The 72,089-nt window shown below is 38.2% G+C and overlaps 6 protein-coding genes across 6 annotated transcripts; all 6 read left to right on the forward strand.

The window, feature by feature from the left end:
- Nucleotides 1–6,904: 6,904 nt before the first annotated feature.
- On the forward strand, nucleotides 6,905–23,227 carry LOC130665884 (sarcoplasmic reticulum histidine-rich calcium-binding protein-like). The gene is made up of 8 exons (XM_057466514.1): nucleotides 6,905–7,125; nucleotides 7,709–8,076; nucleotides 8,920–9,215; nucleotides 13,063–13,288; nucleotides 15,784–16,184; nucleotides 20,210–20,435; nucleotides 22,983–23,087; nucleotides 23,130–23,227. Exons 1-8 carry the CDS (start codon nucleotides 6,905–6,907, stop codon nucleotides 23,225–23,227), a joined length of 1,941 nt encoding a protein of 646 aa, XP_057322497.1.
- Nucleotide 23,228: 1 nt separating this feature from the next.
- LOC130665885 (histidine-rich glycoprotein-like) lies at nucleotides 23,229–27,942 on the forward strand. Its single transcript, XM_057466515.1, has 4 exons — nucleotides 23,229–23,295; nucleotides 23,783–24,084; nucleotides 27,518–27,684; nucleotides 27,759–27,942. The coding sequence occupies exons 1-4, from the start codon at nucleotides 23,229–23,231 to the stop codon at nucleotides 27,940–27,942; spliced, it is 720 nt and encodes a 239-aa protein (XP_057322498.1).
- A 4-nt stretch (nucleotides 27,943–27,946) lies between these two features.
- Nucleotides 27,947–29,591, forward strand: LOC130665887 (antifungal protein-like). Its single transcript, XM_057466516.1, has 4 exons — nucleotides 27,947–28,072; nucleotides 28,959–29,028; nucleotides 29,347–29,451; nucleotides 29,494–29,591. Exons 1-4 carry the CDS (start codon nucleotides 27,947–27,949, stop codon nucleotides 29,589–29,591), a joined length of 399 nt encoding a protein of 132 aa, XP_057322499.1.
- A 21,662-nt stretch (nucleotides 29,592–51,253) lies between these two features.
- LOC130665888 (uncharacterized) lies at nucleotides 51,254–52,147 on the forward strand. Its single transcript, XM_057466517.1, has one exon. It carries the CDS (start codon nucleotides 51,254–51,256, stop codon nucleotides 52,145–52,147), a length of 894 nt encoding a protein of 297 aa, XP_057322500.1.
- A 303-nt stretch (nucleotides 52,148–52,450) lies between these two features.
- Nucleotides 52,451–52,939, forward strand: LOC130665889 (uncharacterized). The gene has a single exon (XM_057466518.1). It carries the CDS (start codon nucleotides 52,451–52,453, stop codon nucleotides 52,937–52,939), a length of 489 nt encoding a protein of 162 aa, XP_057322501.1.
- Nucleotides 52,940–53,152: 213 nt separating this feature from the next.
- On the forward strand, nucleotides 53,153–55,663 carry LOC130665890 (uncharacterized). The gene has a single exon (XM_057466519.1). The coding sequence runs from the start codon at nucleotides 53,153–53,155 to the stop codon at nucleotides 55,661–55,663; it is 2,511 nt and encodes an 836-aa protein (XP_057322502.1).
- The last annotated feature ends 16,426 nt before the right edge of the window (nucleotides 55,664–72,089 follow it).

Below are 72,089 nucleotides of genomic sequence, written 5' to 3' on the forward strand. Positions count from 1 at the left end.
TGAAACTAAACGTTAGTATCGTACTTTAATTACCTCCCGACTTGGTCGTTTGGTATAACAAAATGGTTATATGAATTGATTAATTCTAAATATAAATTCGAATAGATACACGTCCGCCTTGCGGTTATTCATAAGTTACTTTAGAAGTAATTGACTGAAGAAGTTCAAAATAATGCGAGGTAACAACCTCCCGACTTAAGTCAGTTAACATCTTTAATAATTTTACGTATTTTTAGTAAAAAAAAACACAATTACACATACACATACGTGTTTTGAACACCCTTTCGGTTATCTAATACTACTATACTGCGTAATTCTTAAGTAAAACATTATCAAATATAGATTTTCCTGATAATAACAGGTATCAAAGTCTTTTAAGATTAATTTATTGTCTTCAAGACAATTTTCTTAAATTTCTAAAATGTTTGTAAATGAAATTGGCTTCTGCCTACTGATAGATCTTTTGAGACTAGTCCAATCTGGTTTTAGTTGATTGAATTTGGATTTGAAATTTGAACTGCTGTTGGTCCTTGGATAACTTGTACTGGTTCTGTAGTTGTTTTCCGGAACTTTTCGGCTGCTGATGTTGGCTGGTAATATTTTAATTTATGTGTAATTGCATACACTACTACGACGACAGTAACTGCAAACAAGGCACACTGTGCGGCTGGATAAGTAATGCTTGTACTCAGGCATCCGACAATAACGAATCCTAGGATGATGAACCCAAAATTTGGTAGGTCATCTGAATTGCATCCCAGCTTGTCCTCGTGCTTGACTTCGTTGCTCGTAGTATAAGTAGACCTCCCTACTGTTGTAGACAAACAGTGGGCGTCGATTATCTTGAAAATTATGCTTGTCTCAATGTGTATAAATTTGACTTTTATACACATGAAACGTTTAGCTGCCCCAGCATCATCTGCAGGATTGAAAATTTCGTTGCCGAATACTTCCACGGTACTGTTCCGTTGTACTGCTACAGCACCCAATAGACGATTTTTCGTATCCTCCAAAGGCCACTCCGATGTTGTACATCTCACTAACCAGATTGGATCAGTTCTCAAAAGTTTTATCCCTTTTCTAAATCGAGATATTATAATCTCAAAATCCCATAATTTAAAATTAAATGTTAAATTATCTTTCATTTTCTTAATAGCTAGAGATATCAAAAATAAATCAATAGAATCTAGACGTTTGCGGTCCACAATAAAGCCATAGTTCTGATATATTTCATCAAAATAATCAATATTATTCTTAAAAAAATTATTTTTATCCGGAGGTACTTTAATTTTATTCTTAAAGCTATACTTTTCAAAGTTTAATATAGTAAAACAAAATCGTAAGCCTTTCTTCGACGAAGTTAATAGATCATATATGTATTTAAAAAACAATATGATAAAATACATATATTTTATAATGTTGGAGCATGCAAGCGTTACAAATCCATTTAAGTACTTATTGAAATTCTGAAGTTTCTGTACTTCCTTTTGTTGTGAACTGTTTACCTCTGAAACAATCCACAACTGCGAATCATATTTCGAGACCAACGATTTAATATCATTTTCTTTCATATGACCACCTGGTGAATAGAGCAGCTTATTATCAACTGGCAACAAATTTGCAGTTTTGACGCGTTTATTTTCTAATTTTCGCTCGATCTCAACTTCCTCATTGAATTGGATCGGCGACGTATGATTTTCCGTTGTCACGAGAACTACATGCTCGTCGACACAATCATTGAACAATTCGGTACTCAATTCATTTTGAGTAAACCGATTACAATGAGCTCCTGAGATACTAGGTCTAGGTAGCTCCTTAAATGACGCGTGCTGCTCTATTTCCAGTGTACTATTTTTAATGTTCTGTACTCCAATGGTACTAATTGAACAAATTTTTATCATTGGTTCCAATTTTTTATTGAAATTGAATTTAAATGGTTCGCTTCCATGCTCAACATTGTTTACATTTAAGACTGTCCTTCTGCGCGCAGTCTTAATTATTCTTTTAAAATTGACGGGATTACTCGTTTGATGTAAGAACTCCCGTCGGCCCCCGTCAAAATTTCCTACGGGAGTCTCTAATTTTCCGGTAACGAAATAAATTTTCGTACCGGTTTATCAAATGCAAAATTATTTATCCCAGACGATCTGGGACTTATGAAACGTTCGTTAATAAGATCCGGATATTTATTACAACTGTCTGCCAGGCTTTGAACTTGTTTCGGACTCCCATGAGACCCGTCGTCGTTCTTCCCCGGGAGTTCAAAGTTTCCCGACGGCCCATAACGCGTTTGTACAAGCGTTGCAAATTTAAAACAGTTCGCCAAACTGTGATTTACTTTACCGCAGCACGGGCACTCCTCCCGATTTTTCTCGGGTTTTCTATCGTTACCGCGAGGTTGGTTTTTATTACCATCATTCTGGTTTCTCCGGTCAACGTTATTGTATTTATTATTGTTATTAAATTTATTATTATCTACCTTCTTTTGCAAGCAATTCCTTTCGAAATGACCGCGTTTATTACAAAAATTACAGCGTAGCTCTTTATTTCTATCCGCCTGGCGCTCTTGCCTAGGTAGCTTAGACCTATCAGGTTGATTACTCTGTATATAAGCTACAGAAAAATCGTCCAGTATTTGAAAGCGCTTTGCGTTGTCTTCGTGATTTTTAAACGCGGCTATCGACGACGCGTATGTTTGCTCCAACGTATCGTGTGGTTTCAACAAACATTGGACCTGCAGTAGAGGTGGAATACCATTGAGGAATGCCGAAATCGCGTCTTTCTCAATTTTTAGATTTTCCGCTTCAAGAAGCGTACCCCTTTCGGTTGTTTCCGCGTGAAGGATATCGCGATAAATCGTACGAGCTCGGTTTACATAAGAAACCATGTTTTCTTTGGGTCGCATGATGATATTTTCTAGCTCGGCCTTGCATTGATTCGCAGAGCGGTGACGGTCAAAGACAGTGCGAAGAAGATTTTCGAACTCCTTCATATTACTGTATTCCATATTTTCTACGGCGATTCGAGCGTCGCCTTTAAATTTTTGCCGAACAAGTGTCAAAAACATAAATTCGGCGCTCGGCGCCAACATGGAACAGGCTCGATTACATGAACTTATAAAATCCGAAACCGCGGCGCTAGTACCGTCAAAGGTAGGCACGTAGGTCAACGCGTCCTTGATTGTGATGTTCGCGTTACAGGTGAGCTCATTCGACCTGCTGCTTCTTAATTGCGACATTTCGTCCTTGAGTTCTTGAATAACGCTGGGCATTTTAGTCACGGTCGACGCTTTCATTTGCTTGAGCTCCGAAGCCCAAGTTTGCAATAATTTCGAGTCGTTTCGCAACTCTTTTTCGTGACCAGCTACCGCGTTTTCTCGCTCAAGCAGATCACGTTCTCGTTGATCCAGTTTTTCCTGGATCTCTGTTAACTCACGCTCCCGATTGGCTAATGTAACCTCGCGTTTGTTCAATCGCTCCGTTTGCATAATTTTAGCCTGCTCCAGAAGCTGACTCGATTCTGCTTCGCGCTCTTTTAATTCTTTTAACCGACGTTCAAACTCGGCCTTAAGCTCGTTGGGTTCACCTCGGTTTATTAATTCGCGTGACTTTAACTCCAGTTCGCGTTCTCCCAAGGAAATTTCTAATCTCCGTAATTCTGCCTCAAGGTCACGCAATTTTGATTCTTTTTCAATATTTGTCTGGTCCCGCTCCGAAAGGTCGCTTAATCGGTCGTTCCCGCTTAAGAAGCCGTTCCCGGGCCTCGAGATCTGCTTCCCGATCATCGTGCTTTTTACACTGTTCATCAAGTTTTTCCGACAGTTCAAGGAGTTCCTCCTCTGTCATAGGTTCTCTTTGTTTATCCATTTTGAATATAATTATTTGTTTAAGCCTTCTCAACTATTTCAGTATTTATTAATGTAATTCATAAAATAATCAAAAGTTATCAAAGCAATTGTATACATATAATTGAACAGTTATTAATAATTTTGATTAAATTGGTTGAGACCTAATGCTCCAATGAATGAGCGTTTCGGTAAGAATTAAAAATTCATTTTATTTAATTCGTAATATAAATATAAATGTTTTAAAAACTAATTTACTGCTTGAAATAGAAAATCATTGAGTTCACAAAAATTTTAAATTAGAACTAATTGCTTTGATAAATTCCGATTATTATTTTTTTGTACAATTGAGAATGCCAAAGCAAATCATTTTCAAACTAGATCGCATTAGTGAATAATCGACAGTCATAATATAAAAACCATAATGAATAATAAAACTACGGTAGATCAAATAAGACGCAATTCTCATTTGAAATCTTATACAGTTATTATTCTATTATTTACACTAACACCGTCCATTAATTCAGCAATGTCGAACCTCGGATAGATCTTAGAATACATTTGTTGAGTTAAATTTTGACAACTCGGTAACGTTTTATAACAGTTTTTGTACTGTAAAACATTAAAAATTATGAATATATTCACGGGCATTTCCCGACGGCAATAAATTATACTCATTACTGATATCATAATCCGACGGAAAATAAAACCACTTTCTTAACACACCGATACGTCATTTATTTATCGATTTAAATGAAAAAAAATAAACTTCCACGGGAAATCATTTAATATTTCAACAATCGTTCCCATTTATACGAAATGATCGCGAGTATTTATAATAATAATTATTTTGATGAGAAAACATTAAACACGTTTTAATACGAAAGAAAAACACTCGCGGTCACTTTCTATTAAAATTTCCGTAGCAACACTTTGTTTAAATTAAGGTAAAATAACAAAATAAAAGAAACTCAACAGCATCCTGGTCACAGCACCAATGTTACATTCTGGCTTATCTATTAATCCGACAGAATATTTTTAATTTAACCAGGTTGACGTCGTTAGGGTGTCAATAGACCCCAGGTGCGTCAGCCGTTGACCTTCTTTTATTTTATGCAAAAAGTTAGTGACTTACCATGAAGACGATTGTGGGCCCTATAGCTCGCCCCTAGTAATTCCTTTGATGTCTCCTTTGAACGCAAACAAGACGAGCCCCGAAGACTCGGTTCCCTCGTAGAGGAAAGCAATTTTAATTCGTCGATCAAACCACCAGAGCTCGAAGGCTCAACAACACAAGAGCTTGAAAGCTCAACAACACACGAGCTCGACGGCTCAACAACACACGAGCTCAAAAGCTCAACAACACAAGAGCTGGAAAGCTCAACAAGAACTTCCTCCGACCCAACTCTCGGATGACCTTCGGTGAGGTCCGCGATGACACCTCGAATCTCGCGACCGAGCTGTACCGCACATCCTGACCTCCTGCGTCATCGGCCTCGAAGCACGAATTTCGGATTCGGAAAGGAAACGTTCAGGCTGCCGGGATCGGCGCCCGGAACAGGTGAGAGTATTGGGCTGCCAGTAGCGGGGCCCAATACAAGGTATGTGATTTTTGGGCTGCCCGTAGCGGCGCCCAAAGTTTAAATAAGGAGTGCGTATTTAAATAAAATACGGATATATATTTTGCTTCAAGTCCGAGTGACAGGATCAAGCCAGCAGGTTTGTGGAGAGTTCTTGGCTCTACTAGATCTTGTGATCGACTGCCTCTAAACGACTGACTTTAATCGACTGACTTGATTCTGTCACTCCTTGGTATTATACATTTTCAAAATGTTAACGTTGCATCTCAGGTTTTCTATGAGAGAATCGTCGTGGCCCGAGTCTCATGCATCGTCATCTGTTTAGACTATCCGCGAGCCACGGCGACTCTCTTATCGCAAAAGATTTCCGTTACATTGTTGGCGGTGAATAAAAATAATATCGCCAACAAAGTAACGATTTATTAATTTATTAATTAATTATGATTATAAGAAGTGTCGAACCGTTTATTCGCCCACTGCGGCGAATAAATGATTCGAGACTTCGAAAAAAAATTTCTAAAAATTTTTATTTAAATTTAATTGAAGCCAGAACGTAACATAATAAAGGTCATTATGACCATTGCTATGATAGTCACCATGATCATGGTCATGATGGTCACTATGATCATGGTCATGATAGTCAGCATGATCACGGTCACGATAATTATGATCCTGATGGTCACCGTGATCATGGTTACGGTGGTCACTAAGACCATGGTCATGATAGTCGTGAGGGTCACCATGATCGTGGTCATGATGGTCACTAACATCATGGTCATAATGTTCATGATGATTACCATGATCATAGTCATGATAGTCACCATAATCGAAGTCATGATGGTCTCGATAGTCACTAGGATCATGCTCATAATGGTCATTATTATCTTGGTCATGATGGTCATGCTGGTCACTATGATCTTGGTTATGATGATCACCATGATCATAGTTATGTCAGTCACCATAATCATTGTCATAATGAACACCATGATCGTGGTCAAGATGGTCAGCATGATCATGGTCATGATGGTCAGCATGATCATGGTCATGATTGTCAACATTCCATGGATATGATAGTCACCATAATCATGGTTATAAAGGTCATGATGTTCACCTAGACCATGGTTGTGATGGTCACTATGATCATGGTCATGATGTTCACCATGATCTCAGTCATGATGGTCACCATGATCATGGTCATGATGATAACTATGATCATGGTCATGATGATCACTATGATTATGGTCATGATGGTCTTGATCGTCACTATGATTGTGGTCATGATGGTCATGGTCGTCACCACGATATTGATTATGATGATCACTATTGTCATGATTATGATAGTCACCATGATCATGGTCATAATAATTAGTATGATCATGGTTATGATGGTCGGATGGTCACCTAGACCATGGTTATAATGGTCACTATGATCATGGTCATGATAGCCACCATGATCTAAGTAATGATGATCACCATGATCATGGTTATGATAGTCACTTTGATCAAGGTTATTATGTTCAACACGATCATGATTATGATGGTCAGCAAGATTATGGTCACCAAGACCATGTTTATGATAGTCGTAATGGTCACCATGTTCATGGTTGCGATGGTCACTACAATTATGGTCATGATGATCATAATGATCATGGTCATCATGGCCACCATGAACATCGTCATAATGGTCATGATGGACATGATGTTCAGAATAATCATGGACATCATGGTCACCATGATCAACGTCATAATGATCATGATGGTCACCACAATCATGGTTATGATGGACATCATGGTCACTATGATCATGTTCATGATAGTTATTTTTATCATGGTCATGATAGCCACTATGATCATGATCATGATGGTCAGCATGATCATGATTATGATGGTCATCGTGATTTAAGTCATGATGGTTAGCTAGTTCATGGTCATTATAAACAACTCGATCATGGTCATAATGAACAACACGATCATGATCATGATCGTCAGCATGATCATAGTCACCATAATCATAATCCTTTTGGTCACCGCTATCATGGTTATGATAGCGACAAGACCATGGTCATGATGGTCTTTATAGTCACTATGATCATGGTCATCATGGTCACCACAATCATAGTCATGATGGTCATGATAATCATAATGATCATGGTCATCGTGGTCACCATGATCACGGTCATAATGATCATGATGGATATGATGGTCACCATGATCATGGTCATGATGGTCACTACGATCATGATTATGATGGTCATTATGGTCACTATGATCATGCTCATGATAGTCATTATTATCATGGTCATGATGGTCACTATGATCATGGTCATGATAGTTACCACAATCATGGTTATGATGGTCATCATAGTCACTATGCTCATGCTCATGATAGTCATTATTATCATGGTCATGATGGTCACCATAGTCATGCTCATAATGATCACCATGATCATATTCATGATCGTCGTGATGGTGACCATGATCATGGTCATGATGGTCAGCATGATCGTGGTTATTATGGTCTCCATGATCCTAGTCATGATGGTCACTATGACCATGGTCATGATGGTCACCATGACTACGGTCATGATGATGACCATGGTCATGGTCATGATAGTCACCATGCTCAGGGTCTTGATGGTCTCTATGACCATGGTCATGATGGTCACCATGATCGAGTCATGATGGTCACCATGATCATAGTCATTATGGTCACTATGACAATAGTCATGATGGTCACCGTGATCATAGTCATTATGGTCACTATGACAATAGTCATGATGGTCAACATGATTATGGTCGTGATGGTCACCATGATCATGGTCATGATGATCACTTTGATCATAGTCGTGATGGACACCAAAATCATGGTTATGATGGACACCGTGATCATAGTCATGATAATCACTATGATCATAGTCATGATGATCACTATGATCATAGTCATGATGATCACTATGATCATATTCGTGATGGACACCAGGATCATGGTCGTGATGGTCACCATGATCTTGGTTATGATGATCACCATGATCATAGTTATGTCAGTCACCATAATCATTGTCATAATGAACACCATGATCGTGGTCAAGATGGTCAGCATGATCATGGTCATGATGGTCAGCATGATCATGGTCATGATTGTCAACATTCCATGGATATGATAGTCACCATAATCATGGTTATAAAGGTCATGATGTTCACCTAGACCATGGTTGTGATGGTCACTATGATCATGGTCATGATGTTCACCATGATCTCAGTCATGATGGTCACCATGATCATGGTCATGATGATAACTATGATCATGGTCATGATGATCACTATGATTATGGTCATGATGGTCTTGATCGTCACTATGATTGTGGTCATGATGGTCATGGTCGTCACCACGATATTGATTATGATGATCACTATTGTCATGATTATGATAGTCACCATGATCATGGTCATAATAATTAGTATGATCATGGTTATGATGGTCGGATGGTCACCTAGACCATGGTTATAATGGTCACTATGATCATGGTCATGATAGCCACCATGATCTAAGTAATGATGATCACCATGATCATGGTTATGATAGTCACTTTGATCAAGGTTATTATGTTCAACACGATCATGATTATGATGGTCAGCAAGATTATGGTCACCAAGACCATGTTTATGATAGTCGTAATGGTCACCATGTTCATGGTTGCGATGGTCACTACAATTATGGTCATGATGATCATAATGATCATGGTCATCATGGCCACCATGAACATCGTCATAATGGTCATGATGGACATGATGTTCAGAATAATCATGGACATCATGGTCACCATGATCAACGTCATAATAATCATGATGGTCACCACAATCATGGTTATGATGGACATCATGGTCACTATGATCATGTTCATGATAGTTATTTTTATCATGGTCATGATAGCCACTATGATCATGATCATGATGGTCAGCATGATCATGATTATGATGGTCATCGTGATTTAAGTCATGATGGTTAGCTAGTTCATGGTCATTATAAACAACTCGATCATGGTCATAATGAACAACACGATCATGATCATGATCGTCAGCATGATCATAGTCACCATAATCATAATCCTTTTGGTCACCGCTATCATGGTTATGATAGCGACAAGACCATGGTCATGATGGTCTTTATAGTCACTATGATCATGGTCATCATGGTCACCACAATCATAGTCATGATGGTCATGATAATCATAATGATCATGGTCATCGTGGTCACCATGATCACGGTCATAATGATCATGATGGATATGATGGTCACCATGATCATGGTCATGATGGTCACTACGATAATGATTATGATGGTCATTATGGTCACTATGATCATGCTCATGATAGTCATTATTATCATGGTCATGATGGTCACTATGATCATGGTCATGATAGTTACCACAATCATGGTTATGATGGTCATCATAGTCACTATGCTCATGCTCATGATAGTCATTATTATCATGGTCATGATGGTCACCATAGTCATGCTCATAATGATCACCATGATCATATTCATGATCGTCGTGATGGTGACCATGATCATGGTCATGATGGTCAGCATGATCGTGGTTATTATGGTCTCCATGATCCTAGTCATGATGGTCACTATGACCATGGTCATGATGGTCACCATGATCGAGTCATGATGGTCACCATGATCATAGTCATTATGGTCACTATGACAATAGTCATGATGGTCACCGTGATCATAGTCATTATGGTCACTATGACAATAGTCATGATGGTCAACATGATTATGGTCGTGATGGTCACCATGATCATGGTCATGATGATCACTTTGATCATAGTCGTGATGGACACCAAAATCATGGTTATGATGGACACCGTGATCATAGTCATGATAATCACTATGATCATAGTCATGATGATCACTATGATCATAGTCATGATGATCACTATGATCATATTCGTGATGGACACCAGGATCATGGTCGTGATGGTCACCATGATCATGGTCATAGTGGTCATGATGGTCACCATGATCCTAGTCATGATGATCACTATGATCATAGTCGTGATGGACACCAGGATCATAGTCATGATGGACACCGTGATCATAGTCATAGCGTTCATGATGGTCACTATGATCCTAGTCATTATGGTCACTATGACCATGGTCACAATGGTCACCATGACTAAGGTCATTATGGTCACAATGATCATGGTCATGATGGTCACCATGATCGTGGTCATGATTTTCACCATGATCATAGTCATGATGGTCACCATGATCACGGTCATAATGATCATGATGGTCATGATGGTCACCATGATCATGGTCATGACGGTCACCTCGATCATGATTATGATGGTCATTATGGTCACTATAATCATGCTCATGATAGTCATTATTATCATGGTCATGATGGTCACTATGATCATGGTCATGATAGTTACCACAATCATGGTTATGATGGTCATCATGGTCACTATGCTCATGCTCATGATAGTCATTATTATCATGGTCATGATGGTCACCATGGTCATGCTCATAATGATCACCATGATCATATTCATGATCGTCATGATGGTGACCATGATCATGGTCATGATGGTCAGCATGATCGTGGTTATTATGGTCTCCATGATCCTAGTCATGATGGTCACTATGACCATGGTCATGATGGTCACCATGACTACTTTCATGATGATGACCATGACTACGGTCATAATGATGACCATGATGATGGTCATGATAGTCACCATGCTCAGAGTCATGATGGTCACTATGACAATAGTCATGATGGTCACTATGATCATGGTCGTGATGGTCACCATGATCATGGTCATAGTAGTCATGATGGTCACCATGATCATGATCATGATGATCACTTTGATCATAGTCGTGATGGACACCAGGATCATGGTCATGATGGACACCGTGATCATAGTCATGATGATTACTATGATCATAGTCGTGATGGACACCAGGATCATGGTCATGATGGACACCGTGATCATAGTGTTCATGATGGTCACTATGATCCTAGTCATTATGGTCACTATGACCATGGTCATAATGGTCACCACGACTACAGTCATGATGGTCACAATGATCGTGGTCATTATGGTCACCATGATCATAGTCGTGACGGTCACTATGATAAAGTCATAACGGTCACTATGATAAAGTTATGATGGTCACCATGACCATGGTCATTATAGTCACCATGACGATGGTCGTGATTGTCACCATGATCATGGTCATAGTGGTCATGATGGTCACCATGATCCTAGTCATGATGGTCACTATGAACATGGTCATAGTGGTCACCATGACTACGGTCATGATGACGACCATAATCATGGTCATGATAGTCACCCTGCTCATCGTCATGATGGTCACTATGACCATGGTCATGATGGTCACCATGATCGAGTCATGATGGTCACCATAATCATAGTCGTTATGGTCACTATGACAAAAGTCATGATGGTCACCATGATCATGGTCGTGATGGTAACCATGATCATGGTCATAGTAGTCATGATGGTCACCATGATCATGGTCATGATGATCACTATGATCATAGTCGTGATGGACACTAGGTTCACGGTCATGATGGACACCGTGATCATAGTCATAGTGGTCATAATAGTCACTATGATCTTAGTCATGATGGTCACTATGACCATGGTCATAATGGTCTTCATGACTACGGTCATGATGGTCACAATGATCATGATCGTGATGGTCATCACGATCATAGTCGTAGTGGTCATGATGGTCACTATGATCTTAGTCATGATGGTCACAATAATCATGGTCATAATGGTCACCACGACTACGGTCATGATGGTCACAATGATCATGGTCGTGATGGTCACCATGATCATGGTCATGATGATCACCATGACCACGGTCATGATGGTGACCATGATCATAGTCATGATAGTCACCATGATCTTGGTCATGATGGTTACTATGACCATGGTCATGATGGTCACCATGATCATCGACGTGATAGTAACTATGATCATGGTTATGATAAGCTCTATGATTATGGTCATAATGGTTACTATGATCATGGTCGTGATGGTCAATATGATCTTGGTCATGGAGGTCTCGATCATCAGCATGATCGTGGTCATATTGGTCACCATGATCATAGTCATGATGGTCACTATGATTATGTTCATGATGGTCACCATGACTACGGTCATCATGGTCACAATGATCATGGTCGTGATAGTCACCATGATCATGGTCATGATGGTCACTATGACCACGGTCATGATGGTGACCATGATCATGGTCATGATAGTCTCCATGATCATGGTCATGATGGTCACTATGACCGTTGTCATTACTGTCACTATGATCATAGTCATGATGGTCTTGTTCGTCACCATGATCGTGGTCATGATAGTCACCATAATCTAAGTCATTATAGTCACTATACTCATGGTGATGATGGTCATGATTATGACTATGATCATTGTCATTATGGTCACTATGACTAAAGTCATGATGGTCACAATGATTATGGTCGTGATAGTCACCATGATCATGGTCATAGTGGTCATGATGGTCACCATGATCATGGTCATGATAATCACTATGATCATAGTCGTGATGGTTTTCAGGATCATAGTCATGATGGACACCGTGATCATAGTCATGATGATTACTATGACCACAGTCATAATGGTCACCATGATTCCGATTATGATGGTCTCTATGATTATGGTCATGATAGTCACCATAATCATGGCCATAATAGTTATGATGATCATGGTTGTGATGGTCATTATGATTATGGTCGTGATGGTCATGGTAGTACACATTATTATGATCGTTATGGTCGTGATGGTATCCATTATCATTGATAATGGTAACCATGATCATGGTCATGATGGTAACCATGATCATTGAGATGATGGTCACGATGGTCACCATGAAAATGGTCATGATGGTCACCATTACCATAGTCTTGATGGTCAGCATGATCATGGTCACGATGATCATTATGATCATGGTCATGATGGTCATGATGGTCACCTAGATTATGGTTATGATGGTCATCATACTCATGGTCATAATGGTTACCATGACCATAGTCGTGGGGGTTACTATTATTTCGGTGATAATGGTCATGATAGTGACCATGATCATGATCATAGTCATGATGGTCACGATGACTATGGTCATAATTTTCACCATGATCATGGTCATAATGGTCACCATGATCATAGTCATGACGGTCACTATGATAAAGTCATGATGGTCACTATGACCATGGTCATTATAGTCACCATGACGATGGTCGTGATTGTCACTATGATCATGGTCATAGTGGTCACGATGGTCACCAAGATCCTAGTCATGATGGTCACTATGACCATGGTCATAATGGACATTATGACTACGCTCATGATGGTCACAATGATCATGGTCATAATGGTCATGATAGTGACCATGATCATAGTCATGATGGTCACTATGACCATGGTCATAATGGTCACTATGACTACGCTCATGATGGTCACAATGATCATGGTCATAATAGTCATGATAGTGACTATGATCATAGTCATGATTGTAACCATGATCATGGTCATGATGGTCTCAATGACCATAGTCATAATGGTCACCATGATCATAGTCATGATGGTCACTATGACCATGGTCATTAAAGTCACCATGACCATGGTCATTATAGTCACCATGACGATGGTCGTGATGGTCACTATGACCGTGGTCATAATGGTCACCATGACTACGGCCATGATGGTCACAATGATCATGGTCATGATGGTCACCATGATCATGGTCATGATGGACACCATGATCATAGTCATGATGGTCACGATGACTATGGTCATGATTTTCACCATGATCATGGTCATGATGGTCACTATAATCATGGTCATAATGGTCATGATAGTGACCATGATCATAGTCATGATGGTAACCATGATCATGGTCATGATGGTCACCATGATCATAGTCATGACGGTCACTATGATAAAGTCATGATGGTCACTATGACCATGGTCATTATAGTCACCATGACCATGGTCATTATAGTCACCATGACGATGGTCGTGATGGTCACTATGACCATGGTCATAATGGTCACCATGACTACGGTCATGATGGTCACAATGATCATGGTCATGATGGTCACCATGATCATGGTCATGATGGACACCATGATCATAGTCGTGATGGTCACGATGACTATGGTCATGATTTTCACCATGATCATGGTCATGATGGTCACTATAATCATGGTCATAATGGTCATGATAGTGACCATGATCATAGTCATGATGGTAACCATGATCATGGTCATGATGGTCACCATGATCATAGTCATGACGGTCACTATGATGAAGTCATGATGGTCACTATGACCATGGTCATTATAGTCACCATGACGGTGGTCGTGATTGTCACCATGATCATGGTCATAGTGGTCACGATGGTCACCAAGATCCTAGTCATGATGGTCACTATGACCATGGTCATAATGCCCATTATGACTACGCTCATGATGGTCACAATGATCATGGTCATAATGGTCATGATAGTGACCATGATCATAGTCATGATGGTCACTATGACCATGGTCATAATGGTCACGATGACTACGCTCATGATGGTCACAATGATCATGGTCATAATAGTCATGATAGTGACCATGATCATAGTCATGATTGTAACCATGATCATGGTCATGATGGTCTCAATGACCATGGTCATTATAGTCACCATGACCATGGTCATTATAGTCACCATGACGATGGTCGTGATGGTCACTATGACCGTGGTCATAATGGTCACCATGACTACGGTCATGATGGTCACAATGATCATGGTCGTGATGGTCACCATGATCATAGTCATGATGGTCACTATGACCACGGTCATGATGGTGACCATGATCATAGTCATGATAGTTACCATGATCATGGTCATGATGGTCAGCATGATCATGGTCATGATTGTCAACATTCCATGGATATGATAGTCACCATAATCATGGTTATAAAGGTCATGATGTTCACCTAGACCATGGTTGTGATGGTCACTATGATCATGGTCATAATGTTCACCATGATCTCAGTCATGATGGTCACCATGATCATGGTCATGATGATAACTATGATCATGGTCATGATGATCACTATGATTATGGTCATGATGGTCTTGATCGTCACTATGATTGTGGTCATGATGGTCATGGTCGTCACCACGATATTGATTATGATGATCACTATTGTCATGATTATGATAGTCACCATGATCATGGTCATAATAATAAGTATGATCATGGTTATGATGGTCGGATGGTCACCTAGACCATGGTTATAATGGTCACTATGATCATGGTCATGATAGCCACTATGATCTAAGTAATGATGATCACCATGATCATGGTTATGATAGTCACTTTGATCAAGGTTATTATGTTCAACACGATCATGATTATGATTGTCAGCAAGATTATGGTCACCAAGACCATGTTTATGATAGTCGTAATGGTCACCATGTTCATGGTTGCGATGGTCACTACAATTATGGTCATGATGATCATAATGATCATGGTCATCATGGCCACCATGAACATCGTCATAATGGTCATGATGGACATGATGTTCAGAATAATCATGGACATCATGGTCACCATGATCAACGTCATAATGATCATGATGGTCACCACAATCATGGTAATGATGGACATCATGGTCACTATGATCATGTTCATGATAGTTATTTTTATCATGGTCATGATAGCCACTATGATCATGATCATGATGGTCAGCATGATCATGATTATGATGGTCATCGTGATTTAAGTCATGATGGTTAGCTAGTTCATGGTCATTATAAACAACTCGATCATGGTAATAATGAACCACACGATCATGATCATGATCGTCAGCATGATCATAGTCACCATAATCATAATCCTTTTGATCACCGCTATCATGGTTATGATAGCGACAAGACCATGGTCATGATGGTCTTTATAGTCACTATGATCATGGTCATCATGGTCACCACAATCATAGTCATGATGGTCATGATAATCATAATGATCATGGTCATCGTGGTCACCATGATCACGGTCATAATGATCATGATGGATATGATGGTCACCATGATCATGGTCATGATGGTCACTACGATCATGATTATGATGGTCATTATGGTCACTATGATCATGCTCATGATAGTCATTATTATCATGGTTATGATGGTCACTATGATCATGGTCATGATAGTTACCACAATCATGGTTATGATGGTCATCATGGTCACTATGCTCATGCTCATGATAGTCATTATTATCATGGTCATGATGGTCACCATAGTCATGCTCATAATGATCACCATGATCATATTCATGATCGTCGTGATGGTGACCATGATCATGGTCATGATGGTCAGCATGATCGTGGTTATTATGGTCTCCATGATCCTAGTCATGATGGTCACTATGACCATGGTCATGATGGTCACCATGATTGAGTCATGATGGTCACCATGATCATAGTCATTATGGTCACTATGACAATAGTCATGATGGTCTCCATGATCATAGTCATTATGGTCACTATGACAATAGTCATGATGGTCAACATGATTATGGTCGTGATGGTCACCATGATCATGGTCATGATGATCACTTTGATCATAGTCGTGATGGACTCCAAAATCATGGTTATGATGGACACCGTGATCATAGTCATGATAATCACTATGATCATAGTCATGATGATCACTATGATCATAGTCATGATGATCACTATGATCATATTCGTGATGGACACCAGGATCATGGTCGTGATGGTCACCATGATCATTGTCATAGTGGTCATGATGGTCACCATGATCCTAGTCATGATGATCACTATGATCATAGTCGTGATGGACACCAGGATCATAGTCATGATGGACACCGTGATCATAGTCATAGCGTTCATGATGGTCACTATGATCCTAGTCATTATGGTCACTATGACCATGGTCACAATGGTCACCATGACTAAGGTCATTATGGTCACAATGATCATGGTCATGATGGTCACCATGATCGTGGTCATGATTTTCACCATGATCATAGTCATGATGGTCACTATGATCACGGTCATAATGATCATGATGGTCATGATGGTCACCATGATCATGGTCATGATGGTCACCTCGATCATGATTATGATGGTCATTATGGTCACTATAATCATGCTCATGATAGTCATTATTATCATGGTCATGATGGTCACTATGATCATGGTCATGATAGTTACCACAATCATGGTTATGATGGTCATCATGGTCACTATGCTCATGCTCATGATAGTCATTATTATCATGGTCATGATGGTCACCATGGTCATGCTCATAATGATCACCATGATCATATTCATGATCGTCATGATGGTGACCATGATCATGGTCATGATGGTCAGCATGATCGTGGTTATTATGGTCTCCATGATCCTAGTCATGATGGTCACTATGACCATGGTCATGATGGTCACCATGACTACTTTCATGATGATGACCATGACTACGGTCATGATGATGACCATGATGATGGTCATGATAGTCACCATGCTCAGAGTCATGATGGTCACTATGACAATAGTCATGATGGTCACTATGATCATGGTCGTGATGGTCACCATGATCATGGTCATAGTAGTCATGATGGTCACCATGATCATGATCATGATGATCACTTTGATCATAGTCGTGATGGACACCAGGATCATGGTCATGATGGACACCGTGATCATAGTCATGATGATTACTATGATCATAGTTCGTGATGGACACCAGGATCATGGTCATGATGGACACCGTGATCATAGTCATAGTGGTCATAATGGTCACTATGATCCTAGTCATGATGGTCACTATGACCATGGTCATAATGGTCACCATGACTACGGTCATGATGGTCACAATAATCATGGTCGTGATGGTCACCATGATCATGGTCATAGTGGTCATGATGGTCACCATGATTCTAGTCATGATGATCACTATGATCATAGTCGTGATGGACACCAGGATCATGGTCATGATGGACACCGTGATCATAGTGTTCATGATGGTCACTATGATCCTAGTCATTATGGTCACTATGACCATGGTCATAATGGTCACCACGACTACGGTCATGATGGTCACAATGATCGTGGTCATTATGGTCACCATTATCATAGTCATGACGGTCACTATGATAAAGTCATGACGGTCACTATGATAAAGTTATGATGGTCACCATGACCATGGTCATTATAGTCACCATGACGATGGTCGTGATTGTCACCATGATCATGGTCATAGTGGTCATGATGGTCACTATGATCCTAGTCATGATGGTCACTATGAACATGGTCATAGTGGTCACCATGACTACGGTCATGATGACGACCATAATCATGGTCATGATAGTCACCCTGCTCATGGTCATGATGGTCACTATGACCATGGTCATGATGGTCACCATGATCGAGTCATGATGGTCACCATAATCATAGTCGTTATGGTCACTATGACAAAAGTCATGATGGTCACCATGATCATGGTCGTGATAGTAACCATGATCATGGTCATAGTAGTCATGATGGTCACCATGATCATGGTCATGATGATCAGTATGATCATAGTCGTGATGGACACTAGGTTCATGGTCATGATGGACACCGTGATCATAGTCAAAGTGGTCATAATGGTCACTATGATCTTAGTCATGATGGTCACTATGACCATGGTCATAATGGTCTTCATGACTACGGTCATGATGGTCACAATGATCATGATCGTGATGGTCATCACGATCATAGTCGTAGTGGTCATGATGGTCACTATGATCCTAGTCATTATGGTCACTATGACCATGGTCATAATGGTTACCATGACTACGGTCATGATGGTCACAATAATCATGGTCATAATGGTCACCACGACTACGGTCATGATGGTCACAATGATCATGGTCGTGATGGTTACCATGATCATGGTCATGATGATCACCATGACCACGGTCACGATGGTGACCATGATCATAGTCATGATAGTCACCATGATCTTGGTCATGATGGTTACTATGACCATGGTCATGATGGTCACCATGATCATCGACGTGATAGTAACTATGATCATGGTTATGATAAGCTCTATGATTATGGTCATAATGGTTACTATGATCATGGTCGTGATGGTCAATATGATCTTGGTCATGGAGGTCTCGATCATCAGCATGATCGTGATCATATTGGTCACCATGATCATAGTCATGATGGTCACTATGATTATGGTCATGATGGTCACCATGACTACGGTCATCATGGTCACAATGATCATGGTCGTGATAGTCACCATGATCATGGTCATGATGGTCACTATGACCACGGTCATGATGGTGACCATGAGCATGATCATGATAGTCTCCATGATCATGGTCATGATGGTCACTATGACCGTTGTCATTACTGTCACTATGATCATAGTCATGATGGTCTTGTTCGTCACCATGATCGTGGTCATGATAGTCACCATGATCTAAGTCATTATAGTCACCATACTCATGGTGATGATGGTCATGATTATGACTATGATCATAGTCATTATGGTCACTATGACTATAGTCATGATGGTCACAATGATTATGGTCGTGATAGTCACCATGATCATGGTCATAGTGGTCATGATGGTCACCATGATCATGGTCATGATAATCACTATGATCATAGTCGTGATGGTTTTCAGGATCATGGTCATGATGGACACCGTGATCATAGTCATGATGATTACTATGACCACAGTCATAATGGTCACCATGATTCCGATTATGATGGTCTTTATGATTATGGTCATGATAGTCACCATAATCATGGCCATAATAGTTATGATGATCATGGTTGTGATGGTCATTATGATTATGGTCGTGATGGTCATGGTACTACACATTATTATGATCGTTATGGTCGTGATGGTATCCATTATCATTGATAATGGTAACCATGATCATGGTCATGATGGTAACCATGATCATTGTGATGATGGTCACGATGGTCACCATGAAAATGGTCATGATGGTCACCATTACCATAGTCTTGATGGTCAGCATGATCATGGTCACGATGATCATTATGATCATGGTCATGATGGTCATGATGGTCACCTAGATCATGGTTATGATGGTCATCATACTCATGGTCATAATGGTTACCATGACCATAGTCGTGGGAGTTACTATTATTTCGGTGATAATGGTCATGATAGTGACCATGATCATGATCATATTCATGATGGTCACGATGACTATGGTCATGATTTTCACCATGATCATGGTCATGATGGTCACTATAATCATGGTCATAATGGTCATGATAGTGACCATGATCATAGTCATGATGGTAACCATGATCATGGTCATGATGGTCACCATGATCATAGTCATGACGGTCACTATGACCATGGTCATTATAGTCACCATGACCATGGTCATTATAGTCACCATGACGATGGTCGTGATGGTCACTATGACCGTGGTCATAATGGTCACCATGACTACGGTCATGATGGTCACAATGATCATGGTCATGATGGTCACCATGATCATGGTCATGATGGACACCATGATCATAGTCGTGATGGTCATGATGACTTTGGTCATGATTTTCACCATGATCATGGTCATGATGGTCACTATAATCTTGGTCATAATAGTCATGATAGTGACCATGATCATAGTCATGATTGTAACCATGAACATGGTCATGATGGTCTCAATGACCATAGTCATAATGGTCACCATGATCATAGTCATGATGGTCACTATGACCATGGTCATTATAGTCACTATGACCATGGTCATTATAGTCACCATGACGATGGTCGTGATGGTCACTATGACCGTGGTCAAAATGGTCACCATGACTACGGTCATGATGGTCACAATGATCATGGTCATGATGGTCACCATGATCATGGTCATGATGGACACCATGATCATAGTCGTGATGGTCACGATGACTATGGTCATGATTTTCACCATGATCATGGTCATGATGGTCACTATAATCTTGGTCATAATGGTCATGATAGTGACCATGATCATAGTCATGATGGTAACCATGATCATGGTCATGATGGTCACCATGATCATAGTCATGACGGTCACTATGATAAAGTCATGATGGTCACTATGACCATGGTCATTACAGTCACCATGACGATGGTCGTGATTGTCACCATGATCATGGTCATAGTGGTCACGATGGTCACCAAGATCCTAGTCATGATGGTCACTATGACCATGGTCATAATGCCTATTATGACTACGCTCATGATGGTCACAATGATCATGGTCATAATGGTCATGATAGTGACCATGATCATAGTCATGATGGTCACTATGACCATGGTCATAATGGTCACGATGACTACGCTCATGATGGTCACAATGATCATGGTCATAATAGTCATGATAGTGACCATGATCATAGTCATGATTGTAACCATGATCATGGTCATGATGGTCTCAATGACCATGGTCATAATGGTCACCATGATCATAGTCATGATGGTCACTATGACCATGGTCATTATGGTCACCATTACCATGGTCATTATAGTCACCATGACGATGGTCGTGATGGTCACTATGACCGTGGTCATAATGGTCACCATGACTACGGTCATGATGGTCACAATGATCATGGTCGTGATGGTCACCATGATCATAGTCATGATGGTCACTATGACCACGGTCATGATGGTGACCATGATCATAGTCATGATAGTTACCATGAGCATGGTCATGATGGTCACTATGACTATGGTCATAGAGGTCATGATAGTAACCATGATCATGATCATGATGGTCTCTATGATTATGGTCACGATATTCACCATAATCATGCTCATGATGGTCTTAATCGTCACCATGATCGCAGTTATGATGGTCTTGATCGTAACCATGATCATGGTTAAGATGATCACTATTGTCATGATCATGATGGTCACCACTATCATGGTCATAATAATCAGCATGATCATGGTCATGATGGTCACCATGATCTAAGTAATGATAGCCACCAGGATCATGGTTATGATGGTCACTAAGATCATGGTCACGATGATCAACAGGATCATGATCATAATGGTCAGCACAATCATGGTCACCATGATCTTGATCCTGTTGGTCATCGTGATCATGGTTAGGATGGTCACCAAGACGATGGTCATGATAGTCATGATGGTCACCATGATCCTTGTCATCACAATTATGGTTATGATGGTCATGACGGTCATAATGATCATGGTCATCATGGTTATAATGGTCATGATGGTCACCATGATCTTGGTCATGATAGTCATCATGGTCACTATGATCATGCTCATGACAGTCATCATTATTATGGTCATGATGGTCATGCTGGTCACTATTATCTTGGTTCTGATGATCACCATGATCATAGTCATGATGATCACCATGATCATAGTCATGATGGTCATCATGATCATGGTCTTGAAGGTCAACATAATCATGGTCATCATGGTCACCACAATCTTGGTCATATTGGTCATGATGATAATAATGATCATGGTCATCATGGTCACCACAATCATGGTCATGACGGTCATGATGATCATAATGATCATGGTCATGATGGTCACTAAGATCAGGGTCATGATGATCAACAGGATCATGATCAGAATCGTCAGCACGATCATGGTCACCATGATCATGATCCTGTTGATCATCGTGATCATGGTTAGGATGGTCACCAAGAGCATGGTCATGATAGTCATGATGGTCACCATGATCCTGGTCACCACAATCATGGGTATGATGGTCATGACGGTCATTATGATCATGGTCATGATAGTCATCATGGTCACTATGATCATGCTCATGACAGTTATTATTATCATAGTCATGATGGTCATCATGGTCATGGTCTTGATGGTAACCATGATCATGGTCATGATGGTCTTAATGGTCACTATAAACATGGTCATGATGGTCACCATAATCATATTCACGTTGGTCACCACGATCATAGTCATGATGGTCACCATGATCATGGTCATAGTGGTCATGATGGTAACCATGATCATGATCATGATGGTCTCTATGATTATGGTCACGATATTTACCATAATCATGCTCATGATGGTCTTAATCGTCACCATGATCGCAGTTATGATGGTCTTGATCGTAACCATGATCATGGTTAAGATGATCACTATCGTCATAATCATGATGGTCACCACTATCATGGTCATAATAATCAGTATGATCATGGTTATGATGGTTGGATGGTCACCTAGATCATGGTTATGATGGACACAATGATCATGGTCATGGTAGCCACCTTGATCTAAGTAACGATGGTCACCATGATCATGGTTATGATGGTCACCATGATCAAGGTCATGATGATCAACACGATCATGATTATGATGGTCAGCATGATCATTATCACCAAGACCATGTTCATGATAGTCGTCATGGTCACCATAATCATGGTTATGATAGTCATGATGGTGACTATGACCATTGTCATGACGGTCACCATGATCTTAGTCATGATAGTCACCATGATCGAGTCACGATGGTCACGACGATCATAGTCATTATGGTCACTATGACCATATTCATGATGGTCACCATGATCATGGTCGTGATGGTCACCATGATCATGGTCATAGTGGTCATGATGGTAACCATGATCATGGTCATGATGATCACTATGAGTATAGTCATGATGGTCACCATGATCATGGTCATGATGGACACCGTGATCATAGTTATGATGGTCACCATGACCATCGTCGTAATGGTCACCATGATCATGATCATGATGGTCTCTATGATTATGGTCATGAGAGTCACTCTAATCATGGTCATGATCGTCTTAATCATCACCATGATCGCAGTTATGATGGTCTTGATCGTCACCATGATCATCGTTATGATGATCACTATTGTCATGATCATGATGGTCACCACGATCATGGTCATAATAATCAGTATGATCATGGTTATGATGGTCGAATGGTCACCTAGATCATGGTTATGATGGTCAAAATGATCATGGTCATGATAGCCACCATGATCTAAGTAATGATGATCATCATGATCATGGTTATGATGGTCACCATGATCAAGGTCATGATGATCAACACGATCATGATTATGATGGTCAGCATGATCATGGTCACCAAGACCATGTTCATGATAGTCGTCATGGTCACCATGATCATGGTTATGATGGTCACTAAGATCATGGTCATGATGATCAACACGATCATGGACATGATAGAAAGCATGATTATGGTCACAATGATCATGTTCATTATGGTCACCATGATCATAGTCATAGTGGTCATGATGGTCACCATAATCATGGTCATGATGATCACTATGATCATAGTCGTAATGGTCACCAGGATCATAGTCATGATGGACACCGTGATCATAGTCATAATGGTCACCATGATCATGGCCATAATGGTTACGATGATTATGGGCGTGATGGTCATGATAGTACACATGATCATGATCGTTATGGTCGTGATGGTATCCATTATCATTCATGATGGTGACCATGACCATAGTCGTAATGGACACCAGGATCATGGTCATGATGGACACCGTGATCATAGTCATAATGGTCACCATGATCATGGCCATAATCGTTACGATGATTATGGTCGTGATGGTCATGATAGTACACACGATCATGATCGTTATGGTCGTGATGGTATCCATTATCATTCATGATGGTGACCATGATCATGGTCATGATGGTAACCATGACCATGGTCATGATGGTCACGATGGTCACCATGAAAATGGTCATGATGGTCACCATGATCATAGTCATAGTGGTCATGATGGTCACCATAATCATGGTCATGATGATCACTATGATCATAGTCGTAATGGACACCAGGATCATGGTCATGATGGACACCGTGATCATAGTCATAATGGTCACCATGATCATGGCCATAATGGTTACGATGATTATGGGCGTGATGGTCATGATAGTACACATGATCATGATTGTTATGGTCGTGATGGTATCCATTATCATTCATGATGGTGACCATGATCATGGTTATGATGGTGACCATGATCATGGTCATGATGGTCACGATGGTCACCATGAAAATGGTCATGATGGTCAGCATGATCAAGGTCATGATGGTCTCAATGATCATAGTCGTAATGGACACCAGGATCATAGTCATGATGGACACCGTGATCATAGTCATAATGGTCACCATGATCATGGCCATAATGGTTACGATGATTATGGGCGTGATGGTCATGATAGTACACATGATCATGATCGTTATGGTCGTGATGGTATCCATTATCATTCATGATGGTGACCATGACCATAGTCGTAATGGACGCCAGGATCATGGTCATGATGGACACCGTGATCATAGTCATAATGGTCACCATGATCATGGCCATAATCGTTACGATGATTATGGTCGTGATGGTCATGATAGTACACACGATCATGATCGTTATGGTCGTGATGGTATCCATTATCATTCATGATGGTGACCATGATCATGGTCATGATGGTAACCATGACCATGGTCATGATGGTCACGATGGTCACCATGAAAATGGTCATGATGGTCACCATGATCATAGTCATAGTGGTCATGATGGTCACCATAATCATGGTCATAATGATCACTATGATCATAGTCGTAATGGACACCAGGATCATGGTCATGATGGACACCGTGATCATAGTCATAATGGTCACCATGATCATGGCCATAATGGTTACGATGATTATGGGCGTGATGGTCATGATAGTACACATGATCATGATTGTTATGGTCGTGATGGTATCCATTATCATTCATGATGGTGACCATGATCATGGTTATGATGGTGACCATGATCATGGTCATGATGGTCACGATGGTCACCATGAAAATGGTCATGATGGTCAGCATGATCAAGGTCATGATGGTCTCAATGACCATGGTCATGATGGTCACCATGATCATAGTAATGATGGTCACCATGACCATGGTCATTATAGTCACCATGACGATGGTCGTGATGGTCACCATGATCATGGTCATAGTGGTCATGATGGTCACCATGATACTAGTCATGATGGTCACTATGAACATGGTCGTGATGGTCACCATGATCGTGGACATGATGTTTACCATGACCACGGTCATGATGGTGACTATTATCATAGTCATGACAGTCACCATGATCATGGTCATGATGAGCTCTATGATTATGATCATAATGGTCACTATGATCATGGTCGTGAAGGTTAATATGATCTTGGTCATGGAGGTCTCGATCGTCACCATGATCGTGGTCATAATGGTCACCATGATCGTAGTCATAATGGTCACCATGACCATGGTCATGATGGTCACCATGATCTGCGTCATCATAGTCACTATGATCTGCGTCATAATAGTCACTATGCTCATGATGATCACCATAATAATATTCTTGATGGTCGTGATGGTCACCATGATCATGGTTATGATGGTCAACATGACTATGGTCATGATAGTCGCCATTATCGTGGTCATTATGCTCACCATGATCCTAGTCATAATGGTCACTATAACCATGGTCATGATGGTCACCATGACTACGGTCATGATGGTCACAATAATTATGGTCGTGATGGTCACCATGATCATGGCCATGATGGTCACCATGACCACGGTCATGATAGTAACCATGATCATGGTCATGATAGTCACGATGATCAGAGTCATGATGGTCACCGTGAACATGGTAATGATGAGTACTACGATCATGATTATGATGGTCAGCATGATCATTGTCACCACAATTATGATCCTGTTGGTCACCGTGATCATGGTTTCGATGGTCACCAAGACAATGGTCATGATAGTCGTGACGGTCACCATGATCGTGGCTATGATGGTCACTAAGGTCATGGCCATGATAGTCATGATGATTACCATGATCATAGTCATGATAGTCACCATAATCATAGTCATGATGGTCTTGATCGTCACTAGGATCATGCTCATAACGGTCATTATTATCATGGTCATGATGGTCATGCTGGTCACTATGATCTTGGTATTGATGATCAGCATGATCATGGTCATGATGGTCAGCATGACCATGGACATGATTGTCAGCATTTCATGGATTTGATAGTCACCATAATCATGGTCATAAAGTTCATGATGGTCACCTAGACCATGGTCGTGATGGTCACTATGATCATGGTCATGATGGTCACTATGATCTAAGTCATGATAGTCACAATGATCAGAGTCATGATTGTCGCCATGATCATGGTCATGATGATCACCACAATCATGATTATAATGGTCAGCATGATCATGGTCACCATAATTATGATCCTGTTGGTCACCGTGACCATGGTCATGATGGTCGTGGTAGTCACTATGATCATGGTGATGATGGTCACTAAGATCATGGCCATGATGGTCATGATGGTCACCATGAGCCTGGTCACTACAATCATGGTCGTTATGGTCACCATTATCATGATTACCATGATCAAGGTCATGTTGCTCAAGATGATCATGATGGTCATGATGGTCATGATGGTCATTATGATCATGGTCATGATGGTCATGACGGTGACCATGATCATGCTTGTGATGGTCACTATGATCATAATCTTGATGGTCACCATAACATGGGTCATGATGGTCTTAATCGTCACCGTGATCGTGGTTATGATGGTCTTAATCGTCACCACGATCATGGTTATGATGATCACTAATGTCATAATCATGATGGTCACCATAATCATTGTCATAATAATTAGTATGATCATGGTTATGATGGTCGGATGGTCACTAAGATCATGGTCATGATGATCACCATGATCATGGTCATGATGGTCTTGATCGTCAGTATGATCGTGGTTATGATGGTCACCATGATCATAATCATGATGGTCATGATGGTGACCATGATCATGCTTGTGATGGTCACTATGATCATAATCATGATGGTCACCATAATATGGGTCATGATGGTCTTAATCGTCACCATGATCGTGGTTATAATGGTCTTGATCGTTACCACGATCATGGTTATGATAATCACTATTGTCATGATCATGATGGTCGCCATGATCATGGTCATAATAATTAGTATGATCATGGTTATGATGGTCGGATGGTCACCCAGATCATGGTTATATTCATGTCGTCATCACAATCATTGTCATGATGGTCATCATGATCATGGTCATGATGGTCAGCATGATCATGGTCATGATGGTCAGCATTTCATGGTCATGATAGTCACCACAATCATGGTCATAAAGGTCATGATGGTCACCTAGACCATAGTTGTGATGGTCACCATGATCAGCATGATCATGGTCATGATGGTCACCATGATCTAAGTAATGATAGTCACCAGGATCATGGTTATGATGGTCACTAAGATCATGGTCACGATGATCAACAGGATCATGATCATAATGGTCAGCACAATCATGGTCACCATGATCTTGATCCTGTTGGTCATCGTGATCATGGTTAGGATGGTCACCAAGACGATGGTCATGATAGTCATGATGGTCACCATGATCCTTGTCACCACAATTATGGTTATGATGGTCATGACGGTCATAATGATCATGGTCATCATGGTTATAATGGTCATGATGGTCACCATGATCTTAGTCATGATAGTCATCATGGTCACTATGATCATGCTCATGACAGTCATCATTATTATGGTCATGATGGTCATGCTGGTCACTATTATCTTGGTTCTGATGATCACCATGATCATAGTCATGATGATCACCATGATCATAGTCATGATGGTCATCATGATCATGGTCTTGAAGGTCAACATAATCATGGTCATCATGGTCACCACAATCTTGGTCATATTGGTCATGATGATAATAATGATCATGGTCATCATGGTCACCACAATCATGGTCATGACGGTCATGATGATCATAATGATCATGGTCATGATGGTCACTAAGATCAGGGTCATGATGATCAACAGGATCATGATCAGAATCGTCAGCACGATCATGGTCACCATGATCATGATCCTGTTGATCATCGTGATCATGGTTAGGATGGTCACCAAGAGCATGGTCATGATAGTCATGATGGTCACCATGATCCTGGTCACCACAATCATGGGTATGATGGTCATGACGGTCATTATGATCATGGTCATGATAGTCATCATGGTCACTATGATCATGCTCATGACAGTCATTATTATCATAGTCATGATGGTCATCATGGTCATGGTCTTGATGGTAACCATGATCATGGTCATGATGGTCTTAATGGTCACTATAAACATGGTCATGATGGTCACCATAATCATATTCACGTTGGTCACCACGATCATAGTCATGATGGTCACCATGATCATGGTCATAGTGGTCATGATGGTAACCATGATCATGATCATGATGGTCTCTATGATTATGGTCACGATATTTACCATAATCATGCTCATGATGGTCTTAATCGTCACCATGATCGCAGTTATGATGGTCTTGATCGTAACCATGATCATGGTTAAGATGATCACTATCGTCATAATCATGATGGTCACCACTATCATGGTCATAATAATCAGTATGATCATGGTTATGATGGTTGGATGGTCACCTAGATCATGGTTATGATGGACACAATGATCATGGTCATGGTAGCCACCTTGATCTAAGTAACGATGGTCACCATGATCATGGTTATGATGGTCACCATGATCAAGGTCATGATGATCAACACGATCATGATTATGATGGTCAGCATGATCATTATCACCAAGACCATGTTCATGATAGTCGTCATGGTCACCATAATCATGGTTATGATAGTCATGATGGTGACTATGACCATTGTCATGACGGTCACCATGATCTTAGTCATGATAGTCACCATGATCGAGTCACGATGGTCACGACGATCATAGTCATTATGGTCACTATGACCATATTCATGATGGTCACCATGATCATGGTCGTGATGGTCACCATGATCATGGTCATAGTGGTCATGATGGTAACCATGATCATGGTCATGATGATCACTATGAGTATAGTCATGATGGTCACCATGATCATGGTCATAGTGGTCATGATGGTAACCATGATCATGGTCATGATGATCACTATGAGTATAGTCACGATGGTCACCATGATCATGGTCATGATGGACACCGTGATCATAGTTATGATGGTCACCATGACCATCGTCGTAATGGTCACCATGATCATGATCATGATGGTCTCTATGATTATGGTCATGATAGTCACCATAATCATGGTCATGATCCTCTTAATCGTCACCATGATCGCAGTTATGATGGTCTTGATCGTCACCATGATCATGGTTATGATGATCACTATTGTCATGATCATGATGGTCACCACGATCATGGTCATAATAATCAGTATGATCATGGTTATGATGGTCGAATGGTCACCTAGATCATGGTTATGATGGTCAAAATGATCATGGTCATGATAGCCACCATGATCTAAGTAATGATGATCATCATGATCATGGTTATGATGGTCACCACGATCAAGGTCATGATGATCAACACGATCATGATTATGATGGTCAGCATGATCATGGTCACCAAGACCATGTTCATGATAGTCGTCATGGTCACCATGATCATGGTCATAATGGTCATTATGGTCACTATGATCGTGGTTATGATGCTCAACATGACCATTGCCATGATGGACATGATGGTCACCATGATCATTGTCATGATGGTCATGATGGTGACTATAATCATGGTCCTGATGGTTACAATGACCGTGGTCATAGTGGTCATGATGGTTACCATGATCATAGTCATGATGGTCACTATGACCCTGGTCATGATGGTCACCATGATCATGGTCATAATGGTCACTATGATTGTGGTTATGATGCTCAACATGACTATTGCCATGATGGACATGATGGTCACCATGATCATTGTCATGATGGTCACAATGACCGTGGTCGTAGTGGTCATGATCGTCACCACGATTAAGTCATGATGGTCATTATGATCATAGTCATGATGGTCACTATGACCATGGTCATGATGGTCACTATGATCATGGTCGTGATGGTCACAATGATCATGGTCATAGTGGTCATGATGGTGACTATGATTATGGTCATGATGATCACTATGATCATGGCCATAATGGTCACTATGATCGTGGTTATGATGCTCAACATGACCATTGCCATGATTGACATGATGGTCATGATGGTGACTATAATTATGGTCATGATGGTCACAATGACCGTGGTCCTAGTATAACAAATACTGATTTAAATTTCGCGACGGAGACGCGAATTATCCCAGTACCGTATGCGGTCGCCCACGTGAAAAACAAAAAAATTATAAAATTAAAGTCCGGATAAATAAAATACTGATAAATCTTACTTTAATTAAATTTTAACTTTTAAATAAATAATGAGGTTATTAAATTGCAATTAAAGAAAATAAGGTTTGCCTGGACCAACTTCTCAGGCTAGGTTAGTGCACGTAGGCGCCAGACCGTTTCTCAAAAACGGACAAAATGTTTTATCAAGGTGAAATTTGCAAGGATTAATCCGAGCGAGTATAGCCGGTACCAAGGCGGATTAATCGAATGAAATAATAAAAAAGAAATAATCAGAAAAGAAAATACTAAGCACAGTTAAATATATAAAATGATGAAATAAATTAAATATAGCAGGAAAAGAAACCCAGGAAAATAAATACAGAGTATTTCCCCGAGAATTGTTGGATCCAATTATTTATAAATAAATTATCAAGAAATTTTGATACAATATTTCACTCAATACAGATTATACATGTTAATAAACCCCTGGGGGTTGATTTTATATAATGCAAAAAAAATTCTAAATTTAAATCCAATATTCAAATCAACAATGAAGTATAAATATATTATCATAATTGACTCAAACAAAATAAACAATTCATCAAGAGTAATTAATGTCAATGAAAAATAAAAAAATAATCACAACTTTAAACCTTGGGTTACCCCTTTACACCTGACAGGGGGAGAAAGATACGGTGTACTCTCACTCTCATTCACAATATAAATTTCCAGAAAATTATTACATAAATCATTTAAAATAAATAATTATCACCCTTTCAATAATTATTAAATAATCAAAAATATAATAAATAATAAAATAATAATAATAATTCCACTTAATAATTATTATTATTTGCTCAGGAATTTTTCCTGTGAACTATCACGTCGTCAGCTAAGGAATTTATTTTCTTAGCCGGTGTATAGCTATAGCTATAAGTATATGGATATAGGTAGCTATCGATATATCGATTTATCGAACTACCGCAAACGCGCAATTTAGTGTTAAATCATAAATTAAACAAAATATAATTATTTTATCATTCCCAATTCCCTTTATATATAAAGATGTATCATTCAGGGGTAGTAAAATATAAAATCCGTCGAATTATTCGACTCACGAACACCAACAACTTCCGGGGAGGTTACAGGTAACAATGCATGGAGAGAAATCAAAGTACTTACTAATTACTGCTTCAACTTCTAGAAAGCCTGATAACTACGTACCCGGTAAATTTAATAAACTTTTTACCAGTTTGACCACAAATAATAATAAACAAACTTGATTAAGTGAAATTCGAAACGTATCAACAACGTATAAATAACAGCGTCTGCTCAAGTGCACCTTCCGTACCTTTCTGAGTACTTTATGGGCCCGCCACTTGTTGGCCACCCACGTGGCGCAACAGTCGCCCTTAATTATTATTATCATTGTTATCTAGCCCCGGGCCTTTGAATTAATTAAATAAATTATAAAAACATTTTTACCCCACCTGAATGATACATAATAAATTGAATATATATATATGGTATTCATTTACACTAAAATAATGGTTGTAAAATATATATATAATTGAATAATAATTAATTAAAGCCGCATGTTATCCATCGATATTGCAGGAGAAAATATTGATTTTCCCCTCCTCTGCGGTCAATATTTCTCATCTCCTGAATACCTGGACATGAAGTTTTATCGAAATAAAATAAAAACAATTGTTGGGGCATAATGTGACCACACATTATGTCCCCTGAATAACGCCAAATCATAAATATTCCCTTATGATTAATAAATAATAAATATAATTATTTTCAAATTAAAAATTAAAATTTTTGCACACACGTGCTCTCAGTCATACCGCGCGCATGTGCGAGCAAACGCTGTCTCACCGGCGTGGCAACGAAATGCCCGCGTAACCATTTAAATTTAAACTTAAATAATATTTTTAATACTTATTACTAATTAATTATTAATTTATTTGAATGGTTACGTGACAAATTGTGTATTTATTATTTGCGTGGTTATTAAGCATACCTGAGTAACATAGAATATATGTAAGCATATATGATTTTATAAACTTCGGCAATAACCTTTTTATATTTTGCTACATTATTTGTTTGCAAAATTTTTTTTTTTTTTGCAACAACCGCAAATAATATTCATACATTCAATCACAAAATAATTGTAAACATTAAAAACTAACCTCTTTCAATAGCAATACTCCAATTATCCATTTCATAAAACTAATGTAACTTTATCGTTGTCATTGTTATTGATGTCAATCATTATAAATTATCAATCGATACTAATTTTATCGTACAATAAATAACAATATATATGTATTAACTTATACATACATATATTTATTTATTTAAATATTTGTATTTATTTGTATTCTACACGACTATTTGTTTAGGCTCGATACATGTAAAAATTCGCAGCGACTCATGTTCGTACTCATGCACTTGACTATCTTACCCCCTGAGCTGCCCCCACTACCGACCTGTGACGTCACATGATAATTAAATGTGCATCGTAATTATGATTTCAATGTATTAGCATTAAATTTGAATATTTCGCTAAATAAATCATTGCCCTCGATAGAAAAAAAGAGGAGCAATTTCATGACGGCGATAAAGTGACCGTCTCTTTTTTCTCATGCAATAATTTCTTGCAACAAAATTTCTCAGCAATAATTTTTCAAGGCATAATTTCTCACCACAAATATGGTGAAAAAAGAAATTTTTGTGTTGGATCAATTTTTGTTTGAGTAATTATTGCTGAGAAATTTTCGCATGAGAAATTATTCTGGATTTATAAAGGCAGGGAGCCCGGCGATAAATATTAAAAATTAAGTTTATTAATTGAGTTATACACAAGATGATTTTGGTATTTTTAATTGACGATAATTAATTAAATATTGTTTTTACGACTGGAGCAATTTTTGATTCTGAAAGAGCATTTAGAGAGCAATTTTTCGGTATATCCGGAATTTCCAAAAATCAAACTTGCACGCTAACTTAATTGTGGTCCCTCAGGTGGCCAAGGAAGTCAGAGAAAATCTTGAACAGAGTTACCTTCCGTACAAATACGATGAACACGAAGACTCAGACGAATCCGAAGAAACGGAAAAAGAAGAAGAAGAAGAATTTCTTCGAAAAAATGAAAATACTGAAGAAGATGATGACTCCAGCGAAGCCAGCTGCTCGGAAGCAGAAGTCCAAGTTGAAATAACTCCAGCAACTCTACAAGCGCCGAGCGCCGCTGAAATACATGAAAAATATTTCACTGCAGGTAAAAGTCTATCTACGTCCATGAGGAAGCACCCGGTTCTGAAAACTGCGCAGAAGAATTACGAAGGACTGGAATACGATGACCATTCAAAAACTTTCTATTGGAATGACGAGGTAGAAGCAGATAATAGAAATTCCACCTATAGCAAGACCTTCTACTTGTCAAACCTTAAACACCGAAGCTTTTCCAGCTGCATCTTCCAGTACAGCACACTCGGAAACTCCCAAGCGAATGGGGGAAGTTTCCACTAACGATAATCAAAAAACGTTGCTGAACAAAAGCCAGCAAACCAGATCACCAAATAAAAATTCTACAACTGATCGTACGACCAAGGTAGAGAGTTTTTCTCAATCAGACAAATCAGAAACCAGCCAATATGACGAAGCCACGGTGATTCAAGTAGAGGTACACCGAAAACAAGACGACAGAAATGAGCAGGTAAACGAATCTGATACTCGCCCGGTGACGCATCTGGCGAACAACTGGGGGATGAGCCGGCTATAAAGGACGATTTGCAACCTAAATTTTCAAATCAAGCTCCATGGTGCGTCTTTGATCCTCCATCCTCAGACATAGCCGAAAATTTTAGTGGTCAAAACTACTCACCACCTGAAGTTTCTTCTTCATCTGGCTCCGAATCTAATAGACCTCAGAAACTGCCTAAAAATCAAATTAAATTCAAAGACAGTCGAGATGGAATCACGTATGTGAGAGATCACATGGTGCATTGCCTGTTTCTGGATTGCGAAATAATGAAACCAGTTTCGAGGCAGTTGAGAGATCTCATTTTCATTAATCGAAAAGATCTGAAGATGGCTAGACCAAAATTGGGTGACGTACTTGTCACAAAATTGGGTCGATGCTTCATCTTTACCGTCTTCGTCAAGAAAAATCATTTTGAAAAAATCGACTTAACTAATTTAATCGAAGGACTACGAAACCTGAGAGCGTCCATGCTCAAACATGAGATTTATACGTTCCGCATAGCAAAACAGTGGGATGACTTCGACGATTTGAACATAAAGCCTTATCTCATACAAGAATTGGGCGACTGTCCTATCGAAGTAATTCTTTGCGAAAAAAATATAGAAGTTCCCGCTAGAAAATTACGCGAGAAAATCATCGAAGAAAACCACTGCAGCCCTATAGCAGGTCACAAGGGCGTCGTGAAAACTTATTGGCGAATCCGCGAGAGATTCTACTGGCCCGGAATGAAGGAAAAGATCTACAGATTTATCAAAAAATGCGCAATTTGCCAGAAGAACAAACTCACGCGAATTAAAACTAAACAACCAATGATGATAACCGACACTCCCTTCGAGCCCTTCGAGAAAATTTCCATCGATACCGTAGGACCACTCCCTATGACCAGAAGTGGAAATGTCCATATCCTGACGATCCAGGATAACTTTTCGAAAGCCGTAACTGCGATCCCAATACCCGATATCCGATCGACAACAGTGGCTGAAGCCCTTGTTGATCGATATATGTGTTATTACGGGTGTCCGAGAGTTATCCTCTCAGACAAAAGTACGTCATTCACCTCGAAAATAATACAACAGCTTGCAAAAGCTTTAAAAATACAAAGAGTAACGACTTCGGGTTATCACCCCCAGTCAAATGGATCCTTAGAAAGGAGCCATCAACCACTAATAGACTATTTAAGAGTAATTTCAGATAAGTATCCAAACTGGGATCGATACGCGGGTCTTGCTGCGTTGAGTTATAATACAAACGTGCACACTTCTACCAAATTCACTCCATTTGAGTTGATGTTTGGTCGAAGAGCTCGATTGCCAACCCATTTCCCTGATTATTCCAGAATCAAACTTATTCTGATCATCTCACTGACCTTACGGGAAGATTGTCAGAAGTTAGAGAAATCGCTGCTGATTGTCTCAATAAGACAAAACAAGATTCTAAAATTCGTTACGATTGACACATACATGCCAGAACCTTTAAAGTAGGTGATTTCATTTATGTTTCAAACGAGCCGGGGAAAAGTAAACTCGATGTTTACCCTGAGCCGTATGAAATTGTTGAAATTAACGAATTTGGGAGTCTTATTTACCTGAAGGACAAGGGGAACCGAAAATTGGTCAACCCTAACAAGGTTAAACCTGCTGTCGACTACAAAGCTAAACCTTTATAAAGTTCTCTGTTTCAGATCCAAGAAACTCTTACCACCATGAGACCATTGTTGATATTATTGATCATCATCGCCGGGAGCAGCCAATCCAAGGACGTATTGACCATCCAGCCATTGGCAGACAATCCAGGGTTACTTTAAGACCCATTAAAGTAGATTCACCTGGTAGGAGAAAACTGGTGCATCATTTCTTCCATTAACGTCCAAGGGTTGGTAGATATGTATCCTTTTGGGTGGGACCATCTACACTCAACCATGGTAGGTTGCGCTAAGGTTATCGATGCAGGGTCCTGCATGAATTACTTGAGAATCGACTTTATAACCGAAGTGCAAACCGCTATAAACCAAGCTAAAATTCGCTTGGAACAACTTCTCGAGGAAACAGAGTTCAAAACTCCACCACTTGACCGTAGCCAACGAGCTCCATGGTTCGGATTTGTGGGCACAATCTCTCGAGAACTGTTTAGAACCATGAATTATGAAGATAAAGAACATATCACCAAAGAAATCAACACAAATTATACCAAGACAACGCAGAAATGGTGCACCTAGTGCAGAACGCTACACACATTGTCAAGAGTGAAATTAATACTATTCTCCGGAGCGAGGCACAAATGCAATTCAATCTGGACAAACTCGCAGGCGTCACCCACGCATTCATCAACGCGACTTTGAGCTCTCTGGAAAAACTTGTATATGTGACGAAGGTTCTAATGTTGGAAGATGAGCGCCTGGAGATTGCCCACAACCACCTTCGAGTCCTGAGGGAAGCTGAGGCCATCATCGAGGAGGCCAAGGCCGGTAGACTCTCTCCACAAGCCATATCACCGAGGATAATTCACAAAGCAACCGTCGATATCATGAGGAAACATCCTGATTTAAATCCACCCCAGCCGATCGACAGAATGGACATCTCAACGTTGTCAGCAGTGACAACAGTAAGAGTGGCAAGAGCAAAAGGTTACTTGCTTATTATAGTAACTTTTCCACTATTCCACAAAATTCCGCTGCTTTCATACGAACTGAGACCGTTGCCGAAACCAGAGAATCTAAATGGGAAAATTCAAACCCTGATGATTTTACTATCCAAAAAGTTCCTGATTACAGACCCAGGCCTGCAAAGATTTTATTTAGCAGACTCTGAATACACCAACACTTGTAAAAATATCGGAGATGACCTGTCGTGTCGCCCCGATATTCCATTTCAATTTACTGAAGTTCCAGAAGAGGTTGATTGCGAAATAGAACTGCTCTTGAAATCAACAGAAAACATCTCAAGATCCTGCAATATCCGGATCATCCCCGAGTATAAAACCACGTGGATAAAACTCAACCAACCAAATTCCTGGGCGTACTCGACTTGCAGAGAAGAAAAATTAAGTCTCAAATGCTTAGACTTAGTTGAAAAAGATTATTACATAAACGGTACAGGAATGATCCACATCCAGGGTAGGTGTGAAATTAAAACTGGGAAGTTTTTGATCAAAAGCATAGATGAAGAGATCACTCATTTCAATATCACTCTCTCAAGGTTGAATTTGACCTTGGAAGCGTTATCGTCAAATTTAACGGCTGAGCCTAAGGTCTCGGGATTCCTCTTCAAGAAGAACATCGGCCCATTAAACACAGTCGACAAGTTCCAACCCTGAGGATTGGACTTACCCGGGGACTAAGTCATCTCTCTCTCCTTCGCTTGAGGATATCTCGCACTCACTCACTCTCACGCGGCAAGAAACTAACATGTCAAAACAAAATAATTATTCGATGATTGATATATATTGTGAAACGATGTTGAGGTCCACCCCCTTTAATAGTGGGTGAATCAACCGTCCGTTACCCATTTCTGACTTTCGTAAGAAATAGGCTCGTGTCCCTTTTAGCCAGCGGGCTAATTATTTGGTAACTGATCCTGGTGTTACCCGGTTCGTAAGGACCAGACGCCCAGTTAGCCTTGAATTTATATATGCCGAGTGCATATAAAGGATCGGGAGTCGGGGGCATGATAAATTATATGAAAAGATAGATTACAGTTTAGGGTGATTCATTTTAGACCAACATTTTTTTTTTTCAAGTCCCACTAGAAAATCTTGTAGCATATGGAAAATAAAAAATTCTCGGCAAATTTGAGCTCTTAATTTAAATTTTTAGAGGTCTCTCAACGAATTTTTAGTTTTTCCATTTAAGTAACACGGGAAAACTTTTTTTTTTAATTTTTTGCTTCCGCATCTCATCGAAATTTTTTTTTTTGAAATATCATGCTGCCGTTCTTATAGTAGACTAAATGCTCTGCAAAAAAGTTCATTGAGTCGAGTCTGTAAGTGCAATATCTCCATCAAAATTCACGTTACAAATTGTGATTTTTGTGGGAATTCGATTTTAATGCACTTAGAATCGAAACTATTGGTGATAGACAAAAAGTTTAAACGGCAATTTCGTAGGTTTTTTAATACTCTAAAATAATGCCTCCATGAATATCTCTGTACCACCAATAGTTTAGCCTCCAGACGCTCTCAAAGTCCAATTTTTTTTTCAAAAATATGCTTTTAATGCACTTAGAAACGAAACTAATGGTGATAGACAAAAAGTTTAAATAGCAATTTTGTAGGTTATTCAATACTCTAAAATAATGCCCCCATGAATATCTCTGTACCACCAATAGTTTAGCCTCCAGACGCTTCAAGGTCTAATTTTTTTCAAAAATATGCTTTTAACGCACTTAGAAACGAAACTAATGGTAATAGACAAAAAGTTTAAATGACAATTTTGTCGGTTATTCAATACTCTAAAATAATGCCATTATGACTATCTCTGTTCCACCAATAGTTTAGCTTCCAGACGCTCTTAAACTTAAAATTCTCTTGGAATATATTGCGCAAAACAAAATTTTTTCGCAAGTATAATGATTACTTAAATTATTTAAAAGTATACTATAATAATAAACAAAGATATTTTATTTTGGTTTGGAAAAAAATAATTAGAATTTTCGATTATTTACCGATTGAATCTGATTGAAATATTTCAATCGGATTCATTCGGAAAATAATAATTTATTTCTCGATTTTTTTCCGATTGACTCTGATTGAATCTGATTGGAATATTTCAATCAGATTCAATCAGAAAATAAAAAAAAGTTTTTCTGATTGAATCCGATTGAGTCCGATTGAAAGTCAATCGGAGACCCCGAACGCTCCCGAACATTTCTGATTGAAAATTTGTTTCCGATTGAAACTGATAGAATTCTAATTGAGTTTCAATCAGATTCAATCGGAGTTTTTAATCAGGGATAATTGCTCATAAGTTAAAATAATAATTGACTCCAAACAGAAGTTTGATATTTTCTGTACACATTCACCAAAATAAAATACTTTTATTTATTATTATAGTATATTTTTAAATAATTAAAGTAATTATTATACTTGCGAAAAAATTTTGTTTTGCGCAATATATTCCAAGAGAATTTTAAGTTTAAGAGCGTCTGGAAGCTAAACTATTGGTGGAAGAGAGATAGTCATAATGGCATTATTTTAGAGTAGTGAATAACCGACAAAGTTGTCATTTAAACTTTTTGTCTATTACCATTAGTTTCGTTTCTAAGTGCGTTAAAAGCATATTTTTGAAAAATATTAGACCTTGAAGCGTCTGGAGGCTAAACGATTGGTGGCACCGAGATATTTATAATGGCATTATTTTTGAGTATTGAATAACCGACAAAATTGTCATTTAAACTTTTTGTCTATCACCATTAGTTTCGTTTCTAAGTGCGTTAAAAGCATATTTTTTTAAAAAATTAGACCTTGAAGCGTCTGCAGGCTACACGATTGGTGGTACCGAGATATTTATAATGGCATTATTTTAGAGTATTGAATAACCGACAAAATTTTCATTTTAACTTTTTGTCTATCACCATTAGTTTCGTTTTTGAGTGCATTAAAAGCATATTTTAGAAAAAAATTGGACTTTGAGAGCGTCTGGAGGCTAAACTATTGGTGGTACAGAGATATTCATGGAAACATTATTTTAGAGTATTGAATAACCTACGAAATTGCCATTTAAACTTTTTATCTATCACCAATAGTTTCGTTTCTAAGTGCATTAAAATCGAATTCCCGCAAAAATCACAATTTGTAACGTGAATTATGATGAGGATATTGCACTTACAGACTCAACTCAATGACCTTTTCTGCAGAGCATTTAGTCTACTATAAGAACGTCAGCATGATATTTCAAAAAAAAAATTTCTTGATTGGATGCGGAAGCAAAAAATTAAAAAAAAAGTTTTCCTGTGTTATTTAAATGGAAAAACTAAAAATTCGTTGAGAGACCTCTGAAAATTGAAATTAAGAGCTCAAATATGGTGAGAATTTTTTTATTCTTCATGTGCTACAAGATTTTTGAGTGGGACTTGAAAAAAAAAAAATGTTGGTCTAAAATGAATCCCCCCACTACAGGTATTTGCGTAGCAAGCCAAAAGGGTGATAAGCACAAGAGGTTGTAAAAAGATATGATAATAGTATTGTTATACTTACCTTTAAGTTGCTGGTTCGATGATGCTGGTAAAAATAGCAGGTAGTAGTTAAATGCAGAGACAATTGTGATCTAAGCATCACAATTGTCGATTAAAAACCACAAGCAGGTGGATTACGGGGTTGCCGTCTTCTATAGGGAATGCTATAGGCTATGGTGTACGACCAAGGTCGTACGAGGTTGCGCAAGGCATACCTCTACGGGGTTTCCGTCTTCTACAGGAAAATGCTGCAGGCTAGGATGTGTGATAAATTCACACGAGGATGCGTAAAAGTGTATCCCCACGGGGTTTCCGTCTTCTGTAAGGAAATGATACAGGCAGTGGTGCATGAGTAATTCATACGAGGATACGTAAAGGCGTACCTCTACGGGGTTTCCGTCTTCTGTAAGGAAAGGATGCAGGCTAGGAGGTGTGAGCAGGTTTACACGAGAATGCAGTAATTGCATCTCTACGGGGTTTCCGTCTTTTATAGGGAAAAGGCCATAAGCTATATAACGTATATCTATCCTGAAAATCCGCGATGGAGACGCGGATCAGTCGAATATAGCGTATGCGGTCGCCCACGCGTGATAGATTAATAATAATAAACGATTTTAAATAATATTAAATGATAATAAATATCTTTATCAAATTAAAACAAATAATAAATTTAAACAATAATTAAATAAAAGAAATTGATTACTTGTTGTGCCTGAACCAGCTCCTCAGGCTGGGCTAGTGCACGCAGGCGCCAGACCGTTTTTCCAAAACGGACAAAAATTATTCAGGGGGAAAATTACGAGGAAGATCCGAGCAAGTGACTCGTGGCAAAGCGGAAAAAAATATTCGAGGAAAACACCGTAGAAGATTAAATAAATAATAGAAAAATTATGAATGAGCAATAGATAATTACATATAAATAATAAATAATTGCAAGAAAAATAAATAGAAAACAGTAGGAAAAGATCCAGGGGAAAATAAGTACCAAACTTTCCCCGACAGCTGTTGGTTTCCGATTGTTTAATTATAATCAACAATAATAAGAATAAATAATGTTTCACAATAATGACACTCGGTGATTATTAACATACAATAAAAATTGTTATAAATTTTTACCACTGGGGTAGAAGCGGTCACACAAGATCAACACCAATGATATAAATTAATTTTTCATACTCGATGTCAGAAGACAATAATATAACTTAATTTAGTCGATCGCATTAATTATATAAATTAAATATATATAAAATAATAATTTCATTTAATTTTTCCCGAGAATAAATAATAATAAAACAATATTCATTTTAAATATATCTCCCACCACTCGTGAGAGAGAGAAAGATACGGTATTAATAATTCTCACTCACTCTCAAAAATAATAATTTTCACTCACTCAACAATTTATAAATGTTGAAATAAAATAATAATTTTAGTATAATTCAATAATTATTCTTGACCGCTGGGGTGAATCAATCAAAATAAAAAACTTATTTAATTGCTTCAAATGATACTAGATATAAATGATAATAATATAAATAATACTTAATATTCATCTAAATAATTTTAATTGAATACCAAAAAAAAAGAATAATTTAAATACTTTGGGTAAATATTTCAGTCGTGACGTCAGTACTTGAGGAATTCACTCAAGTACTGCGTGTGCTCTATAGCTATATATACTATGAGTATATATATATGCACACCGGCAACGTTTCACGACGTTGCGTTCGCTTTATACGAATATTTATATAAAATTATAGGATATTTTCACCAATGTACGAAAATTATATTTAATAATAATTAATAATAATTCTCTCATGTATCATCCAATAAATAAATAATAAATATAAATAAATTAATTTCCCCGCGGCGACCAACAACTACCAGGGGAGGTTAACACGTGAAAAATGTATTATCCAGCAAAAAGAAATACAAAGTACTTACTCAAAATGTCCCAACAATATCTCAAATAAGTCAGCAAAAATTCACCCGGTGAATACTAGTCAACTTTACTTTTTAATTTCAATTTTTAGACAAAAGAAAATAATGAACACAATGTTATTAAAAAAACCACGTCCGTCCACAATGATTTCCCGTATCTTTGTGCCCCACTTTCCGAAACCTCCACCTGTTGGTCGTCGCCCACCGGGCACCACCATCGCCCTTAATTATCATCATAATGATTTTTAACCACCGTGGGCCTCATATAAATTAAAAATATAAATTATAAAAATAAATTCTCAACGCCTGAATGATACATGAAAAATTATTTAACTATATGAACTACTTATTCATATCATATCCTTGTTTTTAATATTAAATAATAAATTAAAAAAAACAATTATTTTCAAATAATAAACCTCACTTGACATCATCAGTCGGATGACAAGTTTACGCAAAATAATATGTTAACAATTGTTGGGGCATAATGTTATGCTGGATTATGCATCCCAACTGTTTTAAAATTATAAATAATTACCTAAAATTAACAAAAATCAATCGTTTGCATTTTTAAATTATAAAATAAAATTAAATCACACGTGCTTTCTCATCCCTGCGCGCATGCGCCAGCACCGTGCACGGACTGCCGTCTCCATTGGCGAAATGGCGAAATGCCCGCGTAACGATTTAAATTCAAATATAATATTAAATAATTTAACTTAAAACTAATTGAAAATTAAATTATTTAAATCGTTACGTGACAGCTAGGAGGTGTGTAATCAGGTACACACAGGATAGACCAAGGTATATCCGTACGGGGCTTCCGTCTTCCATAGGAAATGCTATGGGCTAAACTTATCTAAGGTAATGCTTAGAAACTACAAGACAAGTAGGTAAAGTTTAAAAATTAAAAAAGGTTAAAACGTAAACTACATTTATTATAAAGACATTATGAAAGAGAATATGAGAAAAGAACCATAATTAGCGGCGCGCAGGCCTTTCAATAGATTCAGTGCTCACGCGCCGACGTGGTGCGCATCCCTTCCATTTAAAACACAAATGGAGAGGGATTATAAAATAATAATAATAATTAATCAATACGTTAGCAGATAAACCAGATAACATATGGTAAATAAACTCGGTAACCGTCTACTATCATGGTATGATAATGAGGTATCTTAAACCTCGTTACAATTGTAACATGAGGAAAATTCAACATCAACCTGAGGTTTGAAATTATTTGAATATAATAAATAATTACCCGGTGAGCAACGTTTGGTGACATCTATGATCACCATTCCGACTTCGACCGAGCAATCGATCCAACGCTTGGATTGAAACGAGAGATCCGGGATAGACGCCGAACTGAACTGCCACGTTTTTTCCATTTGAACAATTCGACCAATTTCGATCCTGACGATTGAACAACGCGATTTGCGACTAACACGACCAATCCGAGTTTTGATCAACGACTAGTTAAATTAATTGATAGCGACAATTAGTTTTGACCGACAATAACCGACTCCGTGAACAAGTGAACAAGCCGAAGCCTCGGCCCGAAAACTGAACAAAGTGTAGTAGTGAATTTAGTATTGAACAAGTGAACCGCATTCGTGTAATAATTAATTAATTAATTAATTACGCGTTGAAATTATTTGATCGTGTCATTTAACGCGTTACCAAAATAAAATATTATTTTATATTTTATTTTATTTCGTTTAAGCAATTCTGAGAACTACGGATTATCTGTGTCTCATTCGCAGCAGCAGTCTTGTCGACTCGCCATGTAAAAATACTCTGACATCACTCGTCAAGTATTTCGTTAATGCGAACGCTGTATGTGTGTCTCCGGACAAAAAAATCGGTCTATCGGTTAACCCTGCGGGCCAGCCCCAAAACTTCCCGCTGTCTTCGAGCTCAACGAGCTCGAAAAAATTGTTGTGAATACATTTTCGAACTCTTCAAGCTCGAAAATACTTTTGTATGCCATTGTTTAGTAAAAAACCATTTTTGAGCATTTCTTTCTACCACGATATCTCGCGAACGAATTAACCGATTTCGATGGTTGAGGCGGCAATCGATGCGTTTTATTAAGTTCTAAAGCTGATTAAATTTTGAAATCGAATGATTCAATTATTTTGTAGATATTAAAAAAAAACGTTTTTCACTATTTTTTTAATCAACGATATCTCGTAAACGAATGGACCGATTAAAACGATTGAGGCAGCAATCGACGTGTTTTATCAAGTTCTAAAGCTGAACAAATTTTGAAATTGATTTATTCAGCCGGTTTTGAGAAATTTCAAAAAAAACCAAAAAAAATTTTTTTTCGAATTCTTTCGTCAACGGTTTCTTTTGAACGAATGAACCGATTTTGATGATTGAGGTGGCATTCGACGCGGCTTATAAAGTTTTAGAGCTGATTAAATTTTGGAATCAATCCATTGAGCAAATTTAAAATTATCCAAATAAAACATCTTTAAAAAAATTTTATTTTTGAAATATGTCCGAACGCACCCTACCGATTAAGCTCAAATTTTTACAGCTTCAAGATATCAACAAGCCGCGTCGAATGACACCTTAAAGATCAAAATCGGTTCATCCGTTCAAGAGTGATGAATATTTACATACATGCATACGTACGTACACACATACATACACTCGGACATCATCGTGAAATTAGTCAGGATAGCTTCCTAGAACCTCAAAACATCAAAATCTGATAGAAATTCGGTTTTTGCAAATCGGACCGAAACCAATAACTTTCCAAATTTTTGAAAATTTACAATTTTCTTAGCGGGAAGTTAAAAATTATTTTATTCTAATTTCGTCAACCGACTGTGTTTTTTTTAGCAATGAACTGATTTGTTTTCCGATCAACTACGGGAAATTTTGTTTTGTTTTGTCACGATATTTAGATATCGCGGCATCTTCGCATTAGGTCGGATGAGGCAGCAGATGGCAGCACACGCTGCTCAACACGTCTCATATATTATTATTATTGTCGTTACTATTATTATTATTATTTTATGTATTATCTTATTTTATTTACTGTATGATTATTATTTATTTAATTTACTAGATACAAATTGCGTTCAACTCAGTAAAATTTACTGAATTTTATAAACGATAAAATGGCTTTTAAATACGCTGGGATGGATAATTGCGCATTTATTTATTTAATTATTTGATTATTATTATTATTATTTTGGTTGGTTGACGCATGCGCGTCAACGCAACAGTTGGCCGCCGTAAATTTGTTTATTTATTTAAAATAAATTTACGGGTCTTATAAATAAAATGAGAGAATATTTGTTTATAATATTATATTATTAATTGGCCCTGAAATATGCAAATGGTCATTTAATGTCGGGAATGGACAAATTACATACAAAACAACTCATGCATCATGTTGGTGTCGATGAGTACATTAACATGCGATAGGTATATGGCTCCATTGGTTAAAATGGGAGAACACTATAAGATGGCGCCGGCCGAAGTGCCGGCATGGGACTCACGTGCTGCCATGGCCAGACGTGGATAAGCAATTGTAAGAGCAAGGTGTGTTGCTGTTGCCGTAAAATATTTCTTTGTTGGGACGCCATTTGGCAATTATTGAAATTTATAAAGTGTATGGGACACTTGGCAATCGCATTTGATTCGAGTTGTTGCAGTAATTATTGCCAATTTAATAATTGAGACCAATGGAACCTGTACGCATTTTATATTACAACGGAGACTGTAAGTACCTTTGTGCTATATACATTGGCGTGTAATTTGTTCCCGCGTTGGTGGCCATTTGTATATCTCTCACGTGGGAGTGAGAGAAAGAGCAATACTTATAGTAGATTCCAATACATATATATACTTGCGTACTTGTTTGTCCCAGCGGAAACTTATCCAGAACTTGGAAACCTAATAATTATTATTGTATTGATGGATTAATTATTAGGGAGTGTCCATATGTTTTGGCGGTAAATATTAAAAATATTAACATTTATTATTTATAATTTTGAGTATTATTGGGAACGTTTTATTTTAGTTGCGGTAGATATTTACAATTAATCAATTTTCATCTGGAAACATTTCTGAGTTAATGCGAAAATTATCATTTGTATTATTTATTATTTTGCGGTAAATATCTACCCATATGTACCTTATTATTTGCTTAGTATTTAGCATTTTAAACAGTATTTTACAATTATCTAAATATCACCAGTGGTTCTGATATTAGATTTGCGGTAAATAATTAAATATTAGTTGTAATTATTCCCATCATTATTATTTTCCACATTGGGTGATTATTTGGTATAACTATTTATCAATATTAGTAACCATTATTTTGGTAATAAATAGTTATACGTAATTAAGTAATTATTATTATTTGCGCCTAAAATAATTAAATAGTTGGGAGAAATTGTATGTGTGCGCACATTAATTATTAATTAATTATTTTATATTTATTATTTTTTTGCGTATGTGACTATTGGTCACACAAGAATTTATATTGTGAAGTGAATATTATTTCTTATTATTATTGTTTTATTATTTATATACAGCTGAATAATTATAAACTAAAATATATCGGGTAAATGGCTACCAACCCGGGATATAATTAAAATTTATTATTATTTATTTATTGCAAACTATCTCTTTCTTGCTTTCCTTTTCCGATACCTGAATACTGCTCTCTGATTATATCTTATTATTTCATTTTTCATTTCATTTTTTCTTATTTATTGTTTATTTGTTATTTTGTTCGTGGGGTACACGAACTGGCGCCCAATTCGGTTTCTAACCCAGCCTGAGAAGAGCTGAGTGTCCAGTGGGATCGTGGGCATCTCCAAAGGACATTTTTGGTTTTGTTTTTCTGTTTATTATTTTTTTATTTTCAGTTTTTACCATCGGTGGGCCATAACGCCTATTTGACACTAACCACACTCCGCCGTGGGTAGTGTGAAATAGTAGTGAACGTTATAGTTTATATCGAGTCAAGCTGACAACGGCAAATTTATATTTTGTTTGTAACCAATTATTTTTGTGATACCGATCAATTTATTCTGTGTTTAATATACGACTACTGAGTGTATTTAATTCTGATAACTTATTTATCGTAATCTTAAGTGCCTGACCTTTCCTCGATCCGCCACCCTGAGCCGAGTTATATTTTTGATAATTGTTTATTGGTGATTATAAAATCACCTGGTGCCCAACTTGATAATAATTGAACAAGGTTGCCAAAAATCGTAAGTATATTCGGACTTCACTCTGGTGGATCCCCGGTGATGCAAAACCCTTTACAATATATATATATATATATATATATATATATACATATATGTTATATTCTTGATTCATTGCTTAGTTAGTTACATATTTAAACCTTAAAACTAAAATTTAAATTAAACTAATTAAGAAATAAACTAAATTCACGCTCATATATTGTTATACTAATAATAACTAATAATAAATTAAATAAATTATTATCAATAAAGAAAAAGAAGATTTTAAATTAAAATCAAAATTTAAAACTAAACTAAATCTTGAAAACTAAAACTAATAATATAATAAATGGCTTAATTTAATTAAATTATGACTAATAAACCTAATTATAAATTGTTGCGTAAATTTCAAATGTTCGCGCCAGAACATTTGATAACTCGACGCTCTACTATACCAGAGGTGCTGCTATCGACGCGCCCTCTGATACTCGGAATTTCAACTCGATAGCCAGCTACGCGGCAACTGGCATTATTCTACAACACATGATAGAACACCACGTGCTACCAGTTTTATTGTAATTCAATTACATCGTGTTCATTACTCTACATTATCAAGTACATCATTCTAAGTGCAACTCGCTGATTCACCATGTATTTGTCATCATCTATATTCTTCAATTATATCTGTTTTGTCATATATAAACTCTGTGCTCATTGCTGTGGTGACCGCGTGTTAAACTAACGTGCGGGCTATATCTATTCACATACTCGCCATCACGTGACTTTGCAGCCACAAATAATTCATTTCAATTTACAATTTACTTTATTACTCATTGCTCAATCATTTACTCGTACTCGATGCCAACTAGTGTGACTGATGTCATCATTCAGTCATCCAGTAATCTTGATCTCAAAAATCATTATCAAATTTTATTTGTGACGGCAAAGTAATTAGTATACGTTCAGACTCGGCTCGCTACGCATCTCTTTTTGATACTCGGCTCTTACTCGTTCTCAATGTCGCGTATCAAAATTAATTGTGACAAAATGTATACTCGAACTATTGATGATATTTGTAAATCATTAATTGTTAATAATTTACTCTTTACTGCGCTCTATATTATAAATTAATTCACGTGTATGGTGCCGTGTAAATTATATAAAACTCATAATCTATTAAACTCAAAAACTCAATCTTTAATTCAACTGCGCTCTATGTATAATTATAATATTTCATGTGTACGGTGCCATGCAATTTATATAAAACTCAATTAAACTCAAATGCAATCGAATAATGTTCAATAAGTGCTCTAATATGAACTCGTGATCGACTCTTGTACTCTACGTGCTCTAATATGAACTCGTGATCGACTCTTGTACTCTACGCTATTATCTGTGATTTATTTTTATTAAATATGGACAATACACCAAATAAGTGACTTCTTATTTCTTTCACCATCCCGATCCAGCAAATAAATATTTAATGTAGTTTTTAAATTAATATTTTACATTATGGTCCTTCGAGCCGGATCGGATGGTGAAAACCGCGTAAAAGTGATCACAGACAAAACTCGTGTTCTCAAACTCTTACAAATTCTAATTTCACAATTAATTCATCAGATTCAATGGCTGATGATAAGAGCTCGACAGGAGAAGGAGTCTCCAAGGAGGAAACTCCCAATCTCCCACTCACTCCAACCGTCATCATCACCGGAAGTGATGAGCACTCGACAACTCCAACTGAGACATTACCAGCCAGTAATCCCAGCGACTCCGACATCACTGATGCGGAGACTCGCAAGGCACTCGACACTCAAGATCCCAAGAAGCGTACTCGCAGGAAGTCCGCCAAGGGATGCGAACTCGAACTCAGGATCAGCGGTCAACTGTCCAGACTGAGGCTGATATCTGACTTTGAAACTCGTGCTTCAGCACTCACCGCTGCGGCAGGTGCAGCATCACTCAAGGCTCGACTCGACGTACTCACCCAGGAGTGGCAGGAATTCTCCGTTATCCACGACTACCTGGCATCCAACGCAACGGAGGACTTCCTCCAACACTCGTACATCAAAGATGGCATCTTTGATGTAACATACCGGTCTTACCTGGGAGCTCGCACTCGCCTATCTACACTCATCCACGAACTCGACACTCCAGCTTAACCAACTCAAGCTCAGAACTCGACTCAACGCCCACAGAGCAGCGTCAACCTCGCTCCACTCAACATCACTCCATTCTCTGGCGACTATGCCAAGTGGCCAGAATTCAGGGACATGTTTAAGTCCGTGGTAATCAATCGCACTGGCCGTGAGGACGTCGAACGTCTCCATTATTTGAAGACGTACCTGACAGGACAGGCAGCTCAAGCAATCGCCAACACACCCATGTGTAACGAAAGCTTCTCACTCGCCTGGGGTGCCATTTGTAAACGGTATGATGTACCTCGCTTACTCATCGGTGCTCAGCTCGACAAGCTGGTCAACCTTCCAGCACTCACCTCGCGCTCGTCAAAACAACTTTACTCGCTGATTGATCAGACCCACGAGGCGATCAATGCGCTCTTGGCTCAAAAAGTCAATCTCCAGGATGGGGACTGCTACCTGCTCACTCACATCATCATCTCAAAACTCGACCGCTCAACTCGTGAGGCTTGGGAACTATCATTGGGAGCCTCTGTTGAATTCCCAAAACTCAGCCGGCTACGTCAATTCCTGACAGAGCGTGCTCGTGCTCAAGAACGCTACGAGGAAAGTACCTCAAAGGCTGGTGATCATCAGAAATCCAGTCACTCGAACTCGCACTCAAGCTCCAAAGGCCATAAGACCTCTTATGCTCATATGGCAACATCCTCGGCTCCAAAATCGGCTGGAGCATCAGCACCAGCAAGCGCTCAATCCAAAGTGGTGGCTAAAGCACAGTATCCGTGCGACCTGTGCCAAGGTGATCACTACCTGGTCAGATGTGACCAGTTTGGCAAAATGACTCCACCACAACGAACTCAGCTGGTGATCCAAGCCAGATTGTGCCCAAACTGTCTTGGACACCACCGAGTCGAGTCATGCAACTCACCATTCCGTTGCAGAGTGTGTCAGGAACAGCACCACTCGATGATTCACCCAGGAATCCCTGCAACGCAAACTCGAGGTGCTCCTGCTCAAACTCAATAAGACTTTGCGCTTCCGCACGACACTCAAGCACTCGACACGCACTCGCACTCGCCTACTACAAGCTCACCGCACTCAACCAACACTCTTGCCCACACTCAAGCTCAAAATACTCATGATCGCAGCACTCGGACTCATCACTCGCCTACTCAGAACTCAACAACTGGTTGTACTCAAACTCATCATTACGCTACGTTACTAGCGACTTGTCAAGTCTACGTAGTGACCAAGTTAAGTACTCATCCAATACGCATTCTCTTAGATACCGGTTCTGAGATATCCTTTGTTTCAGATTCATTGGTAAGAATGCTCAATATTTCTCGTGCTCGATCACACCTTACTATCCTAGGGATCGGTGCAGCCAAGGCTGGCCATACCAGAGGGTGTGCAACTCTCACTCTGCGCTCATACCACTCGGATCAATCACTCACGATAAAGGCTCACATCCTCAGTGGTTTAACTGCTCAATTACCATCTGACCAAGTCCAAAGCACCGACTTGGCACAGTACTCGCATCTCACGCTCGCAGATCCAGAGTTTGGAACCCCAGGTCCAACGAATGTCATCCTTGGAGCTGATTACTACGGCCAGGTCATCACTGGCGAGATCATCAAGTGCAAATCTCCTGGATTACTCGCCCAGAATACAATTTTTGGCTGGATTCTCATTGGTCCAGTCCAAGCTCGGCTCAACAAACCACTGAGAATTCATCATGCTGTCTCCAATCATCATGATCAAGATCTTCAAGACTTATTAACTCGGTTCTGGCTCCAAGAAGAGGTCAGTCCAACTTAACTACGCTCATTAACTCCCGAAGAAGAGGCTTGTGAAGCTCACTTCCGGGACACTCACACTCGAGACAGCTCTGGCAGATACATCGTCAGACTGCCATTGATATCAGACTCGCAACAACTGGGGAACTCATACACAGCAGCTCGTCGCTGCTTACAACATCTCATGCGACGGCTTGATCATGATGCTCGGCTCAAAACACTCTACATGAACTTCATGGCAGAGTATCTCGAACTCAAGCACATGGTGCCTGCGGCATCATCTACATCATCAATTCAATACTTCCTACCCCACCATGGGGTATTGAAGGAGGAGAACAACAACTTCAAGATCCGTGTGGTCTTCAACGGCTCAAAACCAACCAGTTCAGGACTCTCACTCAACGACATCATGCATACCGGGCCAAAATTACTCGTTAACATCTTCGACGTACTCATCAGCTCGCGACAACACCGGTTCATCTTCATCACAGATGTTACCAAAATGTATCGACAGATTTTGGTTCACGAAAAGGACCAAGGTCTGCAACAAATACTCTGGTTTGATAAGGAAGGAAACATCATCCCCTTCAAACTCACCACAGTTACTTATGGGACGAAATCAGCTCCATTTCTTGCTGTTCGAGCCCTGCTCCAATTGGTCGAAGATGAAGGACATAGATTCCCACTCGCAATCGATCCACTCACAAAAGGACGGTATGTCGACGACATTACCGGAGGCGCAGATGATCTCGAGTCACTGCAAGCAGTTGCAGATGATATCGAGGGTCTGTGCAAGGCGGGCGGATTCCCACTCGCCAAATGGGCAAGCAATCATCGCAAATTACTTCAGCTCAATCGTGCGGAAGCGATTACACAATATAAAATTGAGGATCCAGAAGTCAGCACCAAAATTCTTGGGATGTACTGGTCTTCAAACAAGGATCAATTCTCGTTCAAACACTCGCCACCATGCTCAACTCAACCGTGCACAAAACGTGCAATTCTATCAGAGATTGCTCAGATCTTTGATCCACTGGGATTCCTATCACCACTCATAATTCAAGCCAAAATGTTCATGCAGGAACTTTGGCTTGTAAAACTCGGCTGGGACACTCCATTGTCTGCAGAATTACGACAGAAATGGACTTCATTCAAAACTCAACTCGATATGATTCATATCATCAAGATTCCCAGATGGATCCACTCGTCCACGAACTCGGCTCTAGAAATCCATGGATTCTCCGATGCCTCGCAATTGGCGATGGCTGCGGCAGTATTTATCAAGGTCCTACCGACAACTCGAACTCAGAGGGCAAAGGTTACGCTGCTTTGCTCTAAAACCAAGGTGGCACCGTTGAAACCCCTAACGATTCCACGCTTGGAACTCACTGCGGCTCACATGTTGGCAAAACTCGTCAAACACTGCCAGGCTACACTCAACTACTCGCATGTGCCAACATATCTTTGGACCGATTCATCAATCACGCTCACGTGGATACACTCGCACCCGTCTCGCTGGAAAGACTTTGTCAGGAATAGGGTGTCATTTATTCAAGAACTAATTCCAGATGGCCACTGGAAGTTTGTCCCTGGCACTGACAATCCAGCAGATTGTGCAACTCGAGGCTTGACAACCAGTCAGCTTAAAACTCATCAACTATGGTGGTCTGGCCCATCATGGTTGCTCGAAGACTCGCCGTCCTGGCCAACCAGTCCTATTCATAAAGATGCAGATACTCACCTGGAAGGACGTCCAGTCAAATCACTCTATGTTTCGGCTCAACCACTCAACTCGTCTTGGACGCTAATGGAACGTCCAATCCCACTATTGCGTATGCTCAGAGTTACAGCAATCTGTGGGAGGGTACGCGATATAATCAAACGCATACCACACTCGACTCTCGCTCGTCCACTCACATCAACTGAAATCAACCTCGCACTCCAGTTCTGCATCAAGGAAACTCAACGTATTCATTTCCACTCTGAACTCCAATTACTCGCAAAACAGGCATCATGGCCAAGGGATCACCCATTTGCTCGGTTGGTGGCTTATCAAGACACCGATGGCATCATCCGAGTAGGGGGGAGATTGGAAAATGCTCCAAACTCAGATCAACAGAAGCATCCTGCAATTCTACCTCGTGATGCTGCTCTAACTCGACTCGTCATCTCTGATGCCCATCAGCGTACCATGCATGGTGGTACTCAACTCACACTCGCTCATACTCGACTCCGATACTGGATCATTGGTGGACGTCAACCAGTACGTTCACACATACTCAAATGTCTCGTCTGTGCTCGTCATCGATGTGTTCGCGCTCAGCAATTAATGGGACAACTCCCAACTCAACGCGTCACTCCAGCGCCACCATTTTCTCACACTGGAGTCGATTACGCTGGTCCAGTATCAATAAAATCATGGAAAGGTCGAGGATCCAGGATATACAAGGGCTGGATCTGTGTGTTTGTCTGTCTGACCACATCAGCAGTTCACGTCGACCTTGTCAGCGACTACTCATCATCAGGTTTTATAGCAGCTCTCCGACGGTTTATTCACCGTCGAGGGATATGTACAGCGACTGTGGAACGACATTCCAAGGCGCGTACTCTGAACTCAAGCGGCTCTTCACTCAAGGCACTCAAGAATCTCATGCTCTACTCGATTGGGCCACTGTGCATCAAATCACATGGCATTTCAATCCTCCTGCTGCTCCCCATATGGGTGGTAAATGGGAAGCCGCAGTGAAATCGGTGAAACATCACCTGACTCGCACACTCGGAGAATCAGCCTTCACGTTTGAAGAACTTACGACTCTTTTAACGCAAGTGGAGGGGATTTTGAACTCGAGACCATTGGAGGCTCTATCCGACGATCCTCAGGATCCTTCATCGCTCACTCCAGGTCATTTTCTCATTGGGAGACCAATCGCTGCGATCCCTGAACCTTCACTCATGGATACAGAAGTATCAAGACTCTCTCGCTGGCAGTTCATTCAGCAACGTGTCCAGCATTTTTGGAATCACTGGTCTACCAGTTACATTCAACGTCATCTGGCTCGAACCAAATGACATCAAACTCGGCTCACTAGTCCTTCTCACTGATGAACGAACTCCACCAACTCGATGGCCACTCGCGAAAGTGACTGCACTCCATCCAGGGAAGGACAACTTCACTCGAGTGGTAACCATTCAAACAGCCACTGGTACTCTCACTCGTCCAATTGCCAAGCTCGCACTCTTACCACTTGCTCCAGAACCAGATGCCTAACTCAACGGCAATCTACTCACCAATCATCAGGTACTCAAGATCATAATCAGCAACTCTGTTCCTGATGGCGGGCGGAATGTTGCGTGAATTTCAAATGTTCGCGCCAGAACATTTGATAACTCGACGCTCTACTATACCAGAGGTGCTGCTATCGACGCGCCCTCTGATACTCGGAATTTCAACTCGATAGCCAGCTACGCGGCAACTGGCATTATTCTACAACACATGATAGAACACCACGTGCTACCAGTTTTATTGTAATTCAATTACATCGTGTTCATTACTCTACATTATCAAGTACATCATTCTAAGTGCAACTCGCTGATTCACCATGTATTTGTCATCATCTATATTCTTCAATTATATCTGTTTTGTCATATATAAACTCTGTGCTCATTGCTGTGGTGACCGCGTGTTAAACTAACGTGCGGGCTATATCTATTCACATACTCGCCATCACGTGACTTTGCAGCCACAAATAATTCATTTCAATTTACAATTTACTTTATTACTCATTGCTCAATTATTTACTCGTACTCGATGCCAACTAGTGTGACTGATGTCATCATTCAGTCATCCAGTAATCTTGATCTCAAAAATCATTATCAAATTTTATTTGTGACGGCAAAGTAATTAGTATACGTTCAGACTCGGCTCGCTACGCATCTCTTTTTGATACTCGGCTCTTACTCGTTCTCAATGTCGCGTATCAAAATTAATTGTGACAAAATGTATACTCGAACTATTGATGATATTTGTAAATCATTAATTGTTAATAATTTACTCTTTACTGCGCTCTATATTATAAATTAATTCACGTGTATGGTGCCGTGTAAATTATATAAAACTCATAATCTATTAAACTCAAAAACTCAATCTTTAATTCAACTGCGCTCTATGTATAATTATAATATTTCATGTGTACGGTGCCATGCAATTTATATAAAACTCAATTAAACTCAAATGCAATCGAATAATGTTCAATAAGTGCTCTAATATGAACTCGTGATCGACTCTTGTACTCTACGCTATTATCTGTGATTTATTTTTATTAAATATGGACAATACACCAAATAAGTGACTTCTTATTTCTTTCACCATCCCGATCCAGCAAATAAATATTTAATGTAGTTTTTAAATTAATATTTTACATAAATTATTACTAAAGGGGGTATAAAAAAAAAAGAAGTAACACGTAAGAATTAGCGTTTGGTAGATATATATATATATATATATATATATATATATATATATATATATATATATATATATATACGATACATAAAACAAAAACTTACGTCAAAACGACACCGGTTCCTCATACATTGGAACCAGGTGGAATAGCCCGCGTATTGCCGGTTAGTCGGGTACATCGTAAAAGATATTTGGTTTTTTTTATTGTATAAGATAACACAGTTAGCTTCTCGCTAGTAGGTTTTGCACTGAACACCCGCACTCGCAAATTATACCGAGAGGCAATCGGAATGCGTACTGAGATAAGACAGTAGCTGGAGATCAAATTCGCTGGTGCAGACGCGGCAAAATGAACTCGCAATTAAACATCGCTAGATGTCGGGTCAATGCAGATTTGCACTAATTGCGAATTACTCTCTTCAGCTTATTTCCTAACATTATATTTCTCGAAGTCATATTTATGCATATGTGTATGCATGTGGAAATATTTAAGAATAAATAAGATTTTGATTAAATAAATAATAGAACCCTAAATTTAATTAATGATAGTATAGTATTTAATTCTTCTGGTGATGGAAAATCATAGATTTTAGGGGAAAACCACATAAATTTATATTGATATATAAATATATGTGTAACGCATACATATATACCATGAATATTGGAAAAAATCCAAACCTAATCTCATATGTTTTCAAAATAGCCTCATATATCTAGTTATAAGACTATTTTTAAAATTTGTTAGCGTTATCGCGAGCTTTTCAAGAGAGGGGACATATGTTTAGAAAAGCAAGAGAGTTTTGCAACCCTCTTACTTTCCGGGGGATTGTTATGTCCAAATAATTTATTTTTATTTTTAATAATTATTTGAAATAATTATTACCGAGCTCCTCTTTGCAAAGCGCACGACAACGCAGCGTCAGCTTTTTCACCTTTTTATGCGACAAAGAATAGTGGGAAGACAACTGCAATAAGTTTAACGAATAAACAACAAACTGTCGTCACTTTCCACCAATGACGATAATTATAAATTCCCCATCTAATTGCCAAGCAAAGTTTATGAAACGTCTGAGCACCCATAGCTCAGGGCTAGTCGGTTCTTAAAACTTACGGTCCGCGAATATTCGAACGTCGAAATTTCGTGTACAATTATTGCAGGAATCCGCCCTAGGCGTCGAAAAGTCAATAAGAGGATTTTTGAATAATATTTAACTCAAACCCAATTGCAGTTATCCGCATCTGCGTCGAATAGTCAATAAGAAATAGTCAAAGATTGCTAAATTCTATTGACCTTACTGCAGGAATCCGCCCTAGGCGTCGAAAAGTCAGTAAGGGATTTAAACTTTATATTAAAAATCCTCAAATATTGATCTAAAATTCGATCTGACGCAACTGTAGTAATCGTTCGTCTAGTACAATATTTGTCGGATTTTAAAAACCATCCGATACCATCGAACCAGTGACGCAAATCACGTGAATTTGCGATTTCATCTCGTGCCGAGTTAATTTGCGCATAAAACCACTTTTCGGGTGTGTAAAAGGACGCATAAAATAAAATCAATGTCTTATTGAAATATCTGTTGAGGACAAATAATCCTATATTATAAATTAAATATAAAATTGTGAAAAACTAGAGTGAACAAGTGACGTTCGGTAAAAACGTTGTAATTTGAAATACCCAATAAAAGATCAAGTTCATCACTCCAACCTTGCGGTTTCATTCGAAAGTAGTACATAAGAATATTATCCTACCAACCCAGCCGCACCCATTCTACTACCAACCCTACAGGAAGGTCGAGTGAGCTGTTTAGTTCTGGAGGGATGATAGCTGCCGCACTAGTTCACTTGCGGTTATGGTGGTTATCAGGGTACTTCCCTAATAACCACTTTAGCTTGAAATTGCCTGAAATTTTCTTCCTGAATTTGCCGACATTTTGACAACAAAAGTTGAAAAGAAAAATATGCAGTTAATTTTTCCTCAATTTGAAGGTTAATTTTTACTACAAAAAAAAGTCTGTAATGTTGGGTCTTACCATTGCTGAAGATAAGCGAATTAATACATGAAAATGTTTACATGACGGTAAAATACTTTACAATTTTTCGAGTCAACAATAAATTGATGTAAAAATTCGCCTGAAAATTGACGATGAATTTTTTCTAGTTATCTTTTGAAGTAAATTTGCATTCTAATTCGGGTAGTAAATTTACGTCAAATTGTATAGCAGGTTGTATATAAGTTGTCGTGAAAAACAGAAAAGTCCGAAGTTGACGGACATTTGACGAAAAATTCAAGGACACTTTTGTGAGTAAACTTTTGTCAAAGCAAACTGTGCTACGTGGAGACTTCAGAAGTCCCTATGCTGTGCTATAAGGGAAGTTTCCTCATGTTTTGTCCTCAGTGGCCTCAAGTGCCTCCACCTATTAATTAATTAGTGAACTTGAAAAACATAAATAGGCGTGCATTTACCTTCCATTTGAAATTTACATATTGAGATCTTATAACATTTATTGCATCTTATCAATAAGTAGTCGATAACTTAAATAATAAATCAATGTATTACATACTTATTAAATTATCTATTTAGATTATAAGAAAGTTGGAATAAATAGATAAATAAATCATTATATTGTATTCGGAAAAATGTAAACCTAGTTTGAGTGGTTTTGGAACTCTCTAAACATGAATTAGTGGTAATTTCATTAATTACGTTAGTGAATTCTCACTAATAAATTTAGTACTATAATTTTCACTAGCGAATTAGTTATTTTCACTACTGAACTAGCGATATTTATATAATTTTTACAAGTGAAACTATTATTCACTTCTTAATTTATGAATTTCACAATTTCAATAGTAACTTTAACTAGCAAATAATTAAATATTTCAGTAGATATAAATTTAATTAATAATTATAGTACTATTTTTTAAAATTTCAATAAAAAAACTATCAAAATAAAAAAAAAATAGAAGTACAGAATAATGATATATTTATATGAAGAGTACGTCAATCATAACATCACGGATTTTTTATTTCTTTATCAGTTATTGTTTGGTATCATAAAGAATATGCTATTTACACTCACACGATCACATGCGTAGGCTAGCGCAGTGGATAGCATCAAAGACTTTGAATCAGAAGGATGCAGGTTCGAGCCCAGCAGACACCGGGATTTTTTCATCAATCAAAATCATGTATACTTCCTCTAAGTAATGATTCTAATCAGGAGACACGGTAGTATCTCGCGCCAAGTACACGTTCAAATCGAACACATATATATGTGTGAAGTGTCATGGCGCGAGCCTGCCGTGTCTCTATATACCGTAGACCGAACGGTATTTAGCTCCAATTTTTAAAAACTTTTTTAAAAAACAAAATTTTTAGAAAATTCCTTTTTCACTCGAAAGATGGTTGATTGTTCGTCATAAAATTATGAAACTTCACCGATTTTAGTTATGAGAACTAATTTAAATAATTAAATAAGGCCAGCATACACTATAGCAACCCCATTTTTAATCCTTTTACAAATTTTTTCATGCAAAAAGGGCACTGCCAGAGAACAAAAAGTTGTAAAAAATGTAGAGCACTCGGCGCGATACCGAATTGGTCTGGGTTCGATTCCCAGTTCGGGCTATCTATATTTTTCTCAATTTATATATAAATTGTCTTATTGAGAAGGTTATTTGCATGTTTGCATGTTTAGGTTTCCACTATATTTAAATGGTGTATTACCGTACGATGGACGGTGTGGCTCAATAAGTTATAGATCAAATTGAACGGAGCAAACTGCCCTAATAGCTCAGTTTGCTTTAGCAAAAGTTCACTTACAAAAGTTTCCTTGAATTTTTCCTCGAATTTCCGTCGGCTTCGGACATTTCCGTTTTTGACGTCAATTTCTACACAACTTGCAATACAATTTGACGTAAATTTACTACCCGAATTAGAATGCAAATTCACTTCAAAAGCTGACTAAACAAAATTTTTCAGGCAGTTATACATCAATTTATTGTTAATTCGACTTATAAAGTATTTTTTTACCCTCAAATTGTAGACGTTTTATGTATCAATTTGCTTACCTTCTGAAATAGTAAGAATGAACATTACCGACTTATTTTTCTAATCAAAAGTTACCCTGATAGCCAGAGTTTCTAATCAGAAAGTTAGTGTACCTAAATTGCAACCAACTTGACGACAAGTTGTCGACAACTTTCAGCTCGTGTAACTGTTGACTACATGTTGGCTACAAGTTGTCGGCAAAAGTTACACGAGCTGAGAGTTGTCAACAAGTTGCTCGGAAAGTTGCCGACAACTTATGGAAATGCCAACTTTTGCGGCCAATCTGGCGACAGGTTGCGGCAGTAAGTTGTCGACAAGTTGCGGCCAACTTGGCTATCAGGGTACCTTTAGATTGAAGAAAAATTAACCGCAAATTTATATTTTCAACTTTTGCTGTCAAATTGTCGACAAATTTGGGCAGCGAATTGCAGGAAATTTGACAATTAAAATTACTAAAGTTTGCTGTTCGAATTTGCTGACAATTTGACAGCAAAACTAGAATAAAAGTTTTCTTGAATTTTTCGTCAAATATCTGTCAATTTCGGGCATTTTCGTTACTGACGACAGCTTGTATACAAGCTATTTATGTTTTTCAAGTTCACTAATTGATTGACAGGTGGAGGCATTTGAGGCCACTGAGGACGTAACCACTTTCTTGAATTTTTTGTCAAATATCCATCAACTTGAGGCTTTTCCATTTTTGACAACAATTACCCTGATAGCCACACCTTAGTAAGTTCTGCAGTGAAACATTTTCGGCTACCTTAACGAACAAGTTTCTGGCAAGCTTGGCTGGATAATACTTTCTTTTTTAAGTTGGCTTCAGAATACGTCAGTAGCTTGAAATTACTTGCGGTTCAGGTAGCTTTCAGGGTTAAAATGAAACTTTTAATCAAATTAACGTCATTGCCTGGCAGTAACCCTAATAGCCACGTTAGCTTAAAATTGACTGTAATTTGACATTGAAATTGCCTGAAATTTGCTGTCCGAATTTTCCGACAATTTGACAGCAAAAGTTGGAAAGAAAAATTTGCGGTTAATTTTTCCTCGATTTAAAGGTAAATTTTGACTACACGAAAAAGTCGGTAATGTTTATTCATACCACTTCAGAAGGTAAGCAAATTTATACATAAAATTGTCTACAATTTTACGGTAAGAAATTACTTTTTAATTTTTTAAGTCAAATTAACAATAAATTGATGCAAAAATTTGCCTAAAATTGACGAAAAATTTTTTCTAGTCAACTTTTGAAGTGAATTTGCATTCTAATTCGAGTAGTAAATTTACCTTAAGGTGTATAGCAAGTTGTGTATAAATTGTCGTCAAAAACGGAACAGCCCGTGAGTAAGGGAAATTTGACGAAAAATTCAACGAAACTTTTGTACAGTAAGCGTTGCTCAAGAAAATTGTGCTTTTAGGGAAAAAGTTCGACGTTGACGTATGTATTTCACGTTAACTTTAAAAGGAACTGTCATTAAAAAACTGCAGCTCTTTGTTTTATAAAAATTGATTAAACAGATTATGATATTGAGCAGTACAAAATTATTATAAGTATTAACAAACAATTTTATTGTTTCTACAAAATAATACTATAAACAATATAGGCTCACGTGTTTTAAATTATAACTCGATTTCTAATAAAGTAGATTAAAATCATTCTCAATCAACACGACAAAAAAAATCGGTCTGTCAGTTGACCCTGCGGGCCAGCTCCAAAACTTCCCGCTGTTTTCGAGCTTAAGAACCTCGAAAACATTATTGTAAATACACGAGCTCGAAAATACGTTTGTATGCTGTTGTTTTCGAAAAAAAAAACGTTTATCACTATTTTTTCTCTAACGACATCTCTCAAACGAATAAACCGATTGAGACGGTTGAGGTGACAATCGACGCGTTTTATAGAGTTCTAAAGCTGATCAAATTTTGAATTCGATTTCTCGAGTCGTTTTTGAGATATTTCAGAAAAATTAAATTTTTTTTTTTTTAATTCTTTCAATAACGGCTTCTCTTGAACGAATGAACCGATTTTGATGGTTGAGGTGACATTCGACGCGGCTTATGAAGCTCTGAAGCCCAGTCTATTTTGGAATCAATCCATCGAGCACATTAAAAGTTATCCAAAATATCTGTCTATCGGTTGACTCTGTGGGCCAGTCCTAAAACATCCCGCTGTTTTCAAGCTCCTTGAGCTCGTGAACATTGTTGTGAATACATTTTCGAGCTCCTCGAGCTCGAAAATACGTTTGTATTCCATTGTTTTCTAATAAACCGTTTTTTACTAATTCTGTACCCACGATATCCCGCGAACGAATTAACCGATTGAGACGGTTGAGGTAGCAATCAAAAGCTTTTATCGAGTTCTAGAGCTGATTTTTGAATTGATCGATTCGATAGTTTCCGAAATATTCACGAAAAACGAAAAAAAAACGATTTTTTTTCATTCTTTCGTCGACGATATCTCGCGAACGGATTATCCGATTAAGACGGTTGGGGTGGCAATCGGCGTGTTCTATTGAGGTCTACAGCTGATTAGATTTTGGAATTGATCGATCTAACAGCTTTTACAATATCAAAAAAAAACGAAAAAAAATTTTTTTTTTTTTCGTATTTCTTAAATATCTCAGAGTTTATTTAACTGAATGGTCTAAATTTTTGTTTAAAATTTGAGTTCAGAAGAAACCTTCCGAATGTTGCAAGAACCATCTAAATCGGTTCATTCATCAAAAAGATATGAGAGGTTTACATCCACACACACACACACACACACACACACACACACACACACACACACACACATATACATACATACATAAATACATACAGACATCGCTCTGAAAATGTCAGAATAGCATCCGAGCACCTTCAAATGTCAACATATGATGAAAACCCGGTTTTTGAAAATCGGGGTGAAACCAATAACTTCCCGAATTTCTTGAAAATTTTCTCAGCGGGAAGTTAAAAAAACATTTTTGAAAAAATTTTATTTTTGGAATATCTCTGAACGAGCCCTGAAGATCAAGCTCAATTTTCTTACAGCTTTAAGATATTGCCAAGCTGCGTCGAATGACAACTTAAAGTTCAAAATCGGTTCATCCGTTTAAAAGATACAGGTATTTACGTACGTACGTACATGCATACATACACTCGGACATCATCTTGAAATTAGTCAGAATAGCTTCCTTGGACCTCAAAACGTCGACATCTGATGAAAATTCGATTTTCGTAAATCGGACGGAAAACAATAACTTCCCGAATTTTTGAAAATTTACAATTTTCTTAGCGGAAAGTTAAAAAGACAAATCCTACCAAAAACAGATTCTCTGTATAAAATCGCGCCAAGTACACGTTTAAAATTTTTTACAATTGAGAAAAAATTCTTTTTGCAAAAAAATGAATCAAATCGAAAAAATACCAAGTACCTAATATAATTCAAAATCATGAAAAAAAATCTGTCTATCGGTTGACCCTGCGGGCCAGCCCCAAAACTTCCCGCTGTTTTCGAGCTCCTCGAGCTCGAAAACATTGTTGTGGATACATTTTCGAGCTCTTCGAGCTCGAAAATACTTTAGTGTGCCAGTGTTTAAAAAAAAAAACGATTTTAGCATTTCTTTCTCCAACGATATCTCAGGAACGAATTGACCGATTTTGATGGTTGCGGCGGCAATTGGCGTATTTTATTGAATTCTAGAGCTGATAAAATTTTGAAATTGTTTGGTTCAGTTGTTTCGAAGATATTCGCAAAAAACTGTTTTTTACCATTTCTTTCTCCCGCGATAACTCTCGAACGAATTATCTGATTTTGATGATTGAGGCGGCAATCGACGTGTTTTATTGAGTTCTAGAGCTGATTAGATTTTGAAGTTGATCGTATAAGTCGTTTCTGAGAAATCAATAAAAAACTAAAATAAAAAACAATTTTTAATTCTTATTCTTTGTATAACTTGTAAACTACATGATCGATTTACCCCAAAATCTAATCAAGACTAAGTTTTGGTGAGCTCTTTCGATCGCCACCAAGTACGTTCAAATCGGTTCATCCGTTCCAAAGATATCGTCGGACAAAAAAAAGTTCACACACACACACACACACACACACACACACACACACACACACACACACACACACACACGGACGTCCACCCGGGAATAGTCAGAATAGTTTCCTAGGACCTCAAAACGTCGACATCTGATGAAAACTCGATTTTCGAAAATCGGACCGAAACCAATAACTTCCCTTTTTTGAAAATTTGCAATTTTCTTAGCGGGAAGTTAAAAAATTTCATAGAATTGAAAAAAAAAAATTTCAATGTACTTGGTGTGCCTATAAACTGGAAATAAAAAAGAATGTTATTCAATTTTATTAGAAAATAATTAATATGCGAAATCAATTCTAGAAATTAATTTTGTGTTATGTCCGCCGCTTAATTTGTAATTATTTATCCGGGATTTCTCCCTTTGGTAGCGATAGTAATTATTTGGACAAGCGGGTTAGAAGGTACGGTCAACAATAAAGAATACGAGGAATAAATTATCTTCCTATAATTTATTATTTATAGTGGATCTTTTCGAGAATTAAGAACCCAAAAGTCTTCGAAGAGACTGGTGCTCTTGGTTAAGCCAAGAGTATTTTATGAATGATAGAAAAATAGTTCTTTCACCTACCTTTCGATGTCAATTCTTCTAGTGCGGCAGCTATTATCCCTCCAGAACTAAACAGCTCACTCGACCTTCCTGTAGGGTTGGTAGTAGAATGGGTGCGGCTGGGTTGGTAGGATAATATTCTTATGTACTACTTTCGAATGAAACCGCAAGGTTGGAGTGATGAACTTGATCTTTTATTGGGTATTTCAAATTACAACGTTTTTACCGAACGTCACTTGTTCACTCTAGTTTTTCACAATTTTATATTTAATTTATAATATAGGATTATTTGTCCTCAACAGATATTTCAATAAGACATTGATTTTATTTTATGCGTCCTTTTACACACCCGAAAAGTGGTTTTATGCGCAAATTAACTCGGCACGAGATGAAATCGCAAATTCACGTGATTTGCGTCACTGGTTCGATGGTATCGGATGGTTTTTAAAATCCGACAAATATTGTACTAGACGAACGATTACTACAGTTGCGTCAGATCGAATTTTAGATCAATATTTGAGGATTTTTAATATAAAGTTTAAATCCCTTACTGACTTTTCGACGCCTAGGGCGGATTCCTGCAGTAAGGTCAATAGAATTTAGCAATCTTTGACTATTTCTTATTGACTATTCGACGCAGATGCGGATAACTGCAATTGGGTTTAAGTTAAATATTATTCAAAAATCCTCTTATTGACTTTTCGACGCCTAGGGCGGATTCCTGCAATAATTGTACACGAAATTTCGACGTTCGAATATTCGCGGACCGTAAGTTTTAAGAACCGACTAGCCCTGAGCTATGGGTGCTCAGACGTTTCATAAACTTTGCTTGGCAATTAGATGGGGAATTTATAATTATCGTCATTGGTGGAAAGTGACGACAGTTTGTTGTTTATTCGTTAAACTTATTGCAGTTGTCTTCCCACTATTCTTTGTCGCATAAAAAGGTGAAAAAGCTGACACTGCGTTTTCGTGCGCTTTGCAAAGAGGAGCTCGGTAATAATTATTTCAAATAATTATTAAAAATAAAAATAAATTATTTGGACATAACAATCCCCCAAAAAGTAAGAGGGTTGCAAAACTCTCTTGCTTCCGTAAACATATGTCCCCTCTTTCGAAAAGCTCGCGATAACGCTTACAAATTTTCTAAAAATGTCTTATAACTTGTAACATGAGAAAAAAAAATCGACATCGACCCGAGGTTTGAAATTATTTAAATAAAATAATTAATTATCCGGTGAGCAAATTCTAGTGACATCTAGAATCGAAAATTTCGACTTCGACCGAGCAAGCGATCCAACGCATGGATTGTCACGAGAGATCCGAGATAGACGCCGAACGAAACGGCCACGTATTTTTATTCGAACAATTCGACCCGACCAAATGAACAATATTCGATTCCGACGTTTGAACAATTCGATTTACGACATTTAAGATCAATGTATGATCTTAACCGAGTTTGATCAACGAATAATTAATTTCGAAAAATAACTTCGACCGACAATAACCGCTTCCTGTGAACAAGTGAACAAGCCGAAGCATCGGCGCGAATCTGAACAAAGTGTACGACTAAAATGTTTTGTTAATCAACGAGTGAAGTGCAATAATAAGTAATTAATGAAAAAATTAATTTCGCGTAATAACTGTGTGATAGTGAAATTGAACGCGTTACTGAAATAAAATATTATTTTATATTTTATTTTATTTCATCGAGCAATTCTGAGAATTACGGATTATCCGTGTCTTATTCGTACCGCAGTCGAGTCTTACGTTTACAATAGTCTGACGTCATTCGTCAAGTATTATGTGTAAAAAATAAAATAAGTTTATTTTATTTCGACAACCGACTGTGTTTTCTCCGAGCAATGAATTAATTGTGTTTTCCGATCAACTACGACTTTTTTTTGATAATTTTGTTAATATCGAGTCAAGCCGACAACGGCATTTATATTTTGTTTGTAACCGATTATTGTTATGAGACCGATCAATTACTTTCTGTTTAATATACGACTAATTGATTTGTGTTGACTCTGATTAAATATTTATCGTAATCTTAAGCGCCTGACCTTTCCCTGATCCGCCACCCTGAGCCGATTTTGATAATTGTTTATTTGGTGATTGTGACATCACCTGGCGCCCAACTAATAATTTTGAACAAGGTTGCCAAAAATCGTAAGTGTATTCGGACGTCACTCCGGTAGATCCCCGCTGGTGAAAAACCCGTTACAAACTATAAATGATTATATAGGATACATAAGATGCATAAGATTATATTTGTGTTTTTAATCCTTTATATATATAGTTATGATATTTATAGTATATGCCTGTATATGATGTAATTCCTAAAATTTAGGCTTACCATTTTTGTTTTCCTAACAGAAAATATGAATTCCCATATTTTGACAGGTTCGTGATAACGCTTACAACAAAATTTAGAAATTCTAAAGGGCGGTTTATATTTTACAATTCCAAAGTATCATTCGCATTTAGGTTACACGGAACTTGTTACTCTCGACTGTTTAATTTAATAAATGATCGAGATTAATTGCGAGTGTTTTAAAATTTGAGTAATTTGTGATTAAATAGTATTCATTTGAAATTTGGTTCGTTTCCCTCCTTTTCTCTGTTTTTTTTTTTTTTTGAGAAAAGAAGGTTGAATACGTTTATGAGTTTATAACGTCAATTGAAAAATATTTTTTTTTCTTATTATATTGTGTGTGTTATGTCCGCCGCTTAGATTTAAATTAATTATCCGGGATTTCTCCCTTTGGTAGCGATAGAAGAATTTAACGAGCGATTTTGAGGATGCGGACAACAGTAAAGAATACGAGGAAGGTTTTCACTTCCTATATTTATTATTTAATGTAAGTTTTTCGAAGAGTACGAACCCAAACACCTTCGAGCTTGATCACGTTGCATTTATGAATCGATCAATAGAGAGAAAATGTCTTAAATGTCTCTCACTTACCTTTAGATGATTATTTCTTCTGACCCGGCTGGCTTTTATCCCTCCAGATTTTTGCAGCTCACTCGGCCTCCCCCTGAATGGATTTGGTTCAATAGGCGCGGCTGGGGTTGTAGGATAAAATCTTATGTGCTACTTTCGAATGAAACTCTGATGATTGAAGTTATGATCTCTAGTCTTTTTATTAAGCGTTTCAGTTACAATATTTTTAATCGAACTTCACTTATACACTATATTTTCACAAATTTTATGAATACAATTTTATTGTATTATGCGTCTTTGTTAGGCCCGAAGGCTATTATGCGCAGAACTGAATCGATTCGAGATTGGATTACAATTTATTTTTATTTTGTATCACTATTCAATCGAACCGAATTTTTCATAGTTGTTTAAGAATTTTAAATAAATAATTTGGATTCAGTTATTGACTTTTCAACGCAAACGCGGATTCCTGCAATAACTGAATTTAATAGAATTTTAGTTCCAAGATCTTACTGACTTTTTAACGCAAACGCGGATTCCTGCAATAACTGAATTTAATAGAATTTTAGTTCCAAGATCTTACTGACTTTTCAACGCAAACGCGGATTTCTGTAATACGGTTCTTATTAAAAAGATAAAATTTCTCTTATTGACTTTTCGACGCAAACGCGGATTCCTGCAATAAGATTTACGGAATTTTCGCGGTTTCGTTATTCGCGGTCCGTAGGGCTCAAGATCATGAGATCTGATAGTCAACTAAGGCCCTGAGCCATGGTGCTCAGGCTATTCAAAAACTTTGATTGATGTTTGATGGGAGTAATTAAATTGTTGTCATTGGTGGAAAATGACAACAAGTTTTCATTTATTCGTATATCGTTATTGCAGAAATCGTCGCGCTACTTTTATACGCATAAGTGATGGTAGAACTGACGCTGCGTTTTCGCGTGCTTTTTGTAAAGAGGAGTTTCGTAAATTTATTTATGAAATAAAATAAATTAAATAAAAAAATTTATTGGACATACTATATCCCCCCGAAAGTAAGAGGGTTGCAAAACTATCTTGCTTTTCTAAACAAAATGTCCTCTCTTTCTCAAAAGGTCGCGATAACGCTAAGTAAATCTTTGGGTATTTAAACATGATCGGATATTACCTTTGCGTAATGATATAATTTGGGAAGTAAGCTAGGGTCCTGCATTGTTTCCTGCGTGTTGCATTTATTTAAATATGCATCGTGCCGACACCTAGCGATATATGGTTTTTTAATTAAATTTTGCTGATTCCGTACCGGGGTATATGATCCTAAATCAAATGACACCGTCCGGTATCCATTCTTTCTTTCTTTACCAAAAAAAAAACTCCAGTATGCGAATTACTGCAGTGCGGAACACAGTAACAAAAAAAAAAACAGAAACATTTTGTGAACTAAACTTGTGAAAATGTACATGACTGGGCGTAATTTCCGGGGTTACAGCACGTGGTTCCAGATGGTTTTAAATCGTCGTACCCCAGAAGTAAGTGCAGGATTATTAAGTTGTAAAGTATGTAAAACAAAAAATTTTATAATAATCTGTTTCTCTTTTTCCTTTCTAGGAACTCTTGATGTTAGCGTCATTGGTATCGGTTCTGGCCCGGCCTCTAAACCCAGTGGTGGCCCTAGAGCTGATAACATTCGTCTGGCGAGTCGCTCGCGCTCACCCGCCCGAATTGGAGGTCCTTCGGGAGTTTTACGAGCCAAGGGAGCGCACGGCGGAGACTTTTGAATTGTACGTGCCTCCTGGCGAGTGGAGAACCTCCGCCATTTTGTGCCTCAAAACATCATGGCGTCCACAAAAAACTCGTAGATTAGAGATCACTGAGTGATGGATGAGGGTATGTGTTTATAATGGCGTATCTGAAATCTTGGTGATTATATTCCTAAGTGGAGGTAGCCCTTATGGGTTGGGGAAGAACTTGCGCGCCCCACCACTTAACCTATGCAAGCGGTTCACCAGAGCTGAAGTCTGGTACCATGGGGGATCCATTCCAAGCCCCACTTTGACCAGAAATGGGAGAAGTGTTTGGGTCCGAATGAGGTCGGACTCGTGGTGGTTGTTGGTGAGACACCCACATGCAATGCATGCCTAATGGGTAAGTTAATGTGAGCTTATACTCACATTTCGCTTTTATAATATATGGTAGTGCCAAAGATAGGGACCACACGCAACGCGAGTATGCCCAAAAGGGTGAGGAATCGGCTTCCGGTCGGCGGAGGCGGACTTAGGTCCCGTTACATTAATTAATTGTACGTGCCTCCTCACGAGTGGACCATCCACCGCCATTTTGTGCCTCGAAACATCATGGCGTCCACAAAAAACTCGTAGATTAGAGATCACTGAGTGATGGATGAGGGTATGTGTTTATAATGGCGGAAACTGATTCCCAACGACAGCTTACTTCCCACGGAATTATTTCCGTCTTTGTTACTCTTATTAAAATGTTACTTTTCGTGTAATTAGCGGGTAATATCGTTGATCATGCTCAAAATATCCAAAGATTTGCATTTGGTTATACTATTTATCTTAATGATTCGTATATATATATGAAGTATATATATAGTATTCATTTTTATATAATGATGTATGATAGAATAATAGAATAATATTATAATATTGTTTTTGCTTAAACGAAACTTGAGCGTACTTGCGAATTAAGGTGCGAAATGCTTAATCGCGGAATATTGGTCGATTTTGCTGATATCAGCAAGGCCAAGGATCTTTTACTTTTGATTTCAGTATTTTAAGAATTATTTTTGTTCACATCGTTCATAATATTTTTCGTTTATTGTTATTACTGCTTCTATTTAATAACTGTGAACTGTTTGAACTGGGGTAAGTAGGTTTTAATAATTTTTTTTGTTCCGCATATATTTTTTTTCTTCTTTCAGGCCAAAAAAAAAAAATTATAATAGCACTGCTGCCGTCCCCTCAGGAAGCAACTGAATTTATTCTTTGTTTTCTGATTTTAAATATTCTTTCAGGCCGGAAAGAAAAAAAAATGTGCAACGGATTAATTCGTAATTCACGGGATT

Source organism: Microplitis mediator, chromosome 3 (assembly GCF_029852145.1).
Source record: "Microplitis mediator isolate UGA2020A chromosome 3, iyMicMedi2.1, whole genome shotgun sequence".
Taxonomy (NCBI): Eukaryota; Metazoa; Arthropoda; class Insecta; order Hymenoptera; family Braconidae; genus Microplitis; species Microplitis mediator.

Coding starts and splice junctions, on each gene's coding strand:
- LOC130665884 (XM_057466514.1), top strand. CDS start 6,905: ATGGTTATGATAGTCACTTTGATCAAGGTTATTATGTTCAACACGATC. Junction 8,077..8,919: donor TGATGGTCTCTATGACCATG/GTCATGATGGTC, acceptor ATGGTCACCTAG/ACCATGGTTATAATGGTCAC. Junction 20,436..22,982: donor TGATCGTTATGGTCGTGATG/GTATCCATTATC, acceptor ATGGTCTTGAAG/GTCAACATAATCATGGTCAT.
- LOC130665887 (XM_057466516.1), top strand. CDS start 27,947: ATGGCCATGATGGTCATGATGGTCACCATGAGCCTGGTCACTACAATC. Junction 28,073..28,958: donor TGATCATGATGGTCATGATG/GTCATGATGGTC, acceptor GATGATCAACAG/GATCATGATCATAATGGTCA. Junction 29,452..29,493: donor CCACAATCATGGTCATGACG/GTCATGATGATC, acceptor ATGGTCACTAAG/ATCAGGGTCATGATGATCAA.
- LOC130665888 (XM_057466517.1), top strand. CDS start 51,254: ATGTTTAAGTCCGTGGTAATCAATCGCACTGGCCGTGAGGACGTCGAA.
- LOC130665885 (XM_057466515.1), top strand. CDS start 23,229: ATGGTCACCAAGAGCATGGTCATGATAGTCATGATGGTCACCATGATC. Junction 23,296..23,782: donor CCTGGTCACCACAATCATGG/GTATGATGGTCA, acceptor ATGGTCACCTAG/ATCATGGTTATGATGGACAC. Junction 24,085..27,517: donor CGATGGTCACGACGATCATA/GTCATTATGGTC, acceptor GATCGTCACTAG/GATCATGCTCATAACGGTCA.
- LOC130665890 (XM_057466519.1), top strand. CDS start 53,153: ATGGCAGAGTATCTCGAACTCAAGCACATGGTGCCTGCGGCATCATCT.
- LOC130665889 (XM_057466518.1), top strand. CDS start 52,451: ATGCTCAATATTTCTCGTGCTCGATCACACCTTACTATCCTAGGGATC.